Source organism: Hibiscus syriacus, unplaced genomic scaffold (genome assembly GCF_006381635.1).
Source record: "Hibiscus syriacus cultivar Baekdansim isolate YM2019G1 unplaced genomic scaffold, ASM638163v2 tig00116984_pilon, whole genome shotgun sequence".
Classification (NCBI taxonomy): Eukaryota; Viridiplantae; Streptophyta; class Magnoliopsida; order Malvales; family Malvaceae; genus Hibiscus; species Hibiscus syriacus.
In genome coordinates, this window is record NW_024063507.1 from 561,735 (window position 1) to 633,823 (window position 72,089).

A 72,089-nucleotide genomic window follows, 5' to 3' on the forward strand; every position below is an offset into this window, starting at 1 on the left:
GAAAAGATCATTACCGGGTAATAAATTATTATCAATATTAACAATTTTATGTTAAAATGATGGGAATGTCATTACCTCCAAATTCTTAGGTAATGAACAATTCCTTCCACTTTAGACATAAATACCCCTAAAATAATAAATTCTTTTATATGGATCCTTCTGAATTTTTGTTCTTCATGTTTTATTCAAAATTACAAACTTAATAATAATATGCAAAGAGCTTAATTTAGTAAAATATTAATAAATTTGAGTAGTTAAAATTATTTCATATTTTTAATAATTGTATATTAATCATTTTGTAATTTTATGAGGTGAAAATGTTACTATCGTAAAAATATAATTATTTCAAATAATATTTAATTTTGAGTTATTAAAATGTAGATCTTATATATTAAAAATAATATATTTATCCACTTGAGAGCACAATATTATTTTTAAATTACATTATGTTTTATATCAATAAATATGATATTTACGAAAATTATTTAAAAATATAAGTTTGATATATTTTAATTATATGTGAAATGTATTTTTTCTTTAAACTTGAATAGTGTAACAATTAAAATATTTTTATCTATTTTCATTCAAGTATTTATAATTTAATATTAAAGTTTAACTTGTTTGTTTAAACAAACATATATCAGATAATTCGATAAAACATACATCCAAGTAATCTTAATATCTTATATTCCTATACCAAATATTGTAATCTTACATTCCTATTAAACAAACCAAACAATGTAATACAATATTCTCATAGCAATATTATATGTCAGTAATCTTATTCCAAAAAGGTAATCTTACAGTCCGTGAACCAAATACACTCTAAATGTGTCAAAGTATAATCCCTTCATTTTACCAAGTCAAGACACCATGTTTAATCATGAATTTTCCGGCGTTTTCACCGAAATATCACCCTTATATCCAATAATTACTTGTCAAGCACACTCACCCAAATATTATTGATCTAGAACCATTTCTGACATGGTGGTAATAAAGTGAGGATCGCCATTCACGCCGTTAAGGGTTCTGACACGTCTGGAAGGCGCAGATCATGATCCACCCTTTCTTTTAGTCCATAACCTTCCGTCTCCCACATTGATTACCACATGTCTCCCCCTCCCCTCTTCCTATAAATACCACACTCAAATCTCAAATTCTCTCATTCTTCCTATTATCAATATTTATATTAAGAAGGTAAAATATTTTTTAATATATTATAATTATTTAATTATTTATTATTTTATTAAATTTTATTTTACCAATTTTTATCAATTTTTTCTTTTATAAAATGGAAGGCAGGTTGCTACGTTTAGATGAGAATCATATCTCGAGGCATTTTACCGATAAGATAAAAATTTTAAATTGTGTTGTTATTTTAATTATTGTGAATGTTTTGTTTATTTAATTTTTTAGTATTAGTTTATATTTTAATTTGTATACTATTTATTAAATTAGGAGAGAGACCGTATATTAGATCCATTCATTTGTAACGTTAAGTTAGAGATATCTACTCGTGTCTGGTCGTATTTAGCCTAGATGGATTCAGTTACGTAGCGAAATATGAAGGGCAGTGTAACCTTGAATCCAACCTTATTTCTGCACTGGTTTAGAGGTGGAGACCAGAGACACACATTCCATCTTCCGTATGGAGAGTGCACTATTACGCTGGAGGATGTTTCCATACATGTGGGGCTTATGGTAGATGGGGATGTGATTTCTGAAGTGGCAGATGGTGACTGGAATTCTTTGTGCGAGGAGTATCTTGGATGTGTCCCACCTAATTTCAACGGTGGTCAAATACCGTTAAATTTGTTGGATACAACTTTTAAACATTTGAGTCACGACACCTCCGAGGAAGAAGTTAAAATGTGTGCACGAACTTGCATATTACAACTCATAAGAGAGATCCTAATGCATGATTAATCGCGTAACCAAGTTCATTGTATGTGGTTGCATCACCTCACAGATTTTCACGTTGCTGGTGCACTCAGTTGGGGCTTCGTAGTTTAGACATTTATGTATAGGGAAATGTGTTAAGCAACTGATTATAAAAAAATGTTATCGGCAATGTTATCAGCGGATGTCTCCTTCTTTTCTAGTCTTGGGCGTGGTATCGCATGCCCTTTTTATGTCCAGTCGAGAAAAACCTGTTGGTCTCCTCGCTATTGTTGAGGTAATTTCAATATTGAATTTGTATATAAATAATTTTGTTGAGTATATAATGAAATTTGTTTCAATGAATATGTGGTCAAGTGCAAGAAAAGATCATAGGGATTATCGGATGAATTAGAAGAAATTCGACTACTCATTGATCAGAAGGCTAGTACATATGTATGTATTTAAATTTTATTATTTACTTTTAATTAGCGTTATATAATTAGAATATTATTTTGATAAGAATTATATATATTTGTTTTAGTTTTAATGGGCTCCTTATTCTACTGAAGAAATGAGGATTTGCATCTCACATCACTTGAGAGGCTCATTAGATGTCTGGATGGTGGTGGTCCCTCTGATATGTTATGCTATTCTCGAGTGGCATCCTACTGATCGCGTTCTCCGCCAATTTGGTTTCATACAATCTATTCCAGAAGCACCTAAGAATCTCGACGATATGCATATCATCGATAGACGAGGCAAAAAATAAGTCAATTGGCTGCTGAAGCACATAGAGTGGGTAATGATATAGGAGGATCGACGTGGACGCATTCCATACGGAACCCATTTATGTGGATGATTATTCGGTTGTGGATGATTATTATGAGTGGTTCAACATGAACGGGAAATCGTTCCTACTTTCCAAGGAAGTATGAAGCATGACCAATTATCAACACCGACAAAGATGTCCACTGTTACAGCATCATCGTCCCCCGACTCTTGGACAGAGAGAAAACGCTTCCGACTCATCCTCAGCTGCAGTACTGGAACTATCATAGCAGCCATCATCTATACCAGTGTACATTCTACAACCATTTCAGATGGCACCGTAGTCATATCAGATGACACCATAGCCATTTTAAATACCATCGCAGCTGGGTTAGATGCCACCATTTTCATATCAGATACAACTGTAGGTGGGTAAGATGACACCCCACCTGGTTTAGATTCCAGTATCGCACGATTTTATGACCCTCTTAGCGGATATTATACTTCCATTCTTGTAGATCCAGTGTGAGGTTCATATGTTGTTTATTTGGCGGGTGAAGGTGCACCATATACACAGGCACCTCCGACACATTTTTTGCACTCATTGATGTCGGTGTTTTTGTAGTTTTCATAGTTTTCTATGAGTGGTAGGATAGTCAGCCATACACCTCTAGGGTCATTATTCTATGGATGTGCTACATCGTCATTCGTCCCTTATCAACAAAATGTAGCTACTCCTGATGACGATGATGAAAATGATGATGATGATGATGAGAGTGAGGAGAAAGAACAAGTTATACGAAGAAATCCTCATTGACACAGGCAGCCACCGCCCTACGGAATATATTCAAGATACATGCATCGATAGACTTGTTTGGTATGTAATGTTTTTATTGAATTTTGTTTGTTTACCATCAATTGTAAATTTTTGATTATTTAATTATTCTAATTGTATCGTATGCATTTAATGTTTCTATTTAGTTATTTTTATTGTTTGAATTGTATCGTTTTCTTATATTTAGTTTGTAATGTTTTTATTTAATTTTCACTTGAGAAGTCAATTACTCGGTGATGCTCAAATGACATTAATTGAAAGTAAATTTTAATTAAGTAACACAAACTTAGATTTCATAAACAACTATTACATCATCACAACATCAACAGTTACTTGATGACAAAAGAGATGAACATTTTTTCTATTGTGTCCTAGGTTTCTACAATGCCCACATCTTTTGTTTTCTCTGACGTCTCCCAAATATCCATATCACAATGAATTCAAGTGGATTTTGGACGACCGTGTTCCCTTAATAAGGACGGATCTGGTATAATCAGAAGCCAATTCTGAACCTCATCAAGGTCTTTCGCATTACTTATGGGAGAAACTCAAATTCATATACCTTAGATACTTCTAAAAGTCGATATACATGATCCACAAAATGATCATAGTCTTGACGAGTATGAGAGAAAGCTGCAATGACATGGGAGCATGGATACTTCAAAGCTTGAAAAAACCCACAGTCACACCACCTATCTCGTAAATTAACTCTGAATGAGTTACCTTGAATCCCTTGAAGAGGTCGCGACATCTCTGTGACACAAAGTATTTCATCGGTTCTAAAGAAGATTGTTACAAACATTTCATTTGATGAAACAAATTTTTGTAAATCTACAGCTAATCTTGGGTGATAGACATGATCGTTTTGCATCTAAGTTTGAGCTTGTCCCTCGAGCTTGGCAAAAAGTGCTCCCAAACAAAAATACGTTATTTTAACCAAAGTAATTATTGGTAAATGGCGTGCCCCCTTTAAGGTCGAATTAATAGCCTCAACCAAGTTGGTCTTAATGTGTCCATATCGATATCCACCATCATATGCATTTGTCTACAATTATTTGTTGATGAGACTGATGTAATTGTATTTTTCCTTGTTCTTTCCTCGCAAATCTTGAAGCATGGATCAAATGTTTCTGGTAATAGTTCATAACCTGAGCTTCAAATGTAAAACTAGGCATTTTGACATAAAAAATGATTGAGAAATAAAATTAAGAATTTTGACATACTCATGAACACAAGTAATTGGCGCTCTCCAATCTTCTTGAACTTTCTATGATAGTTAGCAGCAATGTGTTAGAAACAATATCGATGTTGGACATATGATGGTTGCCACATTGGACCCAAATAATCCATTGCTGCTTCGATCCCAGCTCCGCAATCTAAAATGACACAAAATTTCCCCTCGTTACAACATGTAAGCATAAGTTCCCGAGGAACAAAGCCCAAGAATCTATATATTTTTCCTTCAACAAGGGCAAAAGCAACTGGAAGAATGTTGCGATTTCCCTATTGGACAACTGTTAATAGTAAAACTTACTTTTATTTTTCGTACAAGAATGTCTTATTGATTTGGACCATGGGCTTGCAGTATTTCACAACATTAATGCACTGTTTGTAAGTCAAAAAATCGTTAGAATTGGCACTGATCGTGAAACACTCGATCATTTTGGTATGCATGACAAGTTTTGAAGTCGACAATTGTCTCATGATTCAATTTGTGCACTACCCTAAACAAACTTAACAGTTTGTTGTAAGATGCATCCCACTCGCCATGAAGTTTTTTAATGGCATTCTGCTTTGCCTTCCATGCTTTCCTGTATGAGATGGTGTACCCATATTACGACTATATAACTAAAATCAACACTTCAATAGCTATATGGGAGCTTTGTGACCATGGGCATGATGTCTTGGCAGATAATATCGGAGTCCAAGTTGGGATGATCATGGTTGATCCCTCTAGCACATCATGTATGAGGACCGTTGTATACTATTAGTTCCCATTTATTGTTTTTCCTCTTCCTCTTCGATACACGAACCATCCAGTTGCATCCTTTATCATGTTGGAAATAGTGCATACATACTTTTCGGTGGTGGAACGGTCGACTCTAGACTGACATAATTACGAATGTTGTAATTCTTAATTGCCATCATCGCTTCTTCTTTGGATGGATACTCCATTCCTTTATATAACTCACCAACATTGAGTGATGAGTTAAATCCGTAGTCATTAACATTAGGCATATCCTAAAATTCTGGCCTTACATTGCACCATAGTCAGCTTCATACATGTGTGTTGGAGGTTCGGTGTGTATCGTATGTGTAAGAACTCTATCTACATCATCATCATCGGAGTCCATGTTGAACTGCGGTGATTATGGCTGAACAAATAGTCCAGTCTCATCACTATCTGCACTTGGCTCACGAAGAGGTTCTTCTGGTAGAGATGAGGGTTCCTCCACGATACCGACATTTAGTTCGAACAAGCTGGTAGTTGAGTGCATTCCCCTTGAACTTGAAGGCATCTCGACATTGAGGTCGAAGAAGCTCGTAGTTGAATGCCTCCCCTTGGAACTTGAAGGAATCGTTTCAAATGGGTACTGCACAGATTGTTGCGTCGAGTGCATCTCCATATTCAGGTCAAAGAAATTGGTAGAGGAATGGCTTCCCCTTGAACTGGAAGCGATGTTGCCATACAAATTGTTTGTGGAGTCACATTGGTACGGATCCTAACAAGTTGATGATGAATATCTCTTCATTGAACTTGATGGGATGACACCATGATGCGGATTTTCAATTAACGAGTTAAAATCATTACACATTACTTGAGTTGAGCTGTCAACTTGATCAACTTGTTGAGCCAGGCCATAGTGGGAGCATAATGACATATCACGAACCGCAAACACTTTAACAAATGTCGCATACATCTGTGTATCGGCGTTTGAATATTGATTCTGAGAATCAACCATCATAGTAACATCATCATCGTTGGAGAGTTCGAATGATGTATAAGTTAATAGAAATAATGCGGTTGAAAATCTGTACTGAAGTGAAGACATTCTTCTAGTACTTCCAACATAAACCTTTCTTGAAATTTTAGTGATCAACTTCTCAAGAGTGATATTTCTCTTGAAAGATATTCTGACAAAATGATTTGATGTGAAGATGACACCAGTTTCATCTTCCCGAATTTCTCCATCATAGTAAACAATAGCTGAAATACACGTCATTTTAAGAGTTTGAATGATTAAGAGTCTTATATATGCAAAACAATAGCAGAAATATGCCTAATTAAATAAATAGTATATGAATTAAAATATAAATTGATCTAAAAAAATTACAATAATTTAAATAACACAATTTCATATTGTTACCATATCGGCAAAATGTCTTTAGGTATGATCACGCCAATTTTACAATCATAAAATATAATATAAAATAATTAATATAATAAAATCTGTTCAAATAATTAAATATAAAATAAATATAATATAAGAAAAAATAATTTTACCTTATAAAAACAATAACAAAATCTACTTAGCTTGATAGAAAGAATTAATAGAAGTGAGAATAATCAAGTAATTTTGGTGTGGTGATATTTGCATTTAGAGGGGTTGTTATTTATAGGGGAGATGAGTGTTTAAAAGCCAAGTTTTTAGACTCGGATAATAGTGAGTACCAATAATTCAACGTGCATAATGGATCTGTGCCTTTCGTACTTTTCATAACCCCTTGAAGGCGTGGATGGCGATCTGCGCCTTATCCTTACGTGATGCAAGCTCGGACAGAACCCCACGAAGGCACGGATGACAATTGGCGCTTTATTGCCACAATGTTAAAAAGGGTGCTAGATCAATAATATTTAAGGAGAGAATATCTAACAGATAATTATAAATCTAAAGGTGATATTTCAATAAAAACGACGAATTTTCCATTTCCCAATAAAATTAAAAAGGAAAATTTTCAAAAAATTGATTTTCCCTCGCATGGAACTCCAAATAAAACATAAAAAAAAAATTACACTATCTCACTTCAGTGTTCTTTACTCTTCCTCGACAAGTTTTGTAAACCCAAAAAACAAATCCCATATTTCCTCCTCAGTTTCACATTCTTATCCAAGGATTATACTTTTGTTTTCCAGGGTGTTATTAACGTTGATTACTCCCTAATTTTGGCAATTATCTTTAAAGGTTAGCTTTCGATCCAATGCTGGAATCCGATACTCTCTCGAAAACGTTCCTCGGCATTCGGTTTTGTCTTTACGGCTTCGATCCAGTGAACGAGGATGAGGTTTTTCGCTAGCACTTTAGTTTTTTGGTCTCCGAATCTCATCAATCTTTGTTTCATTGAAGTACTTATTTAAGCAACTGATCAAAACAATGTGGTGTAAAATTATGTATGTTTATTTATTTGTTATTTTTTGGGGTGAAAGATTCGAGTAAAGCTCATTACCGGTGGCGGCGTTGGTTTGGGTCAGTATAGCCAGAATTGCACTCATTTGAATTTTGATAATATTGTATACGTAAGCTTTTTAAAGCAATGGTGCTTGCTTTTTATAAAATTAAAAAAAAAAACTAAAAAAACTAAAAAAAGGTTACTGAAGTTCTTGCTTTTACATGCTACTTAGGATGTTCCTGTATGTGTTGCTGCTCTAAATGATGGCAAAACAGTTGTCACTTGATTATGGGCTGATCATAATTATGATGTCGGAATGCCTGTTGATGCTACTTCGGTTAGCTTATTTTATCGTCTTTTTTTTTCTTTCAAAATTTGATTGTTGAACTTCATACCAGAAGCAAGATCGGGATGACATTATGGTACTATGGTCTATATTTCACTATTATGGGCTGCTTTTATTGTTTGTAAATCGAATATTTCTTTTTGTAGTTTTACTTATGTGTTTGCAGACAAATCTAATATGTTTTAAATTTGAAGGTGAAATTTTCTATGTTTTCTTTATCACAACACATGTAGGGGTGTTTAATAGGTTAAAACGGTGGTCGACCGAACTAAATTACCATTAATCGAATTAATCAAACTTTTTTTTAACCGTTAATTGAACCAATTTTTTTTGAGAATAATAATTGCACCGAATAAAGTTTGGTTATTTCAGTCGGTTAACTGAATTAACTGAATTTTTTTATAATTTTTTAATTAAATTAGTTCTATTATATTTAGCCAATTTTCTCATAAGCCAAAGGCTGAAGCGATGACACAATTCCGATTGTGAGAATTGAAAAGCTCATAATAACTTTAGGTTATATTCTCAATTTTCTATAAACTTGGATTGACAATTAGTCTTTCCTTTAAAATCAAAACGCTTTTATTTCAAAAAGTATATGTTGGCTTGATTGTTGCTTCGATTTAAAGTTAGGAGGAAGAATTGGCTTGTGGCAAGTTCGACTTCCTGGGAACAAACTTAACAGCGGTATGAAATTGAGTTTGCTCTAGCGACGATAGTTGTGGTTAGTCCAAATAAGAACTGAATTCCAAAGATTGATTTTGGATTGTCGATTTACCAGAGAGAAAAACCAGTTACAAGGGTTGAGTCTTGTAAACTATAATTGGCATTAACTGAAGTAAAAATCGTATTCAATGATAAATTAGAATTGAGACAAAGTGAGGTCTGAAACTATTTTTACCATATTAAATTTTCATCTCAATTTTACTATCTTTAAATTCCTTCGATTTAATTCTTTAATTTATTTTATTTACTTTCATTTTCTTTCAAACAAATCCCCTATTTACTTATCATTTTCGCCTACATCAGAATCAAAAGCCTCCTACATCATAAACTTCAAAGTCTCTGCATATCGACCATTCTTCTCTCTACTACGTTATTTAATTATTATTTTTATTTGAGATTAAGGATAATTATTTGGTAGTAAACGACGCTTGTCAACACTCGAGTTAGTTATGTTTGACGATAGTGTATCAATCGTCCCTCCAATCCAAGGGTGATTCGAGGGAAAGCATGATGAGAGCGACTAGAGTGTCGTCGCTAATTAACAAATCCGAGTCAAACGTCATGTTGACAAATAATATAATAAGGGAATGTAGTAACAATATTTGTCTCGTAAAATCATGAAACACTTAGAGACCTTAGAGATAGAAATGACTAAAATTCCCTTCAATGTTAAATGACCAGAATAGAGTAGCTTAATAAGCTAATAGATATAAAAGACTAATAAGCTCTTTCATAACATTCTAGAGGAGAGAACAGGTGATATAGTAACAGGTGAGATAGTAACAGGTGAGATAGTAACGGGTGAAGGGATGACCTCACCTGGTTATGTTGAGTTATGATAACAAGTAACACAACTACATTATTTGCCCTAGTGTAGCAATGATTACGTGTGGCCTATGAGCACCATTGCATGTTTGTGTACATGACTATCGTCTTGTTTGATAGAATATCCAAATATATATATATATATATGTATATATAGATCAGCTAGTGCGCAAGGCACTTCATTGTAGTAAATTGGAGTAAGTTGGCTGGGTGTACGATTTTGGTGTAGTAAATTTTAGATCTCACCTTGATACTCTAGAGCATTCAAGGTAGGCTAGGGGTGTACGTTTCTGATGCAGAAAATTTTGGATCTCACCCCAATACTTGATAGTATCCTAGGTAAGCTAGGGCTTCTGTCTTGAGATGTAAATTCCTCCGACCACACCATTAGACTTACCTCAGCAAGTTTTTGAGTGTATTCGTATGTCCGTGTCTTCCTTGCTAGCATGTTCTTTTAATAAATACATGTAGTATAGTAGATGTATTGTGTGACATAGGGCTTTCGAGCTCAACGTTGGTAATGTATCCGTTTGCATGTTATAGGTCACTTGAAGTGCGATGGGACAATGAAATCATTGGAAGAGTCTCAGCGGAGTACTAGAGTACAATGATGATGACTTAATGAGCATGTAGAGGTCATGATTTTAATTATTTATTTTATTTATTTTATTCTTTGAGATTTAAATTGGGGCCCAACTTTTGTAAATGAATATGGTTTCATACTTTATGTAAAGGTTTTAAAGTGAGTATGTTTTCAGAAAAATGGTTAGCCACTTCGGTGATTCTGTGTGGCAATCGAATATGAGGAATTTGGGTGTTAGAGAACAAGAGAATTAATAATCACTGACGGTCGACAACCAATACTAAGATTGGTGCCGCTGCTGGCTAAAAAGAATCAAAGAGAAAAAAAAAGACGATAGAAAAATATTGAGAGAAAATTAGGTTAAAAAATAGAGAGGCAACTATGGTTTTTTTTAAAGAACCCCGAATATTAAAAGGCAAAAAATGTTTTAAATTATTTAAAGATACTTGCAACTCAATATATTACATATAATTCAACGTTTCGAGTAACGCTAAACCTATTTTGTTATGTTTCCTTTTAAATTTTCAATTACGTCGATTTTTAGCCTTATATTTCGCCATTGCTTTGAGATTCCCAAAATGCCACTATTTACTCTCAATAAAACTGGAAATAGTGCAATTGGTAGCAGAATTGCTTTTGGATTTATAGAATCAATGTCACTGCTCCGTATTTATTGAAGCAATAATAAATAATAGCTTAAGCATTGAACAAATATTCTCTTCTGCAAGTATGACTCACTGGCAATTGATGGATGTTAGTGAATTGGCTAAAGTAAATATTCTTTAATGAAACTTAAGATTCAATTTTTGTGTGTTTAGTACTCACTTCAATGATTTGGTTTTAAAGATAATATATGATTGATTATGTAATTGTATTGATCCTAAATTTTAATAATAATTAAATCATTGATTAAATTAAAATATTATAATATTTAATTTGTTAAACATAATTACATATGATCAAAATAACAATTGTTTCTTAAAAAATAACAATTGTTGATTATTTGATTTGATCTTGTAAGATTATTTTTTTAATTTAATTCTAAAATAATCAAAATAAATTTTGTGAAAGAGAAACCTCTCTCTCCCTCTTCCTCCCTCTCTCTCTCCCTCCCTCCCTCCCTCATGTTGAATTGAGTGGCACCAGGGATCTAATTGAAAGGACTGGAATTATTTCACGAAAAATATGTTAATATGCCTACAACATTAGATAAGCAAAATTAATTCTAAGCAATTCTACAAGCTACAATGACCACGTCTCAAAAGCTAAGCAACGAAAGATTACTTGCCCTTTGACCGAGAGACACCCTTTTTTCTTTTCTTGGAAGACGACGTGTTGTTTATGCTGCCTGTACAACACTTGGGACAAAACCAGTCCTCCCACGGGATGGCGTCGAGCGGCGGATCACAACAATCAATGTGAGTGCCGACTCCGCAACCTACTGAACCTTTTTCATCGCTGCAGATCAGCATGACCTCTCCTCTGTTATATCATTACCCTCCGAGTCATTTGGCGATTCATCTGGAGTCGGACTCGACAATCTCTTCCGCTCGGCTTGTTAAGTTACTAAACGACTTCTCTGCCCATTAGAGTGTGTTGTATAGAACATGTCTCTCCAGGAAGTAACCAGGTTTACATACATATTCCACTAGGTAGTCGGCAACAACACAGGGTACCTCATGTTTTAAGAACTCTTGAACCACATATCAAACACGTGGCATGCTGGGGCTAACGACAGCGAAACCGATGGCAGATTTGAGGAATCTTGTGTAAGGGTGGAAATTGCTAAAAACGCTTCAAGGTATCCTGGTTGAAGATCGGAAAATAGCAAGTCGTTATGACGTATATCAGACCAACCTTACCATATGTTTTTTAGTTTATGGAAACAAGAAAACGCAGCAGGGAACAATCTTTTGTGGAAAATATGTTGGTATGGTACAAGATGAATATAGAACATACCAAAGGAGGAGCAATGCATTCTCCGTACACAATAATGCGCATTCCATAAAAAGCTCCATGGTCTGTTCTTTCCCGTAACTGACGCCACTTCCTTGGAGCCTCTAAGTTTATTGCACCATCTTCACTGAGGCCATTTTTGTGCCATTCATAAGGCTCCTCTGCCAAGAATTTTCCCGCCTGATTACAAGCACTTAGATAATCAGACTTAAGAATCCACCTGCATTCAGAGGAATCAAATTCAACAGCCATTTAAAATTAATTAATGGTGATGCATACATATGAAAAGTTGTAGGAACAAAAGCTAGTGAATATAAACAGCAGATATTCTGGTACAATCTTCTTAAATGGAGAATGTAACATAAAGAAACCATTAGTATAATTTACTGAGCTAAAGAGAATTATGCCAAGTCGTGGACAGTTAGAAATATGTAACCTTCCAGATGCAGCAGCAGCAAAGAATTTTCAGTCCTACGAACGGGATCCGGGGCAATGAAATGTGTTGCCTGGTATGACCATTGATGAGAGTCTCTACAAAATTTGCCTTTCAATCGCCTAATACTTGCTGAAATTCTTTTCTCTGCAGCCAGTGGCCACTTAATATAAAACATAAAGCTCATTTTTCTCTCTGTCCAAAACCTTTTGCAGCGGTTGTTTGTTAGAGTCAACCTTCTGGAATTTTTCATTAGTCTTCACTCTTTTGTTACTGGGTTTACTAATTGATTTCCCAGAAACCTCCACGTGACACACTGGTCTGCTCTTGTCTTCTGCCCCAGAGATTTCCACTTTCGAAGATGTAACACTGCTTTTTGGTTTGTCAGCGGGTTGTAGCATGAAATTCTCCTTTTCATTTTCTTTCTCCTCAACATTCTTCAGGACACTACTATTTTCCTCAACCAAATTATTTGTGGAATTAGAAGGATCAGCCATCATCATGGCTCTACCGGCAAGCTGTTTCCTCCTTTTGTTGCTTTCTTTTTCAAACCGCCACACTTCAACATTGGTTCACCAAATTCAGAATTCTTTCTACCAACTACCCTCTCAGGATTAGTTCCATTTGTTCTATTCTCCGAGGCAATTGGACTCCCATCTTTAGCCACGTTGGAATCATGGCTGACATGTTCCACTTCTACAAATGTATCTGCTTTACACATCAATTCAACCGATCCAGACTTCTTTTTTCATCTGCCTTAGTATCATTGTCATCTTCCTCATTGGATCTTGAATTTCATCATCAATGAATTGAGTCTTACTAGTAGCGGAATTTTGACATTTTGCAACTCTTTTGACATCCTTTGCTGAATCCAGGTTAATAGTTGGAGGGTATGTCTCATGCTCACTGGCACTCTTATGAGTTTCTCTTTCACTCTCACCATCCAAGGAAATTGTAGAACGATTTTCCGAAGAAATTTTGCTAGAGTAAATAGAACCTTTTCTGTTAGCAATGTTACTTAGTTTCGGTCGAGAACCCAAGGTCTTTTTCTTAAGCTTCTTGGTAATTGGTTTTGTCACTGACTTATCCTTTCCTCCTTCAAGCACATTCAAGTTAGAAGGGTTATGGGAACCTTCATTTCCAGGCCTTCTTCATCAAGTGAAGGAACCTCAACATCTTGCTGCTTATTCTTCAGCTCATCGTGCTCTCCAACAACTTGTAGTTGTTCTAAGCCGTACTCTTTGATATTTGATCTGCTTGCAGAGGAGCTCTCTCTTAATCCCTTGAAGGACATTTGGGGTGATTTCTCACAGGCATTCTCACTTTGCATATCTGGCTTGTTCACTTGTTTTGTCAGTTTTGCAAGCTTCTTGCTAACTAATTTTGTCACCGACTTATCATTTCCTCCTTCAAGCACTTCCATGTTAGAAGGGCTGTGAGAATTTTCATTCCGCAGTTTTCTTTCATCAAATGAAGGAACCTCAACAACTTGCTGCTTATTCTGCAGCTCACCTGGCTCTCCGCCTACTTGTGCCTGTTCTTGGCTGTAATCTTCAATATTGATCTGCTTGCAGGGGTGGGCTCTCTTAATCCCGTGTAAGACATTTGTGGTGACTTCTCATAACCAATCTCATTTCGCATATCTGGCTTACCTGCAAAGGAGGACGCTGTATACCCCTAAAAGGACATGCCAGGAGACTTCTCATCTCTACTTTTCTGTCTGTCCTCAGGAGTTACAATTTCAAAGGAAAAAAGATCAGTCGACAACTTGGCAGTTGCTTTGCCAGAACATGAACTATGTAAACTATTCAAAAAACCAGTCTCATTCACTGAATAGTGTCCTAACTATTTTTAGTTGAAACAATTAAATATTATTTTAAAAAACGGTTACGATTTTTAATTTTGGAAAATGGTGATTTGAATTAAATTGGATAAAATTAAAAGAGTCACCATCAACTTTGAGGTATGTAGGTCGAATACCTAAAAATGTCTTTTAAAAACAATTTTAAGAAAAATCATTTTTTAAGATAAAAGCTGGTCTGCATTTACCAAATATTCGATTAAAACGAGTTTGAGAGTTAATTACACGTGGGGAAGGATTAATACCCCACAACACCAAAAATTGGTACTGTTTCGCTTACACGTTGTCATAATGGTAGAAATCCTGAATCAAATATCAAGTTAAAATATGATCCATTTATTAAAGTGTGATTAATTTGATTCGAATTATTTGTTTTAAAAGAAAATCTTTTTACTCGACAAGAGATCTAATAAAAACATGAACTTAAAGGATTAAAATAGCATAAAAAAAGTAAAAAAAAACTAAAACAACGAAAATAGAAACTTAAAGGACAAAAATAGCAAACAAGAAACTTAAGTGACTAAAATAAAATAACAGAAAGTAAAGTGTCAAAATCAGAAATAAAATAGGAGATATGAAATCAATGACTAAATTAAAAATAATTAATCCTAAGTGCCAAAACCGAAATAAATAAAAACGCAAAAATGGGTAAACTACGAAAACGGTCCCTGCGTGACCATTTTTCAAAACAAGCCAAACTTAGGAGATTTAAAGTGCAATTTCCACTAAAGTTTCTATAATAACAAACTTTTTTTTTTTAATTTTCATTTCATTTGTTTTTAAATTATTTTTAGAGAGACAGTCTCATTTACCGACCAATCGTCGGTGGGTTACCTCCACCGAACGTCTGCTCCGTCGTCTTCGGCCACCGTCGGCCGTCGTCACGCCGAGACACCACTGGTGGCCAATAATTACCAAATTTTATCAAGAAGTCCTTCTTGGCCTCCTCATCTTGGATCTGGGGTCGGTTTTGCATGAATCGGCTCCGTTCGTAGTAAAAAAGCCGAAAACCATTAGGCTTTCTTTTCTCCGATCTGCCGTCCACTGTCCGATTGTCCTGATTTTTAGTATGTTACTCGTGTTGGCCTTACGCAACTTTTCACTATTTGGATCGTTGATCGGAGATCCCTATCTCCAACGAAAATCCAGTAGAATTAAAGAACTTTTTTTTCTTTTTCCTTTAAATATTTTTTTCTCTTTTTTCTTCACTCAATTCACCCTCTTCCACCGATTATTGTATGTGACTTTATGGGTTCATTTTGGTGGATAATGATGAGATATGGTGGGTATAGTGGAGTAGGTTGGATTATTTTAATGTTATGATAGTGGGTAGTGGTAAGTTAGGTTATGATAATGAGTTGTGGTGGATAGTGGGTAGATTTGATTAATGTTATTAGTGGGTAGTGGTAGATAATAATTAATAATAATAATAATTATTATAATAATATTTTTTGAATCGGAAAAAAAGAGTGTCTACAGCTGCCCCTCTTTGCATATTCTTGTGTTAACAAGAATAGGGAAAAGACGAAAAAGACAACCATTTTTTTTTGGTTTTTTTTATGTTTTTGGAGACTTGATATATTTGTCTTGGGGGGGGGGACGGCACGACTTATATGTGCTGAAGAGTTCTGGTCGTCTAAGAGTAACACAACTCCTACGTGATGGGAGATCTGGTCAGGGGATGACACTGCTCATACGTGATGAAGAGTTCTTGGCCATCTTTAGGAAGGGTGATAACTCAGTTTCTACGTGATGAGGACGACTGGTTATATGGGTTGACACAACTCCTACATAATATGGAAATATGGTCGGGTGATGACACGGTTCCTACGTGATGAGGATTGTAGGCCACTTAAGGGTGATAACACGGTTCTACATGATGAGGACGACTGGTTATATTGAGACGGCTCCTACGTGATGAGGAGATCAGGTCGGGTGATGACACGGTTCCTATGCGATGAGGACTGCAGGAAATCTAAGGGTGATAACATAGTTCCTACGTGATGAGGATGACTGGTTATCTAGGGTTGAAACGACTCCTACATAACAAGGAGATTAGTTCGGGTGATGAACTGCTCATACTATGATAAGTCTTGGCCATCTAATGGTGATAACACTGCTCACACTATGATGAATCTTGGTTATCAGGTTGACACTGCTCCTACGTGATGAGGAGATCAGGTTGAGTGATGACACTGCTCATACTATGATAAGTCTTGGTCATCTACGGGTGATAACACTGCTCATACTATGATGAATCTTGGTTATCCAGGGTTGACACAATCCTACATGATGAGGAGATCTGGTCGGGTGATGACACTGCTCATACGATGATAAGTCTTGGCCATCTATGGGTGATAACACTGCTCATACTATGATGAATCTTGGTTGTCCAGGGTTGACACGACTCCTACGTGATAAGGAGATCTGGTAGGGTGATGACACTACTCATACTATGATAAGTCTTGGCCATCTAAGGGTGATAACACTGCATACTATGATGAATCTTGGTTATCCAGGGTTGACACGGCTCCTACGTGATGAGGAGATCTGGTCGGAGAATTTGGTTTCAAAAGAAACCGATTCAGATGTGATGCTTCAAAAGAAGCTGTCTCCAAAGAGACAAAATTTTATTTCCTAAGAAACAAACTCAAAGATTCTTTTATGTCTCAAATAAGACAAAATTTATTCTGAGAGAAAATTGTCTCAAGCGAGACAATATTTTGATTCGAGAGAAACAACATCAAAGGATACTGATAGTCTGCTTGTTCCTGCTGGTAGAGGAAATGCCTTCAGAAGTTATGATCGTCCGCATCAGGATGTTAAATCCCCGAAGATGCCCCAATATTCGATGTTGAATCTCCAAATATGCCCCAATATTTGCTGTTGAATCTTTAAAGATGCCCCTATTGTTCCTCATTACTTGGTTCAGCGTTGATTCTACGTATGAGCTTTATTTCTGAAAGTCACATGTCAAATACCAAGATTCACTCTAGAGAGATTGTCTTGATTGAAAAGTGTTTTTCTTCTTCTTTTATTTTCAAAATCTGAAAATATAAATTAAAAGAGTTTTGAAAAATGTTTAATTAAAAGTTTTGAAAATATTACCCCTTTCTAGGTTTTACAATTGACAAATCATAAAACAAGAGTTCATTGGATATCAAAGAATTAATTACACTGTTAATCCTTCAATAAATTATAGCTATTTGACAAGTGTCAAGATCAAAGCTATCTTGGGAAATGGTTAGGTAAGGAAAGGATAAAAAGTCTCAGGTTATTGTTTTTGGTCAATGGTTTGGCATTCTTTTTTTTGATGTTCACTGATTTGATGGGGGTAGCTTGTATGCTCCTCTACTGGAAGTGTTCTCCGACTCCCAACTCTCATGGTCACACTCGGATTGTGCGATGCCTTATCAAGGAATTTGTATATTCGAGCCGTCTTTTCAGGTTTTTAACTCGAATCCTCCTTTGGTTTCAAGACGTTATTCAGAATTTACATCTTGAAATCCCCCTTGTTATTTTTCTATATCATGCATTAAAGATTTTTGAAAACCTTTTGCAAATAAAGATTAATCCTGATGTGCGGGATGAAATCTGAAGATAATATCTTATGTTTAGAAATCCATGTATGATTAGAAGAACTTTTAGGCACGTAATGTAGGCCATGGTTCACGGTTATGAAAGAAAGCGATAAGTAGGCCCAAATAAGTGTTTAAGGGTTATTAAACCAATGATCAATTCATTCTGATGCCTTTAATCTTGTATTACTCAATTTGAATATGCTCGTATGTGTCTCTCTTGATGCTCCATGATCTTCGAGTGAAGTGTTTCTGGAATGATTGTACTTGATGATCACTTGTAAATGTATATGCTAAGGCAAGCAATTCTTTGCAAGTATACACAATCAAATTAAGTAATATAGGGTAAGTGAGTTATCGTCTCCATAGGGATTGGTCGAGAAATTTATCTTCACCACAACTAGAACTAGTGTCACAAACTAATTCCTACTAGGTTGTCAACTTAAAAACTAATATTGATAAAAAAGAAGTGATATAATGATTGCAAAAAAGTTTGGTCGAGGCAAAATAAATATGTAGAATTTTGGAATAAAATAAAACAAATGTTGATTTAAATATAATGCAAACAACCTCACATATTCAGACTTATCACATAGCACTTATGCTAAAATTTTGTATTGAAAAAAATTATTCTAAGTCTATAATGAATTATTATGACTTGCTTAAGCTGCCCGACAGGATTGCTAGGTATTCTTAGACGGTTGGTATGGAAATACTCCTCAGGGTTAACTACAACCCTTGGTTGTCAGACTGTTGTTGTAGCAATACCTCTCAGCGTGAACTATAGGCGTTGTCTATCCTACTCTAGTGTCTATTACTTTTAGTCAATTGAAACTCGCTCCTTATCTCTAAGGTAAACAAGTTAGAACTTACCATCCTAGATTCATTCAATTGTTCACGTAGATCTATCTTAATTCTCTCGAATCTAAGAATCACTATCTAGACAAAAGGCTATCTCTCGATGCTCTTACATTGCCAAGACATGTTTTACCAAAACCCCAGGCAATCTCTCGATGCTCTTACAGTGTCATAGTAAATTATTCAAACAATGAACAAAACAGTCATGAGCAAAAACATAATTCATCATTCAAAACATAAAGTAATTATTTGGGAAAATCAAATTTTAACACCAAGTAAGATAGTCATGGTTCTATAAAAAAGTCATCCAATTATCATCGTTTAATACAACCCCAAATATAAAAAAGATTAAGAACAAAGGAAGAATGACTCCCAAAATCGGGGGCTCTGTCGTGATAATTCTGATAAGCACTGCGCTTGCCTTAGTGATCAACCTATCTCGAGACCTATCACCGCTCTGCTACAGCCTGGCTATGGAGGACACCAAGGAAGGTTGGTTGGTAAACAGTGAGAAAGCACTGCAGTTACTTGCTCACGCCTTAAGTAAAGATCTTCTCTCTCGTTGGTTATTTATAGAGAAGAATCTCCTAGGGCTTCGCATGCTTTGGAGATTCCTTAAATAGCCGTTGTTATATGCCCAGACTTAAAAGGAAAGGTGGCTAGCGGCTGTTAGAATAATTAAGGCTTGCTTGCACATGAAGTAGGTCATCCAGTGGTGTGACATAGGCAATTTCGTCATACCCGCTTCAGACTTCTTCAGATAAACCTTGCCTCGGCGAGATAAATCTACCCCTCACGTTCTTATCTGTTCCGTTGGCCCTTGCAAATTTACATTGTCACGACTGAAATGTTCTTCCTCTGTAACTTTCCTACACAAACATAATCCACACAACCCTTTCTCCTCAGTAATATCAGTCAAACCAAATAAATTTCGCCTAAGCAAACTTATCCACCACAAGCTAAAATAACTTATATGCAACTAAATGCAACTAAAATGCTGTTCAAAACTTTGTTTAGACGAGCAATAACTTAAGTGAAAAGACTAGAAATTGAGTATTTTTACGGAGTTATCACATCCCCAAACTTAAGCTATTGCTTGTCCTCAAGCAATGTACAATAGCTAGAAGAAAATTAAAATTGTCATGGCAAAGCAGTGTTAAGAAAATCATATGGGTTGAGATTTCAGCCCTCAGCAAAAAAAATAGTTGGCCTCAACATGTTCGACAGTCATATCAGTCTAGTCCTTTCCCTAGTCAAGATTCCTTGCTATTGTGTATGCGTAATTGTAACCAGTCTATGCATAAAGGTAATTAGAAAATTTAAAGTAAACACTTCTAGATTGTCAAGGCATCAAATTATTTGTCAGGTTTAGTTTATACTCCTAGTTATTTATCAACTTTTATTTCTTTTTTTATAGGGGAGTCAGCTCATCACACCTACCGTTCCACACTCTAGGTGAAAGGGAACATACCTTCCACCCCAAGCTAGTCAGACAGAGTCATCCTGTGACTACTTTCATTCACTCATATGCCTTGGCAACTCTTAATTTCTTATGGAGTTTTTCTGTTTGTGCCTTTGCATAGAGGAGTGCCCCTTTTTATTTTTCAAGTTCTAAACACTAGGGAGTTTCACTTTACCCTTAAAATAATTTTGAAGTCTAGACAAGCAGAAAGTTCTTTCCCAAAAATTTTATAGATTACCTTAAGCAAGGATAACCTACAATCGCGTTTGTAAATTTCAAAGAATCAGACCTAGGGTTGGTTCTCTTCTCTATACAGTCTTATAATAATCCTAACAACTAAAATTTTCAACTAATTATCATCAATTGCTTTTTAACAAGTATGGAAAAATATCACAATACCTCCCCAAACTTGAGGGATGCATTGTCCTCAAAGCATGAGAACTAAAACTACATGATACTGTATGCAAATAAAAATAAAAAAAAACTAAAATGGAAACTTACTGTGGTGGGGTGGCTTGACTGGACGCCCTCGTTTGGGAGGAGAGGGACTCTCGGATCCCGAGTCTACTGCTGCTATCGTCGAGGGAGACAACTGAAGTATATGGCCTACCGTTAGCTTAGCGCTCTTGTTGGTCGAGGCTTGTGCTGGAGTTGGTTGCTCGGCAGTAGGAGTCGTTATGCAGGGACTGGTTCTGGAGTGAAATCTTCATCGGAGAAGAAGTTGGGTAGGTATCATGACTACTGTCGGAGGTTGAGAAAGATAAGGAGCCGAGGAACTATTCTATGTCACCTTGGCTTCCTTTGGTACAGGCAAGATATGGGTTGCCAGTGGTGGCATATCTGTGGGTACTCCTGGGGGAACCTCTAGAGGGACATTTGATGTCGAGCATGGAATGTGCTCCTGCCAGCATTGTATTTAACGATGACACTGGGGAAGGGCGTCAGATTGGCGGTTATGTTTGAGAGCAACTCCTTGAAGAAAGCTGCGCGTCCCTTGCCTTGACATACTCGAAATAGATCTCAATGTGATCCTCTAGGCGCCTATCTTCTCACACGTTTCTTGTGCGCGTAGCCACTGCGACCATTCTGGCCGCGGTAACTGATTTTGTTCCCCGCTCCAAACCTTCATGCGAGGCGTTGTCATCGAAACTCATCAGCTCGGTTCCTTTTCTTGGTGATACCCTCCTTAGATTTAATGAAGTCCTCAAAGGGCTCCTTGGGGACTTTCTTTTTCCTGCACAACACGGTTGTAAAATTGGGAAACAATAGATTTCCCTGGTTTCTTTTGGCGCACTCGTGGATTGCTCGAAGATGAGTTCGTCAACATCAATCTTCCTCCCGTATATTATTGAGTGCAAGAGCATCAATCTTTTCATGAGCACAGTTGTGTTGTGAGAAGTTGGCATAAGCTTGCCCTTGAGAAATGGTTCCACAACTTCACGATTGGTTTAGGGCTTGGCGATCGACTCTCTTCCTCGTTGGGTCATTCCCATCAAACTGGCCCACCTGAAGCAAAGATCTTCAAGAACTCTGTTGTATGTTTCCTAGTCTACCTCAGCTACAATCTCTTGTGCTGCTCCTCTATTTTCCCCAACTTGAAGTATCTGTTGAGTGCTGAAGGGGAAAATCGAGGTTCCCTCGACGTACACCATTAGTTGGATGGGTCTTTGAGGTGGGTATAAAACTCCCTCACCATCGATGGTGCTACAGCTTTGGGATGGCGAGAAAACTTCTCCCAGTTGTGCTTATTTATCACGTCCAGCACCTCTGGTCTAAAAGACTCTTCATCCTCAACTGGAAAGACGAATCCATCTTCAACTACACTTGACTTTTTGAAGGATTTTAAAGCGTGCTTTGGCTTCGGCTGTTTGGAAACGTTTAAAGTTCGTGTTGAGGCTAGGGGTTTCCTTGGTCTACATGTACTGGTTGGTGTGGTGAAATCAGAGGCGGTGATGGGGATTTGTTGAGGAAAGAAAATTTCTTGCTTGGTAGAGAGAGTGAGGCACGATGAGATGAAGAAGAAGAAGGAGTTGGGCGGTTTTTTTCTGGAAAGTAATGGGTAGTTTGGGTAATTTTGTCCTTACACGCGGTATGTGATTGGACATAAAGTTGGGGAAAAGATTTTTTTCCTCTTTAATTCTGCCGCCTAAACCATGTCACCCTAGGGTTTCCTTTCTTTTCATGCATGCTTCATCTCCCCATGCTGCCACGTGTACTCTGCATCTACAATAGATAAAGAAATAAAAAAACGAATAATGAAAGCAAAAAGCAACTTAATTTATTTATGTATAGAATTCAAATTTTCGTTGCCTAAGTGTCTGCTATTTGTGAGTACTAAAATATGATGCAGATATGTGTGCAAGTATACACAATCGAACAAGTAATAAAGTGATAAGTAGAGTATCGTCTCCACAGGGAATTGGGGAAATCAAATAGGTTTGTCAAGGCACTTTACTTTGTCACCTAAGTAAAGTTAGTTATGGTATATACAGATGAGAATGCAATGGCAAAATGGAATGGACGTAGTGGAAATGGAATGGTGATAGTGTAGTAGCAGATGGATATGTCGTGGCAAATTAAATTGTGATATGTGAAAACAAATGGAAATGTCAAGGCAAAATAAAAATGCAAAACTAGATTTAATATAGTAGGACTTTAGCTTTCTCACAAGACAAGCAGCATGGAAATGAGTGATGGGAGACACAAGGAAAACTTAAGTCTATTTCTGAATGGTGCTTCTTCTCTGTTTACCCTGCCCGACAGAGTCTACTGATGTGCCCTATGCTATCTCTAGTAAGGGACTCGACAGACTAAAGATGCCCTGGCAAAATTGATTGGCGTAAGCCCAAGTAGTGATCCTATTGACTCACCTAATAGAATATGTCTCGTCAATACCTTTTTACGGCAACATTAACATGTAACCTATCGTTATACACAACTCCTTTTAGTCGAATGAAATCCTATCCTTATCTCTAAGGTGGATAGGCCTAGTTACTATCTAGAACCCGTTGTTTATATGTAGTTCCTCCCTAGCTTCTCTCGAAGACTAAAGATAAATTGCCAAGGCATTCTCTCGAACCCCACCAAATAGGATTAGTTCATGGTGGGGTTCGAAATCAACAAGCACAAAGCAAGATTCATTTGTTCCTTACAACCCAACAACAAAATATAAAAGCAAGTACTAAGGGGAGGAGAAAAAGCCTTCAACGTGCACTGCCAAATGCCTTCCTCGGCCACCAAGGACTGCTCCCAGCGAACTAGCTCCTCTCGGATGCTTAGAACACCACTCCCTTCTACTAGTCAAGGAGAAATGCCACGGCAAGTGGGATTGACAGAGAAAGATGAGACTTTCTCTCTCTAACTTTTTAAGATCAAATGTGGTGGAACTAAAGTCTTCTTCAATATGGCTTCCTCCTCTATTTATAGGGGAAAAGAAATCCTAAGCTTTGGTGTTAACCATCCTAGGAAACCCCAAAACCATGGTTGATTTGCTTGGGAGTCGGGCAGAGCTGGTTGTGATCCTGCCTGGGTTGCTGGCTTAGACCCGGCACAATCCCACTGCAGACGCCCAAGGACAGACAGAACCTGTAAGGTCAGGCGGCGTTATTATCAATGTCGGCGGTTGCAGTGCCGGTTCCTCCAGGTAGGATCTTCGAGGCAGATTTCTTGGGCAGAGCTCTCGAGGAGTCAGAGACCGCTGGCTGCAAAAATATCTTCTTTCACTTTGTTCACTTTCGAAATGCCAATCAGACTCGGTATTTTCATTCTGCTCAGCAGTCTCCTTATGCCATGACATTTTCTTTCCTCTTTTCCTTACTTTCAATACCTGCACACCATCAGACAAGTACCTTTCCCATAAAGCAGTACCGCTGTAAAAATAAAATGCCACGGCAAACTGAAATCCACCACATGCAACTATATGCTCCTAAATGCATCTAAATGGTCCTAAATGGGCTCTTAGACATTCAATAACTTAAGTGAAAAGGTCCCAAAATATGACCTTTTCAAGGAGTTATCACTAAGCAACGAATTTTGTTTAAGTGATTAAGGCAAACTCTTGGGCATCATGTACCATTAATGTCGGTTTGTCGTGCATGATTGGGGCTCTTTTGTATTCCTTTAGCCTCTGCCCGTTCACCTTGAAGATGGACCTATCGTCTTGGTTATGGATTTCGATTACTCCATTGTCATGGTCTTGGTGTACGATGAATGGTCCCGACCATCGTGATTTTAGCTTGCCTGGAAATAACTTAAGACGTGAATTATAGAGAAATACTTATTGTTCAGAATAAAATTACCTCGGCAATATTTTTCTGTATGCCATCGTTTTATTTTTCCCTTGTATAGGCGAGTATTCTCGTATGTGTGTGCTCTGAATTCATCCATCTCGTTCAGTTCCAAGAGTCTTCTTTCTCCAGCAAGCTGTGCATCCATGTTTAACTTTTTGATGGCCCAGTAGGCTTTATGTTCTAGTTCAACAGGCAGATGACATTCTTTTCCGTGGACCAATTTAAATGGTAATATTCCAGTAGTGTCTTGATACTGTGCGATAGGCCCATAGTGCTTCATCTAGCTTCGAACCAATCCTTCCGACTTGAGTTGGCCACTTTCTCAAGTATCTGTTTAATTTCCAGCTATACACTTCGGCTTGTCCATTAGTATGAGGTGATAACACAACAATCCTGTGTCGTACTCCATATCGTTTCAATACCTTGACAATTAATTTGTTATCAAATGTGTGCCTTCATCGCTAATGATAACTCGTGGTGTTCCAAAGCATGAATATTTTTTGTGCAAAATTTTAACACGTCTTGGAATCATTTTAGGTGTTGCAATGGCTTCAACCCATTTGGATACATAATCCACTGCCTAGAGAATGTACAAATCTCTAAATGATGTGGGAAATGGTCCCATGAAATATATTCCCCATACGCGAAAAGTTCAACCTCCATAATTTTGCCATGGCATCTCATACCGTTTTGATATGTTTCGTTGGCATATCACATGACTTATAAATTTATGTGCATCTTTGAACAAGGTTGGCCAATAAAATCCTAACTGAAGCACTTTCGTTGTTGTTCTCATTCCACCAAAGTGATCTCCATATGGTAACGAGTGGCATTGGTGTAGAATATTTATGCTATTCTTCTGGAATGCATCTTCGGATTATTGGTCTTCATATTTTTGAATAAAAATGGTTCATCCCATTAGTAAGTCACATCATGTCGAAACTTCTTTCGGCCTGGCTAGATAAATCAGGAGGAACAATATCACTAACATAAAGTTAACTATGTCGCATACACGGTGTAGCCGTGACACTAATTTTTTTCATCAGGGAAATCCTCTTTAATTTATGTTATGTCAGGACAATCAGATTTTTTCTAACCTACAAATGGTATGCCACTTGATTTTCTATACCTTTCTATCATTGATCTCTAAATCGAACTCTTTTAGTAATAATCCATCGAATTAGTCTAGTCTTTGCATCTTTTTATTAATCAATATTAATGGCAGAATGGCTGCACAATTACCTTAGTGCCTATTAGATATGGCCTAAACTTATCGAATGCAAACTACTGCTAAGAGTTCTTTTTTAATGGTTTATAGTTTACTTGTGCATCATTTAGAGTACGACTCGTATAATATAACATGAAAGATTTTACTTTTCGTTTCCTAGGACCGTTCCGACTGCATAATCACTAGCATCACACATGAGCTCAAAGGTTCGTTCCAGTCTGGTGAGATAATAATTGGTGTTGCCGAAAGTTATTCTTCAAATCTAAAGACATTCAAATCATTAGTAAATTCAAAGGATGATTTTGGAAGCAAATACACAAAGGTTTAAAGATTTGAGAAATCTTTTGAACCGCTTGTAAAGTCTACATGTCCAAGGAAACTGCGTAACCTCTTACGTTGGTTGGTGGGGGAAGTTTGTAATTACGTCCACCTTGGCTTTATCGACTTCAATGCCTTGGCCTGAAATTTTGTGACCCAACACTATTCCCTCGATCACCATAAAATGACATTTCTCCCAATTCAGCACTAGGTTGGCTTCTTTACATCGTTTCAGTACCTTGGATAGATTGCCGAGACATCGGTCAAAATCATCACCCGAGATGGAGAAGTCATCTATAAATATTTCTATACATTCTTCCACCATATCTGAAAAGATTTCCATCATGCATCTTTAGAAGGTAGCTGGAGCATTACACAGCCCAAACGTCATTCATCTAAATGCATAGGTGCCATATGGGCATGTGAAAGTGGTTTTCTCTTGATCCTCTGGTGCTATGGATATTTTATTGTATCCTGAGTATACGTCAAGGAGGCAATAAAATGCTTTTCCTGCTAACCTATCAAGCATTTGGTCGATAAAAGGGAGGGAAAATGGTCTTTCTTTGTGGAAGCTTCCTGTAATATATGCATATGCGCTAGCCCGTGGCTACTCTGGTGGTGAGTATCTTGTCACGTTCAGTTTTAACCACGCTCACACCACCTTTCATTGGTACACACTACATCGGGTTGACTCATGAACTATCGGATATAGGATAAATCACTCCCGCATCCAACCATTTTATAATTTCCTTCATGACTACCTTCTTCATGATTGGGTTGGGGTTCTACCAAAGTTATATGGCTATCTTCTAGATTGATTTTTTGCATGCATATGGTCGGACTGATTCCCTTCAAGTTTGCCATTGTCCATCCGAGAGCCTTTTTGTGTTGTGACAAAACATTCAACAAACTATTCTCCTGTTCGGAGGTTAGATTGGAAGAGTTTATTATTGGTAGATTTTCATCAACTCCTAGATATGCATACTTCAAATGTGATGGCAAAGTTTTAAGTTACAGTTTCGGTGCATGTTGTAATGATGACTCTTGAGACTTAACTTTATCATAATCTAAGGGTTCAAATTTTATACATGATTTATTCTGAAGAAGCCTCAATTGATCCTTTGTCTTTTCTTCGTATCCCGCATTAGTGTCATTTTTAGGGTATTCATTGTTCAGATTTTTGCTGCCAGGACCATAATTTACAGAATTGTCTTCTGAAAAAATTCGTCTAGGCCAAAAATGTCTTCTTCATGCATCTCGGTTATAGAGTATTGGTACAAAGTGTTGTATTCGTCAAGCCTTAGAGATTCACCTCGTCAAAGGATTGTTTTTTCCTCTACTTCTCTATTGCATTGGCACTCCTCTGAGTCTTCCACATATTTCATTGAGTTTAATTCATTGATGGTAATGCTTTGTTCTCCTACTAGCATTGTGAACTCTCCTTTTTCATAATCTATTAGGATTCTCCCAGTGGCTAAGAAATGTCGTCCCAGAATGATCGAGGTGTTTTCATCGACTTCATAATACAAGATGAGAAAATCAATTGGAAATACAAATTTGTCCACTTTTACTCTAACATCTTCTATTCTGCTCTCGGGGCGCAAATATGACCGATCGACCAGCTGTACGATGACTAAGGTTGGACAGACGTGATACCCTTCTAGTTTTATAAATATGGACTTTGGTATCAAGTTTACACTTGATCCCAAATCAAAAAGAGCTCGTCCTATGAAGTTATTACCAATTGAGCATGGTATTATAAAGATGCCAGGGTCTTTTTGTTTTGGTGGGAGTTTGCTTACTTCCGAATAAATTTCTGTTGCCATGGCAACACGTTCTACCTTCCGTTTCTTCGTAACAATGTCCTTAAGAAACTTGGCATAGGAAGATATTTTCTCGATGGATTCAAGTAAGGGAACATTGATACACAACTGATCCATAACATCAATGAATTTCTTGAACTGGATGTCATCATCATGCTTCTTCAACTATTGACAGAACGGTGGTGGAGGTCTCACATTGTCTGCTGTTAGTGCTGAAGAATCTATGGCCTTGGCCATGAATTTCTCATTGTTTGAGCGATGTGTTTTTGAGCCTTCATTCCTTTCCTTCTCATCAGGAACTTCATCTTGTTAAACATTTTCAGCTCGATCCTCTGGTTGTGTTATGCCGTGGCGAGGACTGTTCAGGGGTTCTCCCCAATCTTGTCATCTTGGTTGACCTATTTTCCACTCCTTAGTGTAGGTACACTGCATTGCTCCTTCCCATGATGTTTAGTGATCTCCGTATCAGTAGGGAGATTTCCTTGTGGGTGAGAATGTAATGCCGTAGCAATTTGTCTCACTTGATTCTCCAATGCTCTTAGAGATGAACTATGGCTTTGCAAAAATGTTGATTGGCTTTGTAACAAATTTCCTTGATTTTTAATTGTTGCATAATGTTCGTGCATCAAGGTCTTTGTGGAGTCCATGAAATCTTTCATCGAGGCCATAAATTACTACAATGATAACTCTAAGGGATTAGTATTGGAATTAGTATTAAAGGAAGAAGTTTATACCTTTATTGTTTTGCCAGAGCTGCTGATGATGTTGATTCTGAAAATGTTGATGGTCAGAATTATTTTGTTGTGGCCTGTAATTTGCTACTTGATTGTTGATGTTCCCTTGATTACTCCATGAAAAATTTGGGTGCTATCTCCAATCAAGATTATACGTGTTAGAATAGGGTTATTATTGCTCTGATTATAGTTACCCACAAAATTGGTTGACTCATGGTTTTCTGGACATTCACTCTCATGATGGTTTCCATGAAAAAATATGCATGTGTTATTTGTCACATTGACTTCTCTTACCTCATTAGGACGTTGCAAATTTTTCAACATATTGGTTATGGCAGAAAGTTGAGCGGCTACTGAATCCTTACCCTCTAATTCATATGCTCCAGATGTTTTTTGCTGGTTCCTAATCTTGTATTTGGAAATTGATAATCATTATTTATTATCCTGTTGAGGATGTCAAAGGCTTCCTCGGGTGATTTGTCCAGTAAGGTGCCATTTTCCGAGGCATATAACATCATTTGAGTTGGTGCATTAACTCTGTTGTAAAACATCACAACTTGCGTCCAATCATGAAATCCATGATTGACACATTTGCGAAGTAGGCTTTTGTACCTATCCCAACATTCGTTCATTGATTCATCATCTCCTTGGAGAAAACTTGCAATGTCATTGCGAAGTTGTGTATTCATATTGGGCGGAGTATATATCGGAGTAAGAAACTCTTGCATAAATCTGCCCATAACTCCATTGAGCCAGAAGAAACTCCACTAAGCCAGGCTCTTGCTCTATCACATAGGGAGTAAGGGAAAAGTTTCAGTTTAAGCACATCTTCATGTACTCCTTGTTGTCAAAATGAGTCACATACTTCAAGGAAAGCACAAATATGTTGTCTAGCATCTTCATTAGGTGAAACACCAAATTGCCCAATAGATTTTAGCATATTAAACATCACCGATTTAAGTTTGAAATGAGTTGCTTGTATTTCAGGTGCCACTATGCCTGGATTTAGGTCATCGAGAATTGGGTTCAAATGATCTCGTATCGCTCTTGGTCTTGCAACTTGAAGATTAATTGCTGCATCAAGATCTCCTAGGTCTCCCATGTTGTCTTGTATTTGAAGTTGGTTTAAATGTTCTCTGGTTCTTTGGGCACGTAACCTTTGTTTGAACGATTGCTTAACTTCAGGGTCAAATGGTGCCAAAGGTTTACCAACAGATCTCAAGGTCATGCAATTATAAAAACCTACAAAATAAAATATTAAACTACATTAGACTAGATAAATATACGGTGACAAAAAAACTTGTTATGGCGAATAAAAATTTCGTCAGTTGCCAATCCCCGGTAATGGAGCCAAAAACTTGATCGCTTGTATATGTATATTCTAAGGCAAGCAATTATGTGCAAGTATACACAATCGAATCAAGTAATATAGGGTAAGTGAGGTATCATCTCTACAGGGATTGGTCGAGAAATTTATCTTCACCACAACTAGAACTAGTGTCACAAACTAATTCCTACTTGGTTGTCAACTTAAGAACTAATATTAATAAAACAAAGAAGTGATATAATGATTGCAGAAAAGTTTGGTCGAGGTAAAATAAATATGTAGAATGCTGGAATAAAATAAAACAAGTATTGATTTAAATATAATGCAAACAACCTCACATATTCAGACTTATCACAAAGCACTTATGCTAAACTTTTGTATTGAAAATAATTATTCTAAGTCTAGGATGAATTATTATGACTTGCTTAAGCTTCCCGACAGGATTACTAGTTATTCTTAGATGGTTGCTATGGCAATACTCCTCAGCGTTAACTACAACCCTTGGTTTGTTAGACTATTGTTGTAGCAATACCTCTCAGCGTGAATTATAGGCGTTATCTATCCTACTCTAGCGTCTATCCCTTTTAGTCGATTAAAACTAGCTCCTTATCTCTAAGGTAAACAAGTTAGAACTTCACCATCCCGAATTCATTCTATTGTTCAAGTAGATCAATCTTAATTCTCTCAATTTTAAGAATCACTATCTAGACAAAAGGCTATCTCTCGATGCTCTTACATTGCCAAGACATGTTTTGCCAAAACCCTAGGCGATCTCTTGATGCTCTTACAGTGTTACAGTAAAATATTCAAACAATGAACAAAACAATCATGAGCAAAAACATAATTCATCATTCATAAAACATAAAGTAATTGTTTAGGCAAAACAAACTTTAAAACCAAGTAAGATAGTCATAGTGTTATCAAAAAGTCATCCAAGTATCATCGTTTAATACAACCCCAAATATATAAAAAATATTAAGATAAAAGGAAGAATGACTCCCAAAATCGGGGGCTCTATCGCGACAATTCTGATTAGCACCGCGCCTACCTTGGTGATCACCCTCTCTTGAGACATGATCACTGCTCTGCTATAGCTTGGCTATGGAAGACACCAAGGAAGGTTGGTTGATAAACGATGAGAAAGCACTGCAGTTGCTTGCTCATGCCTTAAGTAAAGTTCTTCTCTCTTCTTCATTGCCTCACTTTCTTGGCGGCTATGACTGGTTATTTATAGAGAAGAATCTCCTAGGGCTTCACATGCTTTGGAGATTCCTTAAATAGCCATTGTTATATGCCCAGACTTAAAAAAGAAAGGCGATTGACAGCTATTAGAATAATTAAGGCTTGCTTTCACGTCAATTAGGTCATCCAGCTGGCGTGTGACATAAGTGGTTTTGTCATACCCGCTTCAGACTTCTTCAGGTAAACCTTACCTCGACGAGATAAATTTTCCCCTCATGTTCTTATCTGTTCCATTGGCCCTTATAAATTTACATTGTCACGACTGAAATGTTCTTCCTTTGTAACTTTCTTGCACAAACACAATCCACACAACCATTTCTCCTCAGCAACATCATTCAAACCAAATAAATTTTGCCTAAGCAAAACTTATCCACCACAAGCTAACATAACCTATATGCAACTAAAATGTTATGCATACGTTATTTAGACGAGCAATAACTTAAGTGAAAAGACTAGAAATTGAATCTTTTTACGGAGTTATCACTTGATCATCTCATAGTTTAAAGCCTGATGCGTCATTTGACTTGAGGGAATCTTTGCATGTCATTCTTGTTCCTTTTTCTTTGTTTATTTTCTCTTTGCTTCTTTCGTTTTGATTTTTGTTATTTTCTTTTCTCTCTTCTTTGATTTGATCTTCGCACTTGGCATTTGGTTCACCTTTTGGTATCTCACTTGGATTAATGATCTTCACTCATGTGAGAAGATTTCCTCCACCTTGCCCCCCAGTGTAGAGGGTGATCCTTGGTTAGGGTTGAATCAGAAGAAAAATACTATAGGCTCAAAAGGGGACAACAAGGGATATATATATATATATATATATGGATAAATGAAACAAAGTCGTTCATCATCTCATACATGAAAGTCTTTGCAGAAGAGGTATCCTCAGGGGGATAGATTTTTAGGATTAATTCTATTCACATGACAACAATGCAATTAATGCATGATAGAATTATTTCAAATTAATTCTACTTTCTGCTTCTTGCTCCTAGCATGCCTCAATTGTTCAAGTTCATCTTCAGGAAGTTGATGCGAGATGCTAGAAGTAGTGTCTTATGGTAGGAAGGTTCATGTTCAAGTGAACATTTTGTACTCAATGCCTTAGGTTTTATTGGTAGAAAAATGTTGGTTTTTCGTCTAAAAAGATGATGGTGTGACTTTATTGGTTCAAAGAAATGTAAGGGTTTGACTCTTTGTATCTCGATGAATTATTATGGGTAAAGAATCGAGGTATTTTATTTTTAGGGTTTTAAACAAGATAAGAGAGGTCTAATCTAGCCACATGTCAAAAATCCATCATTCTTGAAGAAATAAAAAAATCCTTAATTCATTTGATATTAGAAGAACTAAAGATTAAAACTCGTTCAATTATTCCACTTTAGAAGGTAGCATAAATTCATTCGTTTAAAAGATTAAACAATTATGAAAGATAGAACAAAAATGTGTTAAAAAACAATGCTCTCATTGCAATGTGGTAGATGCCATGCCCCCATCCTTTTTCGATTGTTCATGCCCCTGAATCCATCAAGTTCTGGATCTTGCTCTTCAGTGCCTTACAGTTTTCAGCGGAATGTATGTAGCTTCATATATGGTCGTTGTACAGGAGATCAACATCGTAACCCTCAGGATATGGGGAATGTTTTCCAGATCATCCTAGAAGGTTTAGTCTTACAACTAACTAAACAAGCTCCCACTGTACTGATTTCAGCTTCTTGCTTTTATGTGGTGTCACGTGGTTATGACCACTTTATAGAATCCTTCATGAATTAACTCCATGTTTTTTTTATGAAAATGTTTAAAAATGAAATGCAGATGCAAAATGAAAAGATGCAAATGCATATGCAAAAATATTAATCCCAATGATGGATATCGTAGAACAATTTTCACCAGTGATAAAAACTTTCACGTTACAAGACAATCTACTTTACAGACATGCCTTCGCTTAGATGGTTGAGTCTGAAGTGGATCACTGGTTTGTTTTGGATATTCATCCTTGAAAATGATGCCCCTCAAGTGCTCTTCAACCTAACTTTGTTAATATACTGTGGGTGCAAAAGTTAGTGCTTCAATCCTTGATAACTAGCAATGAAATGATAGTAGATAAGAATCTACTGTTGTATTACTCCTCTGATCAGTGTATCATCATTTAAGTCTCGAATGCTGCACGATCTTCGAGCAATTCTCATTTTGTACTCTAAACTCCTTTTACCCCTCGGTGCATGTCTGTATGTGCGACCGCTTGATCGAAAACTTTTATATCTTCTTGGAGAAAATTTCCACTTGAGTATCCCCTTGCATATCAATAATTTTGCATTATGTTATGACAATGCAAATGCAATGGAAGGATGAAAAATGATACAAAAAAAAAGAAAGAAATAAGTCAATGTACACAAACAAAACAAAAGAAATTAGTTAGTACAAGTAAGTCAATCGATACAACTAAAAATGTTATTCAAAGATGAATATAACACCTACCCCGTCATGATATCTACCCGAACATGCTTTAATTAAATAACATTCCTACCCAGACATGCTATCTACCCAAAATTATTTTTTTAAGAAATTAATCCTAACCGCATGGTATCTAGTTCGCATGTTGTTATTCAACATAATTTAAAGCAAAAAAGGAAAGGTTCAGAAACGTTCCTCCTTTGTGTACACCTATTTTGGGTACCTACTGACGGACAGAGGTTCGATATGACTATACCTAGGGTGACCGTTCTACGGCTTACTATGTGCATGGTTACAACTCTATCAGGAAAAAAGTACTCGAATTATCCTTGATGTCGGTGCCCCTTTGGGCTACCAAACCCTCGATCCTCACCCATTACAGGTTTCAAATGAAACGAGTTCAATTTGAGGGGATTCACTGCCTTATACCCATACGAGGAATAAATCCCTACGAAGGTATAAAGTAAGTATCCCATGGGTTATTTGCTAAAAATCATACGAAGAATAAATTCTTATGAGAGTAAAGCATTCACCCGACTTACTTGGATCAAAGCTCGTGTCTAGAGATCATGTTATGCAAATGAACGTGATGTGTGTGAGGAGGAACGTACCTACCTTTGACTCTTAAAGAAAAAAAAACTCTCGAGAGAAACATGAACACTTCTGAAAACAAAGATTCAAAAGTTAGTATGACAATAAAAATTGAAGCAATTAAAAACTTCAATAAATGGATCATAAGTCAACTAAAGACTCGAACTCAATATTTCCACCAAACGACAATGTGTAAGCAACTTACAACTTGACTCTCTAAAAAAGTCCTAAGCAGAGTCGCCAAGCTGACATAACCATTTTTAGGTGAAACAATTAAATGTTATTTTAAAAAACGGATATGACTTTTAATTATGGAAAATAGTGATTTTGAATTAAATTGGATAAAATTGAAAAGAGTCGCCATCAACCTTTGGGTTAGGTATGTCGAATACCTAAAAATCTCTTTTAAAAACAATTTTAAGAAAAATCATTTTTAAGACAAAAGCTGGTATGTGTTTACCAAAGATTCGATTAAAATGGGTTCGGGAGTCAGTTACACGTAGAGAAGGATTAGCACCCCACAGCGCCCAAATTGGTACTGTTTTGCTTACACGTTGTTGTAATGGTGGAAATCCTAAATCAAATATCAAGTTAAAACATGATCCATTTATTAAAGTGTGATTAATTTGATTCGAATTATTTGTTTTAAAAGAAATCTTTTTACTCGACAAGAGATCTAGTAAAAACATGAACTTAAAGATTAAAATAGCATAAACAACAAGTTAAAAAAAACTAAAACAACAAAAATAGAAACTTAAAGGACAAAAATAGAAAAAACAGAAACTTAAGTGACTAAAAAAATTACAGAAAGTAAAGTATCAAAACCAGAAATAAATAAAATAGGAGATATGACATCAGTGACTAAATTAAAAATAATTAATCCTAAGTGCCAAAACTGAAATAGATAAAAACACAGAGATTCATATATTAAAATAAAAGTACAAGGAATAAACATAATTTAAACCAAAAATACATAACATACATCAAAAATGGGTAAACTATGAAAACGTCCATGCGTGACCATTTTTCAAAACAAGCCAAACTTAGGAGATTTAAAGTGCAATCTCCCCATAAAGTTTTCTATAAATAACAAACTTTTTTTTTAATTTTCATTTCATTTGTTTTTAAATTACTTTTAGAGAGAGAGTCTCCTTTCTCTTTAGAAAATCGACCAATCGTCGGTGGGTTACCTCCACTGACCGCCCGCTCCGTCGTCGTCGGCACCGCTTGCCGTCGTCGCGCCACCACCTTTACCAGTGGCCGATGGTTGCCAAATTTCACCAGGAAATCCTTCTTGCCCTCCTCATCTTGAATCTGGGGTCAGTTTTGCATGAATCGACTCTGTTCATAGTAAAAAGGCCAAAAATTGTTCGGCTCTCTTTTCTCTGATCTACCGCCCTCCGCCGTCCTATTGTCCTGATGCATGTTGTTCGTATTGGCCTTGTGCAACCTTTCACCGTTCGGATTGTTGATCAAAGATCCCTATCGCCGATGAAAATCCTACAGAATTAAAGAACCTTTTTTTTCTTTTTCCTTTATATATTTTTTTCTCTATTTTGTTTCTTCACCGAATTCACCCTCTTCCACCGATTATTGCATGCGATTTTATGGGTTCATTTTTTGTGGATAATGATGAGATATGGTGGGTATAGTGGAGTAGGTTAGATTATTTTAATGTTATGATAGTGGGTAGTGTTAGATAATAATTAATAATAATAGTAATAATAATAATAACAATAGTATTTAATAATATTTTTTCGACCCGAACAAAAACAGGTGTCTACAAGTAGTCATTAATCTGCGGCTGATCACCGATGGATCTCAGTTCCCATTGTTCAGTATCAAGTGCATTGCCCATTACAGAAACTTTTGCATTGCTCATCTTTTGTGATTTAGAGCTATTACCGGAAAGTTCCAAAGCTCTTTTCTGAGTCAATATACCAGCTGAGTCCTTGTCATGGCACATATCACTTCCTTTCCATGGAGATCTATCGAAACAAGAACCACTTCTTTCCTCTGGTTGCTGCATTTTAGAGGAAGAAACATCAGATACATCCTTGATTTTCATAGCTTGAGGAGAGTCACTATTGTTTCCAGATTCCTCCCTAGATAAATTTAGAAGCGTAGAAGTTCTTGAAGATTTGCTGGATGTTATCCTTGAGTAACTTATACCAGTGAACATCTGATTGGATAACAAGGAGCTCTTAGGGGTAGATTCCAAGTAATTATCCATATTTGTAGAATTTGGGCTTCTGTTACCTTGTTGAGCTAGCTTAGTAGATGAAACATTATTGACGCTTGTGCCAGGGTGAGACTTCCCAGGTGTCACTAAAACTTCCTTGATATTTGGTGAATGTTTGGGCATAGTCGAAGTTAACCCTTCAACAGTTGGGAGTAATTCATGGGAACTGAGCATTCCAGCTCTCATATTGTGAGGGCTCCTATTCATACTCTGTTGCCCAGAGTGCTTCAATGTAGTTTCTTCAGCCTCTTCGTCAGAAGCTTTGGCTTCAACTTCCATTATCTCTAACTCATAAACACTGTTGAGAGGAAGAGAATATCATATATTTCAGTAATAGCATATACCTTCTTTTTGTATAAATGAGAATCAAGACACCTTAGCTACTGCACGATGGGTTTGATATAGAGAAACATGTATAACATTCTCATGGAAGACCTTACCTCTTGCTATAATTAGCTTCTGAAAGAATTTCCCACTCTTAAACTGCATAAAAAAGAATGCAAAGTTAAACAACAACAGAAAAGTTAGTTGCTTCATCCCACAAAAAGAAAAAGCATTCCAGTTTTCCAGCTATCATCAAAAATGGACTGAAAGGTTTGAAATTTATTGTACTTTGAGGATTAAAAACTTTAGTTTTCTGTAAACATACCGATCTTCCAACAAGCGGTGATTGATAAGCTTTATCTTCTTGATTTTCTTAGCAAGCTCATACTTCTCTCCTGCATAAATTGACAATTTTATTTTTGTGCAGTTACTAGTTACTACTTGTCGTAACCGTCCTTCGGGTAGACCCGAAATTGAGCTTCAACTTAAATAAAAATATTAGAGCCGCCACAAATCATTTATTTTTTTAGAAAAAAAAATTTAGGTTGACCGGACACCCCAATTTATCATCTTTCCTGATATGTGTTTTACCAGAAATATGTCGGGTTCGGGAGTCGGTTACAGTCAAGGAAGGATTAGCACCCTTGTACTGCCCTTTCGGTACCAATTTAATTTTTTGGTTGTCTTAATGGCACAAAATTAAAAGTCAAATTAAAATTTTAAAAATTCGATCTGGATTACTTACCATTGAAGAGTTTAAAATTAACCCTAAAAAATAATGAATCAAATTAGTGTTCACTATCAAAACAAATCAAGATTAGATTAAGAAATAAAAAAACTTTAAATTAAAAGGATTTAACTGGAAAAATTTTGAAATCAGGGATCAAATTGATATTATTTAAAAGCTACAAGAAAAAATAAAAAGTTAGGAGGGATGGTTCAATCCCGGTCGTTTGGTCGGGAATCTCGGTCGGTTGGTAACCACGTTGGCGTGTGGCCTTCACACATGCTATTTGCTTCTTCGTGTGGTGCCTTTTGCTTAGTACGAAACCCTAATTCGATTTGGGCTTTGAATCGAGTCTGCTGGGTCAGGCTACCCGGTTAGGCCTTGGATTTAGACCTTTATACCTTTTTTATCGGACTGAACTTAGTCCCTAAAAATAAAAATAAAATTAATAATAAAATAATATATAAAATAATAATAAGCTTAATATATATATTTTTTAAAAGGAAAAAAACTATATAATATATTATACTTTCAAAAATAATATTTTTTCGAAAATTATATATTATATATTCTTCCAAGAATATTTAAAAACTATAAATACGTTTTCAAAATATATTTTCAAAATTATATTATATATATATATATGTTTTTTCAAAAATGTTTTTAAAACTATAGATTATACGTTTTCAAAAATATATTCAAAAACATATATTATACGTTTTAAAAATGTTTTTAAAACCATATATTATACGTTTTCAAAACTATTTTTAAAAAACTATATATTATACGTTTTCAAAAATAAGTTTCCAAAAACTATATATTATATATTTTTAAAAACTATATTTGAAATTATTATGTATATTAAGCTATATGAAAAAAGGCCCCCAAACGAAAATAAGTGTCTACAGCTACCCCTCTTTGCCCATTTATCGTGTAACGAAAATAGGTCAAAGATAAAAGGACATAAATTTTCGTTTCGGTAAGAAGAGGGTCCAAAAGCGAATTTTCCCCTGTGAGTCTGATATCTTTCTCTGTGACTGAAATCCGACTCAATGTCTGTTGATTCTCTTATCGATATCTTTCATCACGGAGTTGAAATTCTACTTAAAAATAGGAAATGGCTTCATGTTGTGGAGTCGTATTACTTGAGATATCTTTGAACACGATATCCTTTGTCATGAATTAGGAATTGTGGTTGACCCCTTCGCCCTGAAGTTGAGTCGATCTTGGATGCTTCGAGCATTATATCCTTCGATGTGAAGTTGAAACCTAGTCCGAAATCTGAACTGGACAATGACTTCTTGTTTCCAAATCATAGTCACCCTTGGTCTTCTTTTTGGCTTAAAGACCTCGATTTGAAAATTTGACCGAAAAGTAGTTCCTTGCTGCAACCATGCGGTTGATACGCCTTCGAGCTGAATGGAATCAAACTCAGAAGTTTTCATTGACAGATAACCCTTATATCCTTGAGGTATGCTGTAAATTAGGTTGGGAGATAGTTCCTTGTTATTGCAAATGACTCATTTGCTATGAAATTAAATCGATCTATTGGGAACGATATCCTTAGTTGTGAAGTTAAAATCGTGGGTGACTTTTTCGTCATGAAGTTGATTCCAGATTAAATAAATTTGCCTTGAGCCAGATATCCTCTATTGTGAAGTTGAAATCTAACTTGGATGGGATGTATTATTTTTAATCTTGAGCATATTTTCAGTTTGAAATTGACTCCGACAAAAATCTGCAAAATTATGCGTATATGCGATGCTATGGATGTAATGTTCTTATGTATGCCTAAAATGCATATGCAATATATGTTATTTTAGGGTTTAGAGAGAACTATCAATCTCTTGTTGTCATTCTTGATGATTCTTGATTTTTGCCAATCTTGAATATCTGATTCTTGATTGTGTATCCTCTGATCTTCAACGGGTTTTGATCTGATATACTCTCTGGGAGTTTTGAAAAACCTTTACTTCTGGTCTTGATTTAATCAATATCGTATCAATAAACTGGAATCTATTATCTCGAGTATGGTGCAAGAACGTTTATCGACTTCCAAACACCTGTATTGTTTAGGAAATTTTTGTGCAATAATACACAATAATCTTTTCCAAAAGTTAATAAAATATTCTTATTTGAATTCAATCTAAGATGCTTGAAATGAATTATTTTTTCCCCAGAGAAATGACCATATTTATTTATGAGAAAAAGAACAAAGAATACATGGCAAACATTATGAAAAGTCAATACATCAAAGAAATACAAGTAGATGCCCTAGATCTTGACAATGCAGATGCCTTTGAAATGACACATCGTTAGATGACTTTTAAGTACAACTTTTGTCAAGAAGACTTCGAAGATGTGGCAAAGTTCGGGAAAGTGCAAAATTCCTCCGAATTGTTAAGTCTACAGAAAACATGGATGCCAAGATGCTTTACTACCTTGATCCGAGAGTTTTCCCCTGCACGAATCTTGGATCATTATCCAAACAACCCTTTCAGATTTTCAACTTGGATCCATCTTTAGTTTCAAGACGCCCTTTGCGGGTTTTCATCTTGGACCCACCTTATTTTTTTTTTCTTATTTTTCTTTTTTCTTTTTCAATTTAGAGCGCCCTTTCGGGTTTTCACTCTAAACTTTTTTTATATTCAACTTAGGGTGCCCATTCAAGTTTTCACCCTAAGCAAAATATTTCTTGACTACATCAGAATTAAAGGGATTAGGTAGTTTTGACCCGTCCATTTCAGTCAAGATTAGTGCTCTTCCGGAGAAGGACTTTTTTACGACATAAGGTCATTCCCAATTTGGCATATATTTTCATCTGTAGTCCTTTTGGATTGGATTGGCCAGACCTTTTTCAGTACAAGATCTCATTCCTAGAATACTCTCAGGCACACATTCTTGTTGTGTGCTCGGATCATTCGTTTTTTGTAGAGTTGACCAGTGTGAATGGCTTTCAACCTCTTTTTTCTATTAGGTTTAGTTGACCATATCGAGTTTGCACCCATTCTGCATCATCTAGTTTAAATTTTAACAAAACCCGAAGTGATGGGATCTCTACCTCAATGGGCAATACTGCCTCTATCCCATATACTAATGAAAATGGGGTTGCCCCAGTCGAAGTTCGTACCGAATTTCGTTAAGCAAACAAAGTAAAAGGTAGTGTCTTGTGCCAACCATTTGGTAAAATAGTCAATTGCTACAAGAATGAACCGATGACCACTTGAAGGTTTTGGATGGATTTGTGCAATGACATCCATGCCCCACATAGAAAAAGGCCATGGTGTCATCATCACGTGAAGAGGGTGAGACGAAACATTTATTTTATCCCTATAGATTTGACACTTATGACATATTCTAGCATAGTTGATGTAGTCACTCTTCAATGTGGACCAGAAGTATCCACATCTCATAACTTGTCTTGCCATCCTATGTCCATTTGTATGAGTTCCACAAACTCCGTCATGTACCTCCTCCAATATCATTTTTGATTCTTCTGCATCTACACATCTTAACAAGACTTGATCATGACTTTTCTTGTATAAGATTTCTCCGTCAGTAACATATCTAACCTCCATCATTCTGATTATTCTTTTGTTAGTTTCGGTTGCTTCTTCTGGATATATTTGATTCTTATTCTATTGTAGGATGTCGTGGAACCAAGGTTTGGCATCATGTCAGACTCCCCACCAGCCTTGAATGTTGCTGCCAAGGTAGCTAAGGTATCGACCATTTGATTTTCTTCCCTAGGCATGTAATAGAAAGTGACTTCATCAAACTCTTCAAGTAGATACAATATGAACTTTCTGTATTCCACCAGCTTTAGATATTTTGTCTCCCACTCTCCTCGGAGTTGATAGATTACTAAGACGAAATCTCCATATACCCTTAAAGTCTTTATGTTATGCCCAATAGCAGCCCGTATCCTTAAAACACAAGCTTCATACTTTGCCATATTGTTAGTGCAGTTGAAGTTCAATTTATTAATGAACAGATAACAGTTTCCTTTGGGTGAGACTAGGATAGCTCCAATGCCATACCCTAATGCATTTGATACACCATCGAAATGTATTTTCCAGGTGTCACATGTGGAGGCGCTTGCTTCTTCTAAAGATATGGCCATCAAATCTTCATTTGGGAACATGAAGTTTAGTGGTTCATAGCCTTTTGGCTCACATATTCAATGTCAAATTCAGATAATAACTTCTGGCATCAGGCTAACCTTCAAGAGAGAGCAGGCGCACCCATCATGTACTTTAGCGGATCTAACTTGGAGATCAACCAAGTGGTGTGGTACAACATGTATTGTTTGAGTCTTCATGTAGCCCAGACTAAAGTGCATCAAACTCTTTCAATGGGTAAATATCTAACCTCATAATCAATGAACTTCTTGCTTAGGTAGTAAATGGCTTATTCTTTTCTTCCAGACTCATCATATTAGCCCATGACACATCCTATCGAATTCTCAAAAATGGATAAATAAAAGAATAGAGGTTTGCCCGGGATGAGAGACATTAAGGTAGGAGTGCGAGATAAATACTCTTTTATTTTCGCAAATGCAATCTGACAGTCCTCATACCATGTTCCAGAATTTTTCTTTTGAAGAAGATGAAAAATTGGGTCATATTTGTCTGTTAACTGTGATATGAACCGGGCAATGTAGTTTAGTCTACCCAGAAAACCTCTAACTTCTTTTTGTGTTCGTGGGGAAGGTAGGTTCTGAATAGCCTTGACTTTGTCTAGATCAACCTCAATATCTTTCCTGCTAACAATGAAGCCTAACAACTTTCCAGATGTTACTCCGAAAGTACACTTGTTGGGATTCAGTCTTAACTGGAACTTTCTCAATCTTTGGAAGAGTTTTCTCAGATTCTCAACATGTTCATCTTCAATTTTTGCCTTGACAATCATGTCATTGATATAAACTTCAATATCCTTATGCATCATGTCATGAAATAAGGTCACCATAGCTCTTTGGTATGTTTCCCTAGCATTCTTTAATCCGAAAGCCATCACCTTGTAACAAAATGTTCCCCATATTGTAACGAACGTGGTTTTCTCCATGTAATCTAGATGCATTTTAATCTGGTTGTATCCTTATTGATGTCTCGATAATCGATGCACATGCATAGTTTTCCATCCTTCTTTGGCACCGACACTATGTTAGCCACCCATTCCGGATACTTGGCCACTTGAATAAAGCCAACATCAAACTGTTTCTTGACTTCTTCTTTTATTTTAAGGAGCATTTGCGTTCTGGCTTGATGGGAAGATTGTGGACTACCATATTCGTGTCTAGCCCAGGCATGTCTTGATACGACCATGCAAACACGTCTTTGTACTCCTGAAGCAAGTTTATCAAGTTTTGCCTTGCTTCTGATGAAAGTGTTGTGCCAATTTTAACTTCATTTTTTCCTCTTTCTTGCCCATATTCAAGACCTTGATTTTCTCCTCATGTGGCAGAATTTTTTTGTCTTCTTTCTCCACCATTCTTAATAATTAGGAACGTAAGTTTCACTCTTCTTCATTCAAATTTATCAATTTCCTCAAGACAACTGAGATGCTCAAAATCCACCTCCGGGATAGAATCATCATTGTCTGCATCATTAATATCTGAGGACCTGAAAGGGAGAGAAGAAGAGATATATGTATATACGAGAAGGTATCCCACACAGAATGAAGAAAAATTAAATAAAAAATAAAAGGAAATGAAGAAGGAAAAAATGTTTGCAAAAAAAGAAAATGTATCTTTTATTGAATATGAATAAAAACAATTTATTAACCCTTACAAAAGTTCACCTATTGCCCAGGGTTTAAAAAAATAGGGAAAGTTTGAGTATTACTCCGAAAGAAATTTGAAAACCACAGGTAATTCTTCAGTCATCCAGTTGTTATGCACGAACCCTGGCGATAACAGATGAATTTTAGATCTATCAGTGTCTTTAGTGTTGTTCGTTGTTATGACATTGATGCTCAAGTCTTTCGAAGCAACCTCCAAGTCTAGTAAGGTTGTTTCAAACACATAGCCACCAGATCTAAATATATCTTGAAGAGGAAGGAATATTATTGGTTGCCACTGAATTTCATCCTCAGTCAATCTTGCCAATCTTCTTTCTCGGCACTTCCAAATTTCTTTCCTTTTCTATTGGTGATTGGGCTGAAACCCTAGACCAAATTGATCTAGCTTTGTGATGGCAAAAACAAGATCAATTCTTCCCTGAAAAAGACTTCCAAATCTTTTTCCTATCTTAGCACCTTTTCCCATGGTTTGTTTTAGCTCTATATTGGTGCACTCGAGAACCTAGGCCTATAGATCCTTCAACCTTCAACCAAAAATATTGTATTTACAAATTCCAAAGAATGGAATGGACATTCTAAAGCGTCTTCATCCACCTCAATGTATGGGACATCAGTGGTCACACTTGCTACTATATCTTCCTCAGCGTTGATGATGATAATGGTTCCATCAATGACAAACTTCACTTTCTGGTGAAGTGTTGATGGCACCGCCCCAGCTTGGTGTATCCATGGCCTTCCTAAAAGGCAGTTGTAGGAAGGCATAATGTCTATCACCAGGAATTTGATTTTGTAAGTGGCAGGCCCAATGGTTAGGGATACTTCAATCTTACTGATTACCTCTCTCTTTGTCCCGTAAAATGCTCGAACCACACTCTGGCATACTCGTATATGGGAGGTATCCATTGGTAGTTTTTTCAAAGTGACCAGAGGCATTACATTAGAGCAAACCCATTGTCAATTAACACACTTGGCAAGACATGTCCCTTGTAGTGAGTTGTAATGTACAATGCTTTAGCCCAACCTCTTCCTTCGGATGAGATCCATCATCAGAAAATGAGATAAGATTGTCAGCCTGAATGTTGTTGACCAGCTTTCTAACTTTTTGACTGGTATGTCTTGTGGTACAAAGGTCTGATTCCATACCTTCAGTAGTGCATCTCTACGTGCCTCCGAATTCAGTAGTAGTGCCAACATCAAAATACGTGCTTGGAAATTGTATAGTTACTCCACAACACTGTATTCACTATGCTTTAGGAATTTTAGAAACTCCACTGCTTCATCCACTTTAATAGGTTTATTAACCACTGGTCCATCTCTCTTGAATGACTCAAGAAGTATCTGGTGTGGATGAACTTTCTTGTAATAACACTTCCCACTTCCAATAGCATGCCCCACTTCATGGGCACCTTTTTTCATAGTTCTCACTTGGAAATTGTATTTCCAATGCACTTTCCAATTGTCTTTATAGGGAAAAGGTATGGGTGCTACGATCACTACCTTTGTTGGTGCCTTTTCTATCGGCTGCACCTTAGGGGTGATTATCAAATTGTGTCTCGCATCATATCCTTAATCAGATACTTCTCTGGTTTTATAGATGTCTATTTCCGGAGTGTGCTTGTTATCTTCATAACATTCAAACTCTTTTCTGTCCATCATTAGCTGGATCATGGCTCTAAACTCTAGACATTTTTACACATCATGTCCCTTTTCGTTATGATAGCAGCAATAACTGCTGCCTGTATCCTCTATTGCATCGGGATGTGGTGCAAGAAATCATGCCTTCACCATTTTTCTCCACACCCAAGCCAAAGGAGTCTTTACTTTAGAAATATTGGTTTTAACTTTCCTGCCTTTCTCTTCAGTGATTGCATTAATTCCAACCTCTTGATGATTAGGCAAAGGATTTTGTGTAACATTTGGTGCTCCTGAGTTGTTGAAGTGGATAAAATTCTTGTTTCGCATTCTCTATACGATCATCTTGAATGCGAGGTAGTTCTCAATAGTGTGCTCTGGAACAACGCCGTGATATTACCAATATTCGTTCTTATCATACCACCTGGGGTATGGGGACTTCATAGGTTCTACCGGATATGGTGACACTACATGAGTGTCAAAGAGTTGTTGATAAAGTTCTTTGTAAGTCATGGGAATATGATTGAAATGTTCTTTTTCTCTTTCTTTCCTACGTTCCTAGAAGTACCTGACGGTACATATGCAGTTGATTTTGGGTTAGAGATTGTAACACCTTTATTGGCGTTATAGTTGTTGATCTCTAAATCCCTCTTATTCATAGAAAGTTTCTTGCTTTACTCTTCTCCTTCGATCTTGCCTTTTTTTATTTCCATTTCTATCATTTCCCCGACCATAACAAATTTAGAAAAATTTCCAGATGTGATTGTAACCAGGTGCCCGAAGTAAGGAGCCCTCAGTGTTTGTACAAAGAGATTTCTGGTTTTATTCTCACCCAAAGGTGGATGAACTTGCACAGCTAAATCCCTTCATCTCTATGCATATTTCCTGAAACTTTCGTTATGTTTATTCTTCATGCCTTATAGCATAACATGATCTGGTCTCATATCATTTACGTGCTTGTACTGTTTCAAGAATGACTTGACAAGATCTTTACATGTTTGTATGTGCGAGATGTTTAACTAATTGTACCACCTGATAGCTGAACCTGACAAACTCTCCTTGAAGAAGTGAATCAAGAGTTAATCATTTCCTACATGTCCTTTTATCTTTCGACAGAACATGATAATGTGAGCTGAAGGGAAACTATTCGTATCGAACTTTTCGAAGTCTGGGACTTTAAATTTTGGAGGAATGATCAAATGTGGGACTAAGCTTAACTCCAAGGCATCAACTCCATAATAGTCGTTGTCCCCTTTAACTCTTTTCATCTGATCTTCCAGCTGCTTGATTTTTTCCTCCATTTTCTTTGACTTGTTGTCTTTATCAAAATCCGTTACATGGTAGTCATCCAAATTATTCTGAGGATTGGATACAATATTTTGTACTTTAACAGAAGACAAGGTTTGTACTTTTATAGCGGATAAGTTCCCTTGAAGTCCCGGTAGGATTCTTGGTGAGATAACCACCTGCGGGGTAGGTGGCACAGTTACTCCTTCAGATGTCCCTGCCCCAGGAGTACTTACATGATTCAAGCCGAATAACTTTTCGACAATTTGATTAACCCAATATTTTTGGCTTTTAGTAATTGATTCCAAAGTACTTTGATTATTCTGATTTATTTTTTCTTCAAGATCCCTTTGTAATCTCAGCATGTTCTCTTCAAGTTGAGCAATCTTAACTTCCATTTTCTTCTTCTTTGAACGTGTATTATGTGGATGAGGTGTGTCCAATGCTTGGGGTGGTATGTCCAGTGTTTGTTCCCTTTTTTGATGAGACATTTTCTGTTAGTTAATGTGAATGTAAAGAAATAAAGGGAAAAATAACGAATGCAAAGTATGTAAAAATGCATGATGCATGAAATTTTCGAGGCACTGATCCAAAAGTACGTCTGTTATTATAAATAATTTTTATTGGGACAAAAATGTTATTTCTTAAGAGACTAAAAACATTTCAAAGGTACATTCTGACTAAGTCTTCTAGACCCCAAACAACTTCTAACAGGTTGACAAGTCTTATTCCTTCATCTGTCACCAGCTGAATACCTTGTCAGACTACTCCAACTTATCTGGCCAAATCATGCAGGTGATGTGCCGCTTTCTGTACTTGCTCTAAGAAGTCTTGAATGATCATATCTCTGGCTTTCACGTTTTGTTGAGCTTGCTCCCAACAAAAACGCCATTAAAATCCTCCATCAAAGGGAACTATCTGAGGCTCACTTGCTTTTTTTTAACCTTGTCCATAATGGCCTCCAACTCAGCTATGGTTTTGCCATCCTGTTCTCGCTGTCTTTGAAGAGTCCTCTCCAGATCAGCTATTTTAGTCTTTAATTGTTTGTTTTGGTGTTGGCTTTCTAACAAACGTCTATGGGAAGTCTTTAGCTGTTCTTTCAGTGTCTCCTTTTCATATTGTCTTTCAAACTTCATTTTTAGGTTGTTGGCTTCACCTTTCCAGTATTCGGAAGATCGTTTCAAACTTGAATTATTCTGGACCTGCTCTTGATATCCCTTTCTTAAATTTTCCAATTCAAAACAGACTTTCTTATGTTCTTTTTCTAATCTGTCTACCCGATCATTCTGAGTATCAGAATCTAACTTCCACTGGAATCTTTTAACCTCGAGTTCCCTTAGCATTTGTTTCAACTCTTCCTTTTCAGCTTTGAATTTTTACTTTGCTATCTCTAATTTGGAGGGAACTGGTTTAGGATGCTCTTCCATGGTCTGAGTATCTTCACGATCTGGTACGGGAATGGTGTCATTCTTTCCTAACTTTCACGATCTGGTACGGAATATCTTCTTCCATGACTCAGCTACATATTTGACATTCTTCTTGTAGTTGTCCTCATGGTATGCAAATTTTGATCCAAATATTCCATGTGTAGTTGGGACAAACTGGCAGGCCCCATACTGTAGAAGTGCCAAAAGTGGAGAATATCCGACTCCTCCTCATAATCAAAGTAACGTTATGATTTCTGAGTCTCCACATCGATAAAGGATGTCACTATGGGTTAACCAATGAGCTGTCCAGACAATGTCCTTATCTTGAAGGTGCATGGATACTTTTATCCATTTTTCCTTTAGGATACCTTCTTGTCATTTCAGTTTAAGGAATTCCCCTAAATGAGAGTAAGTGGTGCTGAATCGGCGGTAAGAAATCCTGTCAGTCTTCTAGAAGTGACTATAGATCCAGACCTGAAGAAGGTGTGTACACCCTATAAATCTTCCTCCCCCAGTCTTTCTACAATGGTTGAGTGAACGAAAAGTTTCAACTAATATTGCTGGTGCCGGATTCACTCGCTTCGGGAGTCGTTCAAATAGTTCCACCACAGCCGCCTCGATGTATCCCAAAGTTTTTGGGAAGATAACCAAGCCGTAGATACTTAGTGCAAAAGGGTCTATCACCTTCCATTAATTTGAAAGATTCTTCATTAGTTACCCACTTTTCATCTACCCCTGCAACCTTTGCCAACCCATTCTTGAAAGGAAGACTTTTGATGTGCTTGGTGCAGAACCGATCCATTTTGATTATTTCACAATGTAGTAAAGTAGTATACACTTCGATTGTGGGAACCATGTTTTCTTAATTAAATGTAAAACAGTTGTAACCCGGATTCCAGAATTGTACTAAGGCTCGAATTAGGGGCTTATCTGTCTTGACATAGAGTAGAAGCGCGATATCACCATACCTATGGCATAATTTTCTTTTATGTTTATTTTTCTAGCTGTCCCAAATGCTCCGCAATTCTTAAACATCGTTCTGCTTAAGGTTGACAGAAGCATAACCAACCAGATCTAACACATAGCTGTCTTGCATACTGTCTCCCTTTTCCTTCTAAGTCATCTCTGACCATAGTCGGACCTCTGCATTTTTCACCTCTTGCATTACAACCCCTTTGCCCATTAATGCAAATTATTTACGTTTAACGAACATTTTTGTGTGGATCAATCACCTCTTTAAAATGATGCGAATGAAACAAATAAAAGAAAACAAAAATTAAAAGGGAAACAAGTTAGTAAGATAAAAATAGCAATCAAAATCATAATAAAAAAATTCCTAACCCACATGATATCTACCCGACATGCTTTTATTTTTACTCGGACGTGATTTCTATCCCGCATGTTAATTTTTAAGAAGTCATAACCGCATATTTTTCTAGTTCGCATGCTTTGAAAAGAAAATAAAACAGGAAATAACTCAAGCATCATAGGGTTTGAAATGAAGTTTCGAGGTGGGCTCTAATTCCTTGCAGTCTCCTGTTCTAAAAAGGTATCCGAGTTCTCCTTTTTGGTGCCCCTTTGGGCTTGCTAGACCCTCAGTTCTAAGCCCATTACAAGCTTATGTGGACCGAGTTAAACTCGAGAGGATACATTCTCTTATGTATGTACTGAGAATAAATTCACATGAAGATATAAGGTATATGAATCCCGAAGGTTACTTGCTAGGTCTATGGGGAGAATAAATTCCCATGAAGGCGTCACTTTCACCTCCACTTAAGAAAGGGTTTGGAGCTCGGGTATAGAGTATGAGATGAATTTTTCAAAAGCTGAAATCATTAGAAAAACATGAGTACAACTATTTATTTGTAAAATGATAATCAAAGGTAAATAATAAGGATCAAAAAGTTAAATTAAAATTTAAACGTACAATTTTCACTTAAGAAGACAACTAAAAAATAATTTTAGTCTGACTCACTTACCTGTCCTCAGTAGAGTTGCCAAGTTATCGTAACTGTCCTTCTGGTGGGCCCGAAATTGGGCTTCTACTTAAATAAAAAATATTAGAGCTGCCATCAATCATTTATTTTTTTTAGAAAAAAATTTAGGTTGTCCGGACACCCCAATTTATCATCATACCTGATATGCGTTTTACCAGAAATATGTCGGGCTCGAAAGTCGGTTACAGGTAAGGAAAGATTAGCACCCTTGTACTGCTCTTTCGGTACCAATTTAATTTTTCGATTGTCTTAATGGTAAAAATTAAATTCAAATTAAAATTTAAAAAGTTCGATCCAGATTACTTACCATTGAAGAGTTTAAAATTGACTCTAAAAAATAATGAATCAAATCAATTTTCACTATAAAAACAAAACAAGATTAAATTAAGAAATAAAAAAACTTTAAATTAAAAGGATTTAACTCTGAAAAAATTTGAAATTAGGGACCAAATTGATATTCTTTGAAAGCTGCAAGAAAAATAAAAAGTTAGGAGGGTCAATTTGCAAAATATAAGAAATTTAAACAGAGACTAAATTGAATTAATTGAAATTCAGAGGCAAAATCACAATAGGTGACCAAAAAGAATTACGCATCAAACTTTGAGGAACTGTAAAAATAATTAACGTATCTATTAATTATACAAAGGTCCTGGTATATAAATGCCCAAAAACCCATTTTCAAACTCATTCTCAACAAAGTTACCCCCTAAACTCTCTCAATCATCTCCTTCCAGTCCAACCGGCCCCGATGGCCGACCACCGTCCGGTTAGGTCTTGGACTTAGACCTTTGGACCTTTTTATCGAACTGGACTTGGATCCTAAAAATAAAAATAAAAATAAAAATAAAAATAATGTAATATATAAAATAATAATAAGCTTAATATATATATATATATATTAAAAGGAAAAAACTATATAATATATTATATTTTCAAAAATAATATGTTTTCGAAAATTATATATTATATATTCTTCAAAGAATATTTAAAAACTATATATACATTTTCAAAATATGTTTTCAAAACTATATTAAAAAACATAAATTAAACATTTTGAAAAATGTTTTTAAAACCATATATTATACGTTTTAAATTTTTTTAAAAACCATATATTATATGTTTTCAAAACTATTTTTTAAAAAACTATATATTATACATTTTCAAAAATAAGTTTCCAAAAACTCTATATTATATATTTTTAAAAATATATTTGAAATTATTATGTATACTATGCTATATGAAAAAAAAAGCCCTGGACGAAAATAAGTGTCTAAACTACTAAAACTCAGTATAATTAAAAACATCAACAAAAGGGAAAGCCATATTCAACATAAAACAAACATATAGAATCTTAGAGTCTTAACTAGCAGAGAAAATCATCCAAACTGCCAAACAGATGAGTAAATAGTTATATACAAATAAATTATATTAATAAAAACATGAAATGTAGTTGAATGGAAAAAGGAAAAAGAAAAAAAAGAAAAGAGGGATTGTATTAAGAGTTGACATGTGAAGAAGAAGAACCTATCACCCTAACATACAATGACGAAACTGTTGACAAGAACAGTAAAATCCTCATAGTCCTAGTGTCGGAACCGTCTTTCGGTTGGGCCCCGGAATTGGGCTTCGACTTGGATTAAATGAATTGAAGTCGCCACCGACCACTTTGAAACGAATTTAGGTGGGTCGGACACCATCTTACCTGATCTGCGTCTTGCCAGAAACGTGTCGGGTTCAGGAGTCGGTTACGGTCAAGGAAGGATTAGCACCCTTGAACTGCCCTTTCGGTACCAATTAATTTGTCGGTTGTCTTTGATTGCGAAAACTAAAAATTAAAATTTAAAACATCGATTCAGATAATTACCTTTGATTGGTTGAAATTACTACTGGAAAATAAAAAATGTTAGATGGTAAATAAAAAAAATATCAACTAAAAAATAAATAAATAATAATAAAAAAAAATAAAAAATAAAAAATAAAAAATAAAAAAGGATGTTAAAAAATAAAAAATATGTTGAAAGTTTTTCATTTACAGTGTTAGCTTGGGCTCCAACCAAGAGGGTTTTCTTTCCCCATGAAACCAGAACGTGGCCTTTGCATGAAGGAATTTTAAGTGGAAGATTACTAGGTGATAAGTAAAGCTTTGATGATGCCATGGTCCAAGAAAAAGTATTGAAATTAAGAACCTGCACATCATCTAAAATTTCGTTCACAAATTCACCACCAACCACGATCATTTTGTTCCCAACAACGGTAGATGCATGATTAAAGCGTGGCACAGGTGCTTCCACGGAAATCGACAACACCATCCAATTCTCGGAGTTCCCTGATGAATTAATCTCCGGGGCAGCAACACAGTGGGATTCAAGTTCAGCAGAATGACTACCAGCAGGCGTAGCAGATTCAATATTTGCATTGTTTCTTTGTTATTGCTCCCGTCGCTTCCATCGACCTCGACCATAACGGTGACCCCCGTTTATAACAATTGGTGGGCAACTTCGAGTGATGAGCCGGAGCAAGGAATATGGGATTTTCACCATCCTCAAAAATGATATATGCAAACAATTAACGAAACTGAACAAACGATCCATAATGAAGAATATGAGAACAACACAAACAAACAATTTCGACGCTATTCCACTCTGCAGTTGAAGACCCAAGCTGCCCAGAAAATGATACAGTCCTTCCCTTCAAGCACCAACATCTTTTGCTTCAGCATGTTCTCGTGGTCTTGACCTTGGGGACTCTCGGTGAGAAGCTGATCTGCATTGAACTGTGCAACCACGTCCTTCAAGACCTCCCTTCCAACAGCTCTTTGACCACCGTCAACGGTGTACGTGAAAGCGCCAAGGATACTGGCGGCCGCACCGAGACCGAAAGCGATGCGTGCGAGGTTGGTCAAAAGAGAGACAGCGGCTTGGTTGCTTCCCCTTTGTCTCTATCTCTTGCTTGCTTTTCAGCTGGGTTTAGATGCCTATCGAGTCATTTTCTCCCTGTGCCTCCAATCTAAAGTTGCCTTAAATAAATAGGCAGGCCCCCTGATAAAGATTCTCACTCTCATGTTTGAGAGAAAATTAAGAAAACTGTTGAAGAGACGTGCGAGAGTGGTGATAATGGGGTTAATGGGATAGTGGGGGGTTTTACACACGGACCTGCAAAAAAAAATTAAAATATTAATAATAATAATAATAATAATAATAATAATAATAAATACATATCTTTTTAAAACCCAGACAAAAATGGGTGTCTACAGCTGCCCCTCTTTGCACATTCTTGTATTAACAAGGATAGGGCAAAGACTAAAAAGACAACAAGTTTTTGTTCGATCCTCTCAAATGTGATTGGGCTTCCTGGAATTGGGTCTTTGTCTTCTTCTCGGTTTAAAGATTTCGGCTTGAAAATTCTTCCAGAAAGTAGTTCCTCACTGTTATCGAGCTGAATGAAATCAAACTCGTTAGTTTTTGTTGACAGATAGCCCTTCTCGCCTTGAGTTATGCTGTAAATTCGATTTGCCTCTGAGTTGAATGTAATCGAACTCGAAGGTCTTTGGTTGGTAGATAGCCCTTCTCGACTTAAGCTATGCTGCAAATGATGGTGCCTTTGAGCTGAGTGTAATCGAACTCGAAGGTCTTTTGGTGAGTGGCCTCTGAATCGTCTTCTGGCTCAAGATACTTCGCCGTGAAGGTGAAACTTGACCTGAAGAATTTGGTGTTGTAGTGCTATAGATGACTCATTCTTCGTGAAGTTGGGTCAATCTGTTAGGGTATGATATCCTTCGTTGTGAAGTTGTGTATGACATATGGCCCCTTCGTCGTGAAGTTTGAAATCCAATGCAAGTTGTGTTGTTTTGAGGCCAATATTCTTTGCCGTGAAGTTGAAATTGACTCTGAAACTGGAAAGTTTATTGGCAGACACTCCTTCTTTGAATTGAATATCCTTCGTCGTGAAGTTGAAATCCAATCTAAAAATGGATGTTGCTTTTGTGCACGATTCCCTTTGTCGTGTAGTTGAAATCGCGGGTGGCCCCTTCTTCGTGAAGTTGAGCCTGTAATTGGATATCCTTCGTCGTGAAGTTGAAATCCAAGTAAGTTGTATTGTTCCAAGTCCAATATCCTCCACCGTGAAGTTGAAATTGGCTCTGGAACTGGGAAATTGTTTGTTGACAACCAGCCGTCCCTTCGTTGTGAAGTTGAACTTGTGTTGCCTCGAGTCCAATATCCTTCGCTGTGAAGTTGCAATTGGCTCTGAGATTGGGAAATTGTTTATTGACAACCAGCAGTCCCTTCGTTGTGAAGTTGAACTTGCGTTGTCTGGAGTCCAATATCCTTCGTTGTGAAGTTGAAATTGGGAAATTGTTTATTAACAACCAACGGTCCCTTCGCCGTGAAGTTGAACTTATGTTGTCTGGAGTCCAATATCATTCGTTGTGAAGTTGAAATTGGCTCTGAAATTAGGAAATTGTTTATTGACAACCAGCGGTCCCTTCGTCGTGAAGTTGAACTTGCGTTGTCTGGAGTCCAATATCCTTCGTTGTGAAGTTGAAATTGGCTCTGAAATTGGGAAATTGTTTATTGAAAACCAGCGGTCCCTTCGTCGTGAAGTTGAACTTGCATTGTCTGGAGTCCAATATCCTTCGTTGTGAAGTTGAAATTGGGAAATTGTTTATTGACAACCAGCGGTCCCTTCGTCGTGAAGTTGAACTTGTGTTATCTGGAGTCCAATATCCCTCGCTGTGAAGTTGAAATTGGCTCTGAATTGGGAAGCCCCTTCGTCGTGAAGTTGAGCCTCAAATGGCGCGATATCCTCCGTTGTAGAGTTGAAATCGTGGGTGTGTAGGTACGATATCCTCCGTCATGGAGTTGAAATCGTAGATGGCCCCTTCGTTGTGAAGTTGAGCCCTGACTTGAATATCTTTCCAAGTATTGTATGTTGTGGGTGGACACGATTCCCTTCGTCATGAAGTTGAAACCATGGATGACTCATTCGTTGTAAAGTTTGGCCTTGAGCTAGATATCCTTCGTCGTGAAGTTGAAATCCACTCTCGAGCTAATTGTGTCGTTTCGAGTCCAATTTTCTTCGCTGCGAAGTTGAAATAGACTCTGAATGAAATTGGAAAGTTGTTTGTTGACAGACAACTTTTCTTGACTTAAGCTATGCTGTAAATTTCCTTTAAATGAATGATGGCCCCTTTCGCCAAATTTTGTGAGACGAATATCTTCCGTCGTGGAATTGAAATCTGGCTTGAAAGTGTTAACTGGAAACATGCTGCTCATGGTTGAGTTTGAGTCGAACTGGATTTGTTTTGAGCTGGTTCTCGAACATATCTGAAATTGGTTCTGAGATGTCAAGTCGGTTGAGGTGTAGCTTCTTACTGCCGAGTTAAGCAACCACCATCATTCTTTGAAGGCGCTTGAGAATCGAGTATCCTTCATCCTGAAGTCAAAACTTGACTCTAAAAGCTGCAAAAACGTGTATGCTAAAATGATGAATGTGATGCACCTAAGTATATCTAAGATGCATGCAATATGAATGGATTATGTGTTATCTCCTGGATGGAGTCTCGTGCTTTGTCTGTCAATCAGGTCCTTAGAATCGATCGTGCCCCACTATCTTCTCGAGCTTTGGCTTTACAGACCTTTCAAATATGAGACTACTCTGTTTGAAAATATTTTTCTCCTTTTTCTTGTTTTAGGAGAAAAAATGTTGTAAAATATTGTTGGCAATTGACTCAAATTGTAAACGTGAGTTCAAAGAATATCGAAGGAATCAAGAGCTCTTTTAATGCTTTTAGAGTCACAGCTCTTTGACAATTGTTCAAATGGATGAGTTGGCCTTAGGTTGGCCTTCTTTCTAAGGTTTTGGTAATGTCATTTTTTTTAAATATCGCAACATGCTTTGGTATTTCAATTGGGTACGGACAAAATGACGCAACTAGCATGATCACTTACTAGACCTTTTATTTCGGTCCTCTGAAATCTTCCATTTGTTCAAGCTTTGTAGGCTCATCTAACGAAGGCAGTGCAAAAAATATCGGTCTAAAAATGAAATTCTTGAGTGCTCGTGTGAAACTGACTATAACAGGTGTTCCTTAACTCCTTTAGTCCATCATTACCGAAAATTTGATTTAACTTGCCGTTATCTGGCTAACTTAATCCATAAAGCCGAAGCACTTAACCAATTGCTTTAGAGGGACAGCTTAATATTATAATCACTCTTATCAAGTTAACTGAAGGGCTCATCTCATCACAGAGTCTTCAGCCTGACAAGAGCAGTGGAGCAAACACCGAATTGCCAAGTGTCCGAGTAATGTCATGGTTTGAACGTAATCTACTCATAAGGCCAGGGCTTTCAAGTTTCCTCTATAACCAATTACCTTAGTGGAATAGCTCAGCTTTGCGGATTTAATTTCTTAAGATTGTCAAGAAGAACCTGTTATAGTCTAGGTGTTGTTGAAAGTCAAAAATTTCATCTTTAGAGTTTAATTTCCAAGCAACTGACCTAAACTAGATTTGCTTACTTGACTATTCCATCTGTGAAGATCATTATCATCACTGAACTGCTTAAATAAAAAGTATAGTAATGTTATATGCAAAAGGATGCCCCATGTTGTCCGCGCTTAATGAAAGGAAAAGGTTAATTGTAAGAGCAGGGTACGGTGTTTGAGTGTATATTATGGGTAAAGTCAAATTCTTTGTTTTAAATCATGTTACTTTGTCAAAGATCTGTAACTTTGAACCATTTACAGAGCTTCTTAATTCAGTTGATATTCAAAGAATTTCAAGTTTGCAAATGTGATTCATTGCTCGTCATCATTAAAGTAACATAAATTTATTCAAATGTTCTTAAAAAACTTGAGAAAAAATGAAAAAACAAACTCAAACAAAAAGCCTCAAATGATGAAATGATCTGCCTCACTTGGATGCCCCCGACTTGTTGAAGTCGATCCAGTTCTTGTTATGTATTTTCTGTACGATTCTCTTGAATGTGGAGTAGTTCTCGATAGTGCACCCTAGGACACCACTATGATATTCGCAATGTGCGTTCTCATCATACTACCTGGGGTATGGGGCTTCATGGATTTCTTTGGATATGGTGACACCACATGTGCGTCAAAACTGTTGGTAAAGCTTCTTATATGTCGTAGGATCAAAATGTTCTCATTTTTTATTAGACATGTGAATGTAATAAAAAAGAGAAAAGTAATGCGAAATATGCAGAAATGCATGATGCATGCAATGTTCGAGGCATTGATCAAAAAATGTGTCTGTTATTAGAAATAATCCTTATTGGGGACAAAAGTATTTTATCTTTTAAGAGACAAAAATATACTAACATGTTAACCAGTTTTATGCCTTTGTCTGTCACCGGTTGAATAACTGTCGAACCGCTCTGGCTTCTCTGGATAAATCGTGCAAATGTTGAGTTACTTTTTGTACTGGCCCAAGAAGTCTCGAATGACTGCATCTCTATCATTTATCTTTTGTTGAACCTGTTCCCAACGAATACGTCATTGGAGTCCTCAATTGATAGGAATTATGTGAAGTTCATTTGTCTATTTCTTGAATTCATCAGCAATGGTCTCTAATTTCAGATATCGTTTTGCCATTGTTGTCTTTGAAGGGACTCCCAAGATCAGTAACCTTCATCTTGCCCTGCAAGCTCTTCCAGTCAGTTCTTCAAAGATAGACTTTCATTGTGCTTGACGTAAACTCGGTTCATTCTGAGTCCTTTATGATGCAGCAGAGTGATATACTTTTCAATTGTGGGTACCACGTCCTCTGGATTGAAGGTGACACATAGTCGCCTTGTAGACTGCCCTCTGTATTTTTATCTCTTGTATTACAACCCCTTTGTCCATTAATGCAGATTATTCATGTTTAACAAACACATTTTTGTGGATCAATACCTCTTTTAAATGATGCGAATGATGAGAACAAAATGAACGAGAACAAAAAAAGAGTTAGTGAGGTAAATCAAAACAATAATAAAAATGAAAAATCTTACCCCACATGATATCTATCCCACATGCTTATTATTCTACCAGACATGATCTCTATCCCGCATGCTAATTTCAAACAAATCCTAACCACATATTTGTCTAGTTCGCATGCTTTGAACAGAAAGTAAAGCAGTAAATAACTCAGGCATCCTAGGGTTTGAAATGAGGTTTTTGGGTGGGCTCTAATTCTCCATAGTCTCCCGGTTTAGGTTATAAAAAACGGTACTCGAGTTCTCCTTGCCGGTGCCCCTTTGGGCTTGCCAGACCCTTAGTCCTAAACCTATCACAGGCTTATGTAGATTAAGTTAAACTCGGGAGGACACATTCCCTTATGCCCTCACGGTGAATAAATTCACACGAAGACATAAGATATATGAATCCTGAAGGCTACTTGCTAGGCCCACACGGTGAATAAATTCACACGAAGGTGTCGCTTTCACCCCCACTTAAATAGGGTTCGAAGCTCGGGTATAGAGCTTGAGATATAAATTTTTCAAAAATCTGAAATCATTGAAAAAAAAAAGTCAGTACAACTATTTATTTAAAAATAATAAAAGGTAAATAATTGGAATCGAATAAATAAATTAAAATTAAAATTTATTATTTTTGCATAAAAAGACAACCGCAAATTAATTCTGGCCTGACTAACTTACTTGTCCCCAGTGGAGTCGCTAAGCTGTCGGAACCGTCTTTCGGTTGGGCCCAGTAATTGGGCTTCGACTTGGATTAAATAAATTGAAGTCGCCACCGACCACTTTGAAACGAATTTAGGTGGGTCGGACACCATCTTACCTGATCTGCGTCTTGTCCAAAACGTGTCGGGTTCGGGAGTCGGTTACGGTCAAGGAAGGATTAGCACCCTTGAACTGCCCTTTCGGTACGAATTAATTTGTCGGTTGTCTTTGATTGCGAAAATTAAAAACTAAAATTAAAATTTAAAACATCGATTCAGATAATTACCTTTGATTGGTTGAAATTACTACTGGAAAATAAAAAATGTTAGATGGTAAATAAAAAAAATATCAACTAATAAATAAATAAATAATAATAATAAAAAATAAAAAATAAAAAAGGATGTTAAAAAATAAAAAATATGTTGAAAGTTTTTCATTTACAGTGTCAGCTTGGGCTCCAACCAAGAGGGTTTTCTTTCCCCATGAAACCAGAACGTGGCCTTTGCATGAAGGAATTTTAAGTGGAAGATTACTAGGTGACAAGTAAAGCTTTGATGATGCCATGGTCCAAGAAAAAGTATTGAAATTAAGAACCTGCACATCATCTAAAATTTCGTTCACAAATCCACCACCAACCACGATCATCTTGTTCCCAACAACGGTAGATGCATGATTAAAGCGTGGCACAAGTGCTTCCACGGCAACCGACAACACCATCCAATTCTCGGAGTTCCCTGATGAATTAATCTCCGGGGCAGCAACAGTGGGATTCAAGTTCATCAGAATGACTACCAGCAGGCGTAGCAGATTCAATATTTGCATTGTTGCTTTGTTATTGCTCCCGTCGCTTCCATCGACCTCGACCATAACGGTGACCCCCGTTTATAACACTTGGTGGGCAACTTCGAGTGATGAGCCGGAGAAAGGAATATGGGATTTTCACCATCCTCAAAAATGATATATGCAAACAATTAACGAAACTGAACAAATGATCCGTAATGAAGAATATGAGAACAACACAAACAAACAATTTCGACGCTATTCCACTCTGCAGTTGAAGACCCAAGCTGCCCAGAAAATGATACAGTCCTTCCCTTCAAGCACCAACATATTTTGCTTCAGCATGTTCTCGTGGTCTTGACCTTGGGGACTCTCGGTGAGAAGCTGATCTGCATTGAACTGTGAAACCACGTCCTTCAAGACCTCCCTTTCAACAGCTCTTTGACCACCGTCAACGGTGTACGTGGAAGCGCCAAGGATACTGGCGGCACCAAGACCGGAAGCGACGCGTGCGAGGTTGGTCAAAAGAGAGACAGCGGCTTGGTTGCTTCCCCTTTGTCTCTATCTCTTGCTTGCTTTTCAGCTGGGTTTTTACGCCTATCGAGCCATTTTCTCCCTGTGCCTCCAATCTAAAGTTGCCTTAAATAAATAGGCAGGCCCCCTGATAAAGATTCTCACTCTCATGTTTGAGAGAAAATTAAGAAAACTGTTGAAGAGACGTGCGAGAGTGGTGATAATGGGGTTAATGGGATAGTGGGGGTTGTTACACACGGGCCTGAAAAAAAAATAAAATATTAATAATAATAATAATAAATACATATCTTTTTAAAACCGGACAAAAATGGGTGTCTACACCTAGCATTGTGAAGTTTATTTTAGCAGCCCTATGATCACGGGTGTTAATTTTTCGGTTTTAATCGAGTTAACCGATCGAACCAAATTAGTTTGGTTAATTCAGTCGGTCAATGAATTAGTTCGGTCGGGGAACGATTAATGTTTTTTTTTTCAATATTCGGTTAACGGTTAATTCAGTTTGAAATCGGTTAATTAACCGAATTAACATAAATTATCAAATATTAAATATATTATATATATTAAATACATATTTTAAGCTCAAAACCATTATGAATTAAGACCCAATTATTTTTTAACCACATACTGTGTATCATTCTCTTCATGTTTTCTCTTTTTAAGTTTTAGTCGGTCTTACGGTTTTGTCTATATACAGAGTTTTTTTACATAGGGATTTATTTGCAGGGAGTACTTCCCAGTACAAACGCGCATATGAAGACTGCATATGAAAACTATTCAACTATGTATTTCTTTATTTATTTATACATGTATTGTATTTTATCTTTATTTTAATTTTTGACTATCAGAGGTCTTCCACGGAAGCTGATCTCAACCATGCGTTGGGGGCAGCCTACTACCCTACCTTTCCTTTATCCCATTGCATATGGGAATAGGGTTTTGTTGTTGTTGTTGTTGTTATTGTTATTTTTTAACCACACTAGACTCATTAAATTATTAATAATTAATTAATTTTTAACCCAAATTAAAAAAATACTTCTATTATATTAAAATGAAATCATACTTAGAATTTTTTTAAAGAAAATAAAGTAAAACTTAAAAAGTAAAAATATAAAGGAAAAGAAGAAAATTTTTATAAAATAAGAAAGCAAAGAATATGCTAAATCGAGATGTGTTTCATGCTTACCCCGAGTGGTATTTATAGTTATCAAAAACCATTAAAATGAAGGAAATATTAAATAAAGATAAATCCCAAAAATATTCAAATAAAATCCTAAAAATAAATGATAATTCTTAATTCAAATTTAAACTTAATCCTAATTATCCGTCCGTCCTTCTAGAATGTTGACTAGATCTTCTGCACCGAAACGAATAAAAATGCCCCAAATCAACAATATCAAATAGATAAAAAGGAGTAATTAACAGTAAAATAGTAACAAAATAAAACGCAAATCAAATTCCCCTCTGACTTATTCAATACTTGTCCTCAAGCATTCCTCAATCAACACATCAAAATCACAAATTGTCATCCCTCATCTCACAATATATCCAAGACAACCAAATGAATTAAGATCTTTACAATCATCGAAATCAAGAAATAATCAAGGCATAACTAGGAACAAGTTTAAGCAAATCATGACATCCCAATAATCCATCAATTTCAACGTTGCAAAACTCAATATCTCACAAGAGTTCACTTATTATCGCTCAAAGTATTTTGGGTAAATGAGAACGCTCTAATCAGGACTAATCAATTCATCACCATAAGCTTGTAGTAAAATCAAGTCTCCACTACTAAAAATGAAGAAAATACCTTAGTCAAGGGGACTTTAAAAGGGTTGTAATGGAACTTAGGTTAAGGTGGGAAAAAAGACTAAAATTTGGGTTAAGTAGCAAGACAAGAGACAAATTCTCAACTAATTGGGGATTAGGATTTTTTTTCAAAATTTGAAATAAAGTGATAAGCGGTGGGAGGTCCACAAAAGAAAAATGAGGGAAGATGATAGTTGGCAGTCGATCAAACTTTGCAAATGAAGGGTGTTGGCTTTTGGGGGAAATGGGTGGTGAAAATGAAAATGAGGGCCATGAGTTGCGATAACTTGCGTCCGTGGGGATTGGGAAATACTAACGCACACCGTTAATGAAACGATGCACATAAGGGGATAGAGTGGGATTAGTTTGATGCCGCACGATATCCGGCTCGAGAAAGAGTATTTTGCCACTGTTCGGACCAAAAATTCTGCTCCGATTTCATTTAATCTGATTAAAATTATCGGGTACCTGCAAAATTAAAATTAAAATGATAAAATACATGAAATAAAAATCAAAATAAACAAAATTTAAATAAATTAAAATAGAATGAGTTGTTTTCCATTAACCGTTATTTTTAACGTCAATGACCTGATTCAGACTACAGATTTTTCCAAATCGATTTCTTCGATTACAAGTCGTAGCGTTCTTCATAATATGGTTTCAACCGTTGACGTCCACTTTAAAATGAACTCCCGATTCGTCTTCAATTTCGATCGTGCCATGAGGAAATACTTGAGTTACCGTGAAAGGTCCAAATCATTTTGATCTAAGCTTTTCTACAAAAAGTTTAAACTTAGAATTAAAAAGTAAAACCTTTTGTCCGATAGAAAATGATTTAAAAGAAATTATAAGGTCGTGGAATTCTTTTGTTTTATCTTTAAATATATGAGCGTTGTCGCAAGTTTTCTACAGATTTCCTCAAGTTCTTGAATATGCTCAATATGCTCTATGTTACATTGCTTGGATGCCCAATATGATCTATGTTGCAATTCAACTATCAAATGGAACGTCTTACCAAAGATTAGACAGTACAGAGATATTCCAATGTGGCCTTTGTTTGTGATTTAAAATTCCTATAATGCATCGACTAATTTGAGACTCCAATCTTTACAGTCCAATTTAATTATCTTCTTAAGAATTGCCTTAATTTCATGATTCAATACTTTCCGCTTGCCTATTTGTTTGCAAATGGTAGGCTGTGGCAATTATTTGAGTAAGTGTGTTCAAGAGTGTTCCTCGATCGCTTATTATCCCTCGTAATGTGTCAAACCTAAATAAATAAAAATATTCAGAAAATTAATAGTATTTTTGGCATCATTATTTAGGGTAGTTTTAACTTCTACCTATTTCGAAACATAATCTACAGTAAGAATAATGTAAGTGTTTCCAAAAGAAGAAACGAATGGACCCATGTTCGATTCCCTAAACACCAAAAACTTCACAAATATGAACCAGATTAAGGGGAATTTTGTTCCTTCGACTCAAATTTGATGTGTGTTGACATCTTTCACAAGATTTGTAAAACAAATAAGAATCACGAAAGATGTTAGGTCAAAAGAAACCACATTCAAGAATCTTATGGGCAGTCCGCTTTGGTCCAAAATAACCACCAAAAAAATAAGAATGACAAAAATTCAAAATTGAATTTACCTCATTTTTGGTAACACATCACCGAATTACTTGATCCGAGCAGAACTTCCAAAGGTACGGATCGTCCTAAATATAAAATCAAGATTCTCTCTTAATTCAACTAATTTTAGCTCTTAACAAATCTAATGGTATTTTACCTGTCGCCAAATAATTGACCATATTTGTGAACGACAGGGTAATTTTGTGCGCCACCATTAGACTCTCTTCAGGGAATTCTTCTAGAAGTGATGAGTCGAGCGTGGAGATGGGAAGACTACTCAAATGATCAGCTACCAGATTTTAGCATACCTTTTTGTCCTTAATCTTCAAATCAAATTCTTGTAGAAGCAGGATCCATCGTATTAGTCTAAACTTTTCCTCATTTTTGCTTATTAAGCATCTCAAGGCTGTATGATAAAAAAACAACTATTTTAGTACCAAGAAGATATGATCTAATTTTTTTAGAGAAAAAATAATGGCAAATAATTCTTTTTCTGTGGTAGAATAATTTTTCTCAGCCAAATCCAAAGTTCATGACGTGTATGCTAAGATATGAGGCTCTTTGCCGATTTTCTACCCAAGAACGGCTCCGACGCTTGTATCTGATGCATCACACTTGATCTCGAAAGGGTAGTCCCAATTAGGTGGTTGATCAATCAGAGCTGACACAAGCTTTTCTTTCAAAATGTCAAATGATTATTTGTATTATGGATTGAAGTCGAAAGCTTGGTCTATAACACCTTGAATTTTGGGTTAGAAGTTTCGGGTTTATTCAAATGGTCTTTAGAATAAATTCCACATAGCTTATGAAGAGTGTGACCTAATAGGATTTGATTTGGGATTAAGTTGAGCCCATTAAGTTATGAAAAAGGCATTTTTAAACTTGACTTGAAAGTGGAAGGACCATTTGAGTGATTGACCCCTTTATTTTAATCAAAGTGAAAACCCATAAATGGGATGATATCACATCTGTCTCTTTCTCCTTTTTTCATCCATTTGTTTGTCTCTTCTCATCCATTTCTTCATCTTCATTCTTCTTTAAGAACCAAGAAAAGGTTGAACCTTTAAGAAATTTAAGCATTTATTGTGAATTCTAAGGTAAGAGCCTCAATCTACATATTTCAAGCTTCAATTCAAGCTATCAAAACCAAGATTGGTCTTAGTTACCAAAGAGTTTTAGTGGGGTTTATGAAATCTTAGGATTCTAATACATTTTTAGGATGTTTTGGGTTTTAGAAATTATTTGTAATATTACCTTAAATTCTAAAATGAGTTAACAAATCATTTTCACTTTTGATTAGTGAAAGAGCAATGAGAGAGCTCAAAGGCTAGAGAAGCAAGGAAAAACTAGTCCTTGGGTGATTTGGGGATGTTTTCAAGCAACCTAGCATCAAGGTAACATGATTCTAACATGTCTATACCATATGCAGATCATTAAATGTGCATGAATTGTTTGTTTTGCTTATGAAAGCATACTAGGGTAAATCCATGGTAAATTTTGTATTTGGTGTTTGTAAACATGAACGATGACATCTTTTGACCTCTAAGACCTAAAATAAGGCTTTAAAAATGTTTTCTAGTCTTAGGGGACTGAATGGGTAAGTTTGGGATACATTTTATTCCCCAAAACATTACACTTCAGGTCATCAGTATTAATACTAGAAGAACAATACCGATATTATTCTTTAAGAAAGGAAAAAATAAAGGCAAAGTTTTTAGGGTAGTATCGATAATCCTTTAGGGAGTATCAATACTCGGGGTCTAGTATCGATACTCAGAGACTGGTATCGATACCAGTGACAATTCAAGGATTCTAGAATGTTATTTTGGACTCGATACTCATGGTAGTATCAATACCAAGTGTAGAGTATTGATACTCCCCATATGAGTATAGAGACCGAGGTATTTTTCAAAACATCGATGTTTTTTTGGTATTGATACTCACCCTAAGTATCGATACGTAAAGTGAGTATTGATACCCAATGGTCAGTATCGATACTACAGGCGCAATATATAACCCCCTGAATGTAACCCCCTCAGACCGATGTGGATAGCTCGATCCGATCTGGGGTGTCACATTAGGGCCACCGGAGTGACCCACTGTAAAAATAGCAGAAAATTTAAATTTTTTTATCAGAACATGTAAACTTATAAAATCATTTATCAATATGCAGAAATAAAACAGATTTTCAGACTCATAAATAAAACAAAATACAACATACATGCCCCCTAATCACATGTACCATACTCTGCAAGCAACGCCGTAAGAACTCCCTTATTGATGTCGATAGCTGTACTGGTACAATTCTTTTAACCTGCAATGATGATTAATAGAGTGAGTTTCGGAAAGCTCAGTAACACAAAACTACCAGATGATGCTTCATGACATGTAGATAAATGGAAAGCCATATAATTTCCTTATTGACTCAGACATATACCAGTTTGCAGGATAATATGGGATTCCGTTAGTAGTTAATCGAGTAGTAGTCATGAAGATCTTAGTTCACAAGAAACATTTATAGTATCACGTTTTCAGGAGATCGAATAGGATGTCTAGGTTTAGGAGATCAAAATAGGTTATCTAGTGTGTTCCCGCAAAACTAGTGAAAAGATACATATCTTTTTAAAACATATTTTTAAACATTTAGAAATCATAGTAATTCCCTCAACTGTACACGTCCATAATGTGTAGGTTCCCCAAAACCATACAACTCTGACACAACAGTAAGGCCCTGAGCACACAGTCGAGGATCCTTCATATATTCTTCCTCCAATAATAACTCCCAAATAAAACATTTATCAAAAACCATAGTAAATTCCCCAACCGAACACATCATAATGTGTAGGTTCCCCAGAACCATACAACCCCGACACAACAGTTAGGCCCTGAGCACAAAGCCGGTGAGCCTACATATATTCTTCATCCAACAATACCCCCAAATAAAACATTTTTCTGTCAATAAACGAAGATATCAGAAATCAAAACAGAATTCATATCATATATCAAATATCATATATCAGAACAGAATCCAGATCAGAAATCAGAACAGAATTCATATAAAAAATTAGAACATATTTCAAATCGAAAATCGGATAAAATATTCATATGATTAGGGAACACACCAGAGTTTACGAATATTATTTAGAGGTACTGGATAATCTTATCAGGTAGAGAAACACAGATCTTCAATATGTTGATAGAATGTTGGAATTTAGAATCACTATTGGAAGAGTTCATTAACGGACAGAATCATCAGTTATTCAGAATGTGAATTGAGATGATAAGGAAGAAACGAAGATTCGGAACATTTACGATTTGTGTCGATCTATCGGAATATCGAACAACTCGAGCTGAACAATTCCCAGAACTGATACTTATCGACTGGTCAATTCATTACCCTTCCAGGGTATTTACTCTTTAATACCAAAAATTCTTGTCCAGAGATCATCTTCGGAATCATCGCTGAATAGATCTTTCAATTTCTTTATTTCATTTTCACGCTTCCACAATATCATGAAATACTGACGTGCTTGATTTATAGTTCATGACCCAGAAGAAAAATACATCGTGTATGTTCATTAACGTTTCCAAACTCATCCAAATCACTTATTAAATTCTCAGTCATCGAGGTTACTTATTTCACTTAGTAGTCAAATCCATTCTAGTTACTTCAGAGTTTTCCAGATTAATTTGGACGTCTCTGAATTTCGGATACATATTGTACTTTCGTTCAGTTCAGTTCGATCTTCGTGGTTGATTTGTTGAACAAATATCCAAATCTTAGTGCTTAACGCGATCTAGAGTTGAGCTGAGCTGAATACTTCCAAAAATTATCATCGAGCATAAGGGTATTTTGGTAATTCTGGTGCTCAGTTTTATTCTATTCATTTCAGAGCTCGAAGATATCCAATCATTCTTGAGCTTGGTGATATTCTTGGGTTATTATCATTCTAGGGGTATTTTGGTCATTTTACAGATCTAGTGTATTACAATCATTTCCTTTCGTCCGATCTTATTATCAAATTTAAACTTATCATTTATTCAGTCATTTCTTACAATTATGTCAAAAGAGCACTATCGATAAATTATTCTTAACTCGGAGATTTTCTGGTCCATTGCCTTATCAGAAGTTACAATCAGGTTATCGGGAATTTTCTTCACAAAGACAAAATCTTAACATTTAAATCCATAATTTATCGAGTTAAATACAAATCCTCAAAGTATTTTCTCATTCAGGTTCAACTTGGATTATTTTTACCTTTCAAGGGAATTTTCATAATTTCTTAACCAAATAATTTTGGTATTAACTCTTAACGAAAATAACTATAATTTAGAGATACTATGGTTAATTGCTTTCCCGAACATTCTCTAATCTCGAAATGATTCCTTAACAGACTTCTAGTATCTTGTATAAACCCTCTTGGGGTTAAAAACCAGATATCCAAATTTTCTAAGCAAAACTAGTATTTCTTAAGCACATATGAAATTTTATCGGATCAATATGTATTTTCAGAGTTATTAACCAACTTCTAGGGACAATTCTTGTCATCTTACAATATAAGGGTATTTTTGTAATTTTACTCTACCAGAGTATTCTCATAATTTATCATCCAAGTACCTTCAATGAGATAAATTATAATCTACATATCCATGGTTAATTTCTTTATCACTTAATTCCAGAACATGTAATTTAATTCCAGCTGTCCTCTAATTCTTATAATAATCATTTGAGCCACATTCACTTACCTATTTTCTACTTCATTCGTATCGAGTGTAGAACTTCATTTATTAAACATATGAGACCAAACATTTCTATTCATGCATTTACCAATACCAACATGTTCTATAAAGCATAAAGAGGTAGTAATGTATTACCTCGATTTCCGTGACATACTGATAGACCATTAAATTCCATTCAAATGCCCCAATCTTGAAATCATCTTCTAATAATTCCTCGGATGCATATCAACAGAAATTACATAAAAAACTTAGCTTAATTACGAAAAACGGATCGAATCAGGTGATAAATAAGTCAAAACAGCTTACCGAGTTTGAATTTGACAAAATAGTCTTCGAATTCGGATTCAAAATGTCAAAAAACATAAAATATGACTTTTCGAAAATTTTGACTTTTCGGTCAAAGTTAAAGTCAACGGGTTTGACTGGCAATTTCGAGGCTTTTGCGTATGAATTTCAAAAAAACGGACTGCGAAATCGAACTCAGGACGTCGAAAAATGTCAGGTTAGGTGTACCCAGAAAAAGTCAATGGTCGTTCAATGCCCGGTCAACGCCAGTCAAAGTTCTGGTCAACTGTGGTCAACGCCGGCCAATGGTCAACGCAGGTTAACGGTTAACAGTCAACAGTTTTACACAAATATCACCCTAACAGAAATTAATTACAAATTTAGCACCCTTTTATATTTACAAAACTAGCACATGAGTTTTACACGAATATCACCCTAACAGAAATTAATTACAAATTAGGACTTCCACACGCGAGCGGTGGCGTATGGGGCGCCGGTGTCGGAAAAATTCCTGAAAAAATTCTAAAAATTATTTTAAGGCATTTTAAGACACTTTCCCCACTCGGTTCACAATTTTAAACGGCGTAGAGCTCGATTATGAAACATCGAAAACTTTAACTTTTTCACCCCCTCCACGTACCGGCGAAGACAGAGAAACGGAGGACACCGGTGGACTCGAAACGATGTAAGGTGTGGGAGGTGTCAAAAACGGATGGCCGGAATGTCATGAATCGACGAAAAACTAATTGAAATTGAGTTAAAACCGACGATACTTCCGATTGAAATTAACGATGAACGGCGTCAATTCATAACAAGAGGTTTGAGGGGTTTTGTTCATCGGTTGACAACGAACACGATGGTGGTTTTGGTTCGTCAAACGGACGCCAGACGGTGAGTAGATCGGAGTTGAAAGAAGGTTCAACTGAAAAATCTTTGCTGAACATACGGGGGGGGAGAGAGATTTATAATTCTCTATAAAATAAAAATGGGTAAATCATGGGTTTAGTCACTGAATTTCCTGTACTTCCTAAAATGGTGTGCCAACTTTGAAATTTTACAATTTAATCCTCAATTTCTCCCAAAATACCAATTAAAATTAATACTTTATAATTTCTTAATTTTAGCCCCTAATTTGGGGTGTTACACTGAACCCGACCTAGAAGGTAGGCATGAATCTAGGCGGTCTCATGTCGTATACAAAATACATTTTTTAGATTCAAAACACAGTTGAAATCTATTTAGTAAATAAATACGATTAATGATAAAATACATAAATATATAACGGAAAATATATGTAAATATTATCAAAAATCCATATGGAAACATGGTCAGAACAACATATCAGTAATACAAATATAGATTACTAATAGCAATATATGTCACCAAAATATAACAAAAAGAGCAAACAAAAATATACAGTGATACAAAATGGAGAATGACCGATCGTCATTATGCCAAGTTTGCTATTCTATTATCGGATAGTATCTAAAAACTTAAAAATTAAAGGATGATCTAAAAAGCCCAGTGTGCTCCTTGCGGTGTATAAAAATACAGATAAAATATTTTGGTAAAATTATTTTATGAACATGATTTGTAAAACATGAACAATACCTCCATTCGAACACCATAATGTGTAGGTCACCCTAAACCATACACTTATCTATATTCCCGGTAAGGACCTTATGCTGATAGCATAAGGGCATGCGGTAAGGTCTTAGCCAATACACAAAGCAAATGTGCCTGTAATAAGGACTTACAAGTCAGATACTATGCCTTAGATACTTCTTCCAATCATACCCCCAAAAATAGTGACAACGGTAATTTAATTTAAATAAAAACGTTAATTTAATAAAACATTAAAACATGCCATTTTTCATAATCACATACAAAAATATAGTAACAAGAGATCATATCAGAAAATGTACAGTAATTAGATATTAGAAGTTAAAGCAGGTAGTAAAACAGATGTCATGCAGTCAAAATATTTAAATTTCAAAAATGTTTAGATAGATAATTTAAAACAATACTGTAATACTAATAGGAGCACACTTGTACTGACTGAGAAATCTAGAATGGTAGCTTACTCTTGGGTATGCCGACCACAATCAACGACAGAGCTAAACCCTAATAATTGGAGAAAACTATCTCAAAATCATAACAAAAAATAAATAATAAACTTTAATTAAACAATTTACGAAAACCTACTAGTTGTTCTTGAAGAACGCAAATTGTACTGATCTACCAAACGGGAAACATCGAATCTGGTCAGCCCTCGGTCAAGGGAATCACATGTACCTTCACAAAAATATATTCCCAGATTAATTTCATAATCAAATCTCAAATACATAAACAAAAAATGCTAAAAATACTAAGCAATTTTGGATTAACGAGCTCAATTCGGGGCTTTTAGGTTAGAATTAGGCAAAACATACCGTACAATAGGACTCAAAACATCAGGATAGGTGGTCTCAGAAAAAGTCAACACCGGTTAACGGTAAATAGCAATGGTCAAATAATGACGATCAACGGTGCGATGCGGTGCGGCGATACAGTTCAGCTTAGTTGGATCGATTCAATCTGGTTCTAATGGTCTGATATGACTGGGTTGGTTAGGTATTTGGGTCAAATCAGATTTGGGTATAGGCTGAATGAATCTTACTGGTCGGACTATCTAGCGGCACGTGGGGGCGATGCAGTGGCATACAAAATACAAAATAAATTCTAAAAATTATTTTAAAACATTTTAAGGTACTTACCAACTGTGGTCCACAACAGGGAACAGTGGATAGCTCGATATTACTTCATCAAAATCTTCTTATCGCTCACCCCTTCATATGCCGGCAACAGAGATGATGAAATGATCACTGTTGGACTCGGGATGACGTAAGAAATTTAATGGTTTTGGGGTTTTCAAAAATAGAAAAATATGGTTTCGGGAAGCTTTTATACCCATCCAAATTAAGAAATGGTAAAATCGTGCCATAGATCCCTAGCTTTTTTATCACTTTTAGATTTGGACCCAAAATTACTTAAAATTTCATTTTGGTCCTTGGATTTCATCTATTTTTAAATTAAACACCAGAAAAAATTAAGAAAAAAATTTACCCCGGAATTAGGGTGTGACACAGTTTTGACACCGTCGTCTTTTCTTGGGTGAATTGGTCCGTTTGGTTTGGGGGTTCGATCTTGGGTGTTTTAAGTTCATATAAGCTTCAAGTATTCGATACAAGTGAGAACAATCAAGTTAACCAAAATCACTTTTTGAATTATGATTTTGTATTTGCTATGATGAATGATTTTGATATTTTATAAAAAATTGCAAAGAAACGTTTTAGGTTTACTATTTCGGTGGTCCCGTGTGACATCATAATCCATGGATTTTTAGGTTGGAATATATTAGGGTGTTACATTTAGTGTTATTAGAGCCATGTTTAGTCGTTCTTAGGACCCACGGGTAAGAGTCAGTAAGCGTTTGTGTGAGTATATACCCCTAGTGTTTCAAGAGTACTTAAGTTTCTAGAATAACGATAGTGACTTCTCTTTCATTTCTAATTTTAGGATTTGAATAGGGCCGATAGTACTGCTCCTAGTCACAAGGGTCGAGAGGAGATTCGTACTTTCTTTTTCGGTGATATTGGTGATAATTTTATCCCATACTATAAGTACGAGGTTCATGTAGATGCTAGAGTTGATGAGACGACT

The 72,089-nt window shown here is 36.2% G+C and overlaps 1 pseudogene; it reads right to left on the reverse strand.

Annotated features, from left to right (window-relative positions):
• Positions 1–11,633: 11,633 nt before the first annotated feature.
• Positions 11,634–42,741, reverse strand: LOC120192957 (annotated as a pseudogene).
• Between the last annotated feature and the right edge of the window lie 29,348 nt (positions 42,742–72,089).